Here is a 72089-nt window from a genome sequence, read left to right as displayed (position 1 = left end):
AATGATGAACTCCAGAGAGTATATGGAGATGAAAACATGGTACGCTACATTAAAGCAAACCGAATAAGATGGGCGGGCCACTACTAAGATCGAGTGACGAAAGACTCCTGAACGCCACATTCTGGGAAAGGCTCGATGGCAGAAGGTCAGTTGGTCGCCCAAGAAAGAGATGGAAGGATGCAGTAGCCAGTGATCTACGCAAAATGGGAATATAGCAATGGGAAATAGCTGCTCAGGACCGACAACAATGGAGGCAAACAGTAAACGCGTCCAAGACTCACACAGAGTTGTACAGCCACATGATGATGATGATGATGTAATAGTCATTTTTTAGATGAAAGGGTCCCTCTAGTTGTAAACCAACATATGGTTCTAGATTGAAAGTATATCTGGTTTTTGCATCAACTGAGGCAAAAAATTTAATCCTCATTTGTTAGGTTTGAAAAGAATATACTGTTTAAAACCGCATCTTTCCCGAAATGCCTCAAGTTTATCATCTATAGTGCCATACTCGCTAATTCTCTTTATTTGATCTATGTTTGTTCGTACTTTCAACGATAATGTTTAAAATATTTTCGAAAAAAAAAAAAACAAATTCCAATAAACAATTATGATTTTGGCATTCTTGCCATATGCTTTTACACTCGGTAAGTGAAAAACTTTATTAAATTGGCGGATCCTTGCTGTTTCCACTGGGCAGTGTTTTTTCCAGACTGCTCCATCTTTGCATATAAAACTAGGAATCCGTGGAACTTTTGCTGGTATTACATCCACTTCGCAATCTTCGTCATCCCCCTTTTGTTCAGTGTCTGAATCTGAAAGATGTTCCAAGATGTTATCTATTTGAATACTCTCATTCAATGTCATCAAAAAGTTGTTCTGTGTCAGTGTTTACTTCCTGAAGCAATTGAAGTAGACGACGTTGCTCCTTTTCAAAACTAAACACATAATATCAGCAAAATTACTTACCATTTGTAAACTAAATTCCAAGAAACAAAAATAAAACGGCAGTCACTAGAGTTAAGTACTTACTTGGTGACACCAAGTCTAATGGACCCAAATGGGCTGTAACAATAAAGATAAAAATTTTTCAAAAGTTCTCGACTCGACGATCGATGTAATAATAAATATTAGGAAGGTACCAAGAGCATGAAGTTTATAGTTTAAACCAGTGATTCCCAACCTGGGGGCGATTTGAGATATTCAGGGGGGCGATAGAGCGAAGGGGGCGATATGGGGGGCGACAGAGAAAAGGGGGCGATAAGGGGGGCGTTTAGCATCCGGAAAACGAGAAATGGGTAAATGAGAAAAATAATAAAAGAGAAAAAAAATACAATACTTTCGATCGGATATCCATAGGATAATAAAAAGTAAATATATGTATACCAATACAAACATCTCGTCTAGTCCCAGAGAGCTATGAATCATAATACAATTTAATTCTATACATTATCGTTAGAATTATACATTATAACGAATTCTGCATTTTCCTTTGATCGAGCTTTCGTATTGTGCGATCATCCGCACAAAAGAGAAAGAGAGAGAAGTGGGATAAGAATGATAAGAAGTAGGTACCGCTCCTGCCGATCTGACTCGAACAAAAAGCGAACGGCCGAGGTTGTCGTCGCTTCAAATGCGGAGTCTTTCGTTCCCGAGTTTTGTATTGTGGTATATAAACTTGTTTTGTTTCAACTGACAATCATTGTGTTCAGTGAGTCAAAAAGTGCCAAGCCGCACACAATTGGAGAAGAACTCATCCTCCCAGCTGTCAAAGAGATAGTTGATACTATGTTGGGACCCAGTCAGGCCGGCCAAGTAACAGATGCAGTTCCTCTCAGCAATAATACTATCTCCAGAAGGATTGATGAAATGGGAGCGAATGTCGAAGATGTTTTCTGCAACAAATTGAAAAGCAGAGAGTTTACTGTGCAACTTGACGAGAGTACCCTGAGTGACAGCACAGCTTTGCTGCTGTCATATGTCCGATTTATTGACGACAATGGAGAAATGGCCAAGGAAATGCTGTTTGTTAGAAGTCTGATTACTGATACAAAAGGATCTTCCATATTTGAGGTTGTTAAGAGATTTTTTGAGGAAAAAGAGATTCCCTTATTAAATATGATCGCCTGTGCTACTGACGGTGCAGCAGCAATGACAGGACGCCATCGGGGATTTATTGCACATCTGAAACAAGCAGTACCTGGAATTTTGTGTGTTCACTGCGTCATTCACAGAGAGCATTTGGCTGCCAATAATTTGAGTGGGAGGTTGCACGATTCTCTTCCACTTGTCGTAGATGCGGTAAATAAAATTAATAACCAAAGAATGATCGAATATTTCGTACACTTTGTGAAGAAAATGATGAGATATTTAATACATTGCTACTACATATGGAAGTCCGCTGGCTTTCTAAAGGCAATTGCTTAAGGCGGTTCTTCAGCCTCATGGATACTGTTATTGAATTTCTTAATACTACTGACCCCACACTGAGTACAGAACTACAAGAGAAGCAAAATGACATCGCTTACTTATCAGATATTTTTCAAAAATTAAATGAAATGAACCTGCAACTACAGGGAAAGAACATAAATATGGCCAAAGCGAAGGGAGTAGTCGGAGCATTCATTGACAAACTATCTATTTTTGTAGAAAATATGCAGAGAAGAGATCTGACCAAATTCCCCAACTTGAAATCTTCTTGTGTTGATTCTGAGGATCTTCAAACATACTGCCTTCACCTTCAAACACTGAAAGAAGATCTATCTAGTCAAATCTTGGAATCAGTCCCGATTCCAAGATTTGACTAGTCTGAAAGTGCCAACTTGGTTTATCAATCCTTTCAGCGTGGAAGTTTCAACGGTATGTCCTTCTCTTCAAGAAAACTTGATTGATTTGAGACACGATGTTGAAATTGAAAGTTTGTTTCGGTAGTGTGGTACGAAAGATTTTGGCCGCGGATAAAAGAAGTGTATCCAATCTTGTGGAATGCAATCAAATTATTATTATTGGCATTCCCCACAACATATCTAGTGGAGAAAGGTTTTAGTTCTATGTGTATATTGAAAAACAGACAAAGAAATAGGCTCGACATAATAGAAAGAGGGGATTTGAGGTTGTTATTAACCAACATTGAGCCAAATATAAAGAAATTATGTGAGGGACACCAGGCCCAAGGAAGCCATTAACAATTCTTTTACACGCATATAACCATTTATCATTTTACGAAATGTAAAAATAAATAAATATGGATACTTACCTTGTGTATAGATTCATTATTTGTTTCAATTTAATTGGGTGGGGGGGTGGGGGCGATTATTGTAGTATTCATCAACCAAAGGTTGGCAACCACTGGTTTAAACTACACACTTTTTATACCGTAAAGTACGACGTTTAATTCTCAGAGACTTTGCGCCACAGCTGCAGGGTTAATATCGCTACAAAATTTGTGATACATGATGTATTCTTATTTATATTATCATAACAATACCAAGAATATGAGGTTCTCCATCATTTCCCGAATGAAAGAAAACTAATTTAAAGGGACTTCCCAGTTTTTCAGATTTATTTTATTTGCGTATGCCTATTAATAGAACGAGTCGTCGGCATCAGCTTAAATAAAACATACAAATAATCTCTTTCAACTTTCTACATCTCACCTTAATCTTATTTGAAGTCTTAATATTGTTATTCATTAGAAGTCGAAAACAAACAAGCAACTTATTAATCAGCCTTGCGCAAAACGATAAAATTCTATTTCTACCGACAACCTTTATGACCCATAATGGGAGTCAAAAATTAATTAAAACTCCTATTGGTGAAAAATTACTTTGTCTACCCACAACTCTCAACAATTAATTTTAAAAGCAATTTATTTTTAAAATCGGTATAATAAAATAGGAGAGCCGTTTAATTATTTTCGAAAAAACCTGTTAATCAGCGAGAAATCTTAAAGTGGTGGTATTATTCCACCAAAAGAAAATTTTTCAGCTGTCAAATTGGTACAAACTATTTTTCTGGATTTTCCTCTTCTCATAGACTTTGTGTTTGAAATCGTTATAACAGAATAAAAAGCCATTTAAGTATATTCCACATAGCTCTTAATGGCAGATCGAACAATACACAGCTTCAAAACTCGAAGTTAACCTAGGTTCACTTGTTTCAGCTTGTATGTTATTTACTGGAGTTGCTCTGTTTGCTCAGAGTACAATACTTAAGGAGGTGTTATGTCTATCTATCTATATAAGGATTTTTACAACTGTCCCCGCCTTCCTTCTTTCAGCCAACGTCTCCAGTTCTTTCTGTTCTGCCATTCTCAATCTCCAAGGTCTCGTCTTTCCATGGCCTCGTCCACTTCATCCCTCCATGATCTTCGGGGTCTACCTCTTTTCCTTCTTCCTATTGGGCTCCAATCCGAAATCTTTGCTATCCACCTTGTATGATCTATTCTTCTCACATGTCCATACCAAACTAAACGTTTTTCTTCGATGTAGCTGAGTATGTCTTGTTCTACTGCCATTCTTCGTTTTATCTCCTCATTTCTGTGTTATGTAACGTATCAAAAGGTTTTAACGTTGATTTGCTGACAGATGCATATGCTACGCTGGCGCTGTTAATCAAATATCATTCCTACAAATTTTATTCCATTTGTATATAGAAGATTTTGATTGTCAAGCGTTAGATTTGATCCTCGATCTGTTTTTTTTTTTGAAAATATTATACATTTTGCTTTATTAGAACAAAAACCAAAACCGGTCCTTAGAGACCACTTTCCTAGTTTCTTTAAGTGTTCTGGTCATATTGACGCCATATGATTAGTGTTCTTGCCTTTGATATAAAGAATCAGGTGATCAGCATATTATGGTCTTGCCTTATTGCTATTAAAAATATAGTAGGACTGATAATCGATTCTTGTTTTGATTGATTGTTGTTATGTTGTTCTCTAAGATAGGATATAGCACCATTTGCTCGAACTTGAAATGTTCTTTGAGTAAAAAATTGTTTATGTAGACTAAAATATTTCATTGACATCCTAACTTTTTTACGTTTCCACATTGGTGTTGCAGTTATTTTAAAACTGTCGCTCCAGCGCATTTGCGATCTTCCTCGTGGTCTCTTGGCTTCATATGGCCGCCAATTCCCGATTTCTTTATTCCATTGGCCATCCTTAAGACGTTCGTTATATCCAGCCTATTTCCATTTCAGTTTAGCTGTCCGTTCGACAGCTTCTTTTACTTTTGTTCTATTACGGATGTCCTCATTGGTTTTATGGTCTTTGCTCCCAGCATCTGTCGTTCCATAGCTCTCTGAGTTTTTCTGATCTTCTCCATGTTTATTTTAGTGAATGTCCAGGTTTGAGCTCCATGTGTAAGTACAGGTACGATACAGGAATTAAACACTTTGGTTCGCAAATCTTTGAGGTAGGTATATTTTTATTTTTAAGTACGTATGAGAGTCTTCCGAATGCTGATACAGATACAGCTTCCGATACAGATCGGCGTAGAACTTTTCAATTGAGTTTACTATAACAGATTTACTTTTTTCTAGCTGTCCTTGTTCATTTTTAATGTTTATATGTTTTTCTTTCCTAGTTTCGGTTTGGTGCATTTGAGACTTCGGTTTTTCTTTATGACTTGTTCTATAAGGTCTTCTTGATGTTTTTTAATATGCTCTTTTATCTGTTTTCTTATTACTCGATTAAGTTCCTTAAATTCTGTAGTGTCTCTTTTGTTTTGTCTCAGAAGATCTTTTCTTTGTTTCTGCATGTTTTGTGATTCTGTACTTATTTTGGATGTTCGTTTTCTGTTAGCGGTTGCCACTTCTGAGCTTGAATTTAATAGTTCTTTTGTTATGACTTCATTGATTTCATTTAAGCAAAGTTTATCTATATTTAACACTTTCGCGGGTTTTAACTTGCTTTTATATTGTTCTGTATTAGATTTTAGTTTATCTGTGTCTATATTCCAAGTTTTTCTAAATTTATTTCTATCAAATGCTTTAGTAATTTTAAAGTAAATTGCCCATCTTTAATTATTTTTAAAAGCTTCGTGAATAGCGTTTTCCAAATCGAGAATGTTGTCGTTTGTAGATTTACCTATTCTAAATCCAGCTTGTTCGATGGTTAGTTAATCATTGTAATTTGATTACATTGAGAAAATTAAGTAATTCAGGTTTAGTTAAAGTTTCGTCCGATGAAACATAAATGTTACAAATATTGAACTTTAGTGGAGCCAGTACTGTTACGGGGACTGCTTCCATATGAGTTAACAAGAGAGAGATGCAGGAAGACCTCAAAAAAGATAATAATAACCTTGTGAAAGCGGAACAAATCAGTGTAGTGAAGAGAGAAGAAAAAGAATTGTGTCATTAAATTACATTATTTAAAATGTAGTCCATACTCTCATTCACTCTGCCAACGCGGCCAGTTATAATAAATATGACATAATGTACACTAAAAACTGCTTTTTTGCATATAGATTTTACTAAGTACAAAATATCTCCCACGAAGCTTCATAAACTATTAACTATGCCAATATTTCCTTAATTAAATACAATTTTACGACGTTCCGACCAATAGCCATACCATATCGAGTCGTTCCTAATAATTTCATTCATAATAGACAGAAACCTTTGCTATTTTGTAAAAAATGCAAATAAATATCCGTCATATGTCCGCGTTTTGGAACATTTTATTGGTCAATAAATTTCGTGAAATCAAATCAGATAAAAAGAAACAGTAAACAGCTAAACACGTAATTCCAAAAACGTGAATGGAACTTATGGGGAACCGTTAAAAAAATTAATTGGTCATCAACTAGAAAGATGACACCGGTGCCGATGAGGTCAACAGGTTAAAAACAGAATCGGATTTTTTTCAAGAAGAAACTACTAATAAGAGAATTAACAATGTTGCTACATAGTAATATTAAATCTAACCGTAAAATAATTTTCGCACATTATGTAGAATATGTTCCACACGGTTCTCAAACCACTTTCTTGTGGCATGTCTATTTTGTTTCTGGGTTTCATGATTGTAATGAAAATTACATTTTTAACTAATTTTTGAACAAGTTGTTTGTTATTAGGGTATGTCCTTTCAAAATTGACATATTTGGCGTCGATCTTGTAGGCAACAGCATGTATATTAGCGTGTCCCGTATTTGCATAAATTTTTTTTGAGCTACACTATCGCAAGAGGTATCCAAATTTGCTTAATTTTCCAGAGATTATAAAAAATGTAAAATAAATACGATATCATGTCACCTTCAGGGCTCTACTAGACTTTAAAGTTTTGTAAATTTTACGTTTGTACAGACCTAAATCATATACTTCAAATAATACACAAATTAAATATAAAAGATATTTTATTATTAAAATTAATGAAAAAGGTTCAAAACAACTTAACAAACAAAATAGATCCTATATTTAAAGACAGAAACTTAAAAATTTGAACTTATTTTTGTGTCCAAAATTTGTCATTTCTTCCCGAGACTCCAACCTGATTCTGATAAAGCTATCTCTAGAAGCAGCACCAGTTACATTCTGCGAGGTCTCTGTAATCAGTTTAACACATCTTTCCACAGATTGTGTGTGGCAGGGAAAGTCAAAAATATATAAGCTTTTATCTTTTACCATGATGTGAAGGTCCTCAGTAGAAATATGCCGAAGAACCGGCGGTGTTGTAACCTGACAATCCTGACATTCGTGCCACATAATAATATCGGTGTAATCTTTAGCAGAGAAGTTAATTTTTGGTGTTTTAAATATTCTGCGTTTATCGCTACTTTCAGTGCCTCTAGCTTTTTTATTCTCCGCCATGCCAGCTCCCTAATTATCTCGATCTCTATCATCAAACAACATACTCACAAGTAAGTTTTCTGGGTGGGCAAAAAAGGCATTTCTTTCGATAACGGTATCCACAACAGATCTTAGATTTTCGGGTAGAAATCGAGAGTACATAATTAGTTGAAAAATATGCTTCGCTCCATCCTTAAAAGACGCTTTTTGCTTAATTCTGAACCAAATCGGAGCATATACTTTAACAACATAGTTTACAAGCAATTGTAAATTTTCTGATGGATTAAGCGTACTTACATAAAGTCTGAGTAGACGATTAGCAGTAGTAAGCCATCTGTAGTGCGCCATTTTTCCAGGTTGACGGTTTGCCAATTCAGGAGTACAGAAACCGGTTAATACTGCTTGACATATTTCATATAGATATTTTTGATCTGTACTTAATTGATTGACCACATTTTTTGGCAAGTCCGACAAATTACCATTCACAGCACAAAAAGTTACGGTGAGTTTATTTTCATAAGCAATTAACTGTTTTCCAATAGGTCCGGATAATTCTCTAGGACCCGAAGTAGAACCATCTATGGTCAGGAACAAATGACAAAACGGTAACTCATTGGCATGAAGCAAACAAACTCACCATTGTAACGGTCTCTCCAAATACTCCTCTAAATATTGAATCACACCACCCTTCCAGCCAATATTAGTTGCAGTTCAATCACATCCAACGCAAATTGCAAATTTTGACCCTCAAAAAAAGTTGTGATCGAAGTAAAAATTCCATTTGCAGTGCCACGACTAGGCGTTGTATGTCCCAAATTAATTGATCCGGGTTCTAATAACAATGAGATGTGTTCTTCCAAAATCTCTTTGCGATGGTAACGATTCCCCATTTTCTCATTTATCAGGGTCTTGTCCTTTCTTCTATCAAAGTAAATGCTATTTACAACAATACCTGCAACATCTTTTGAAGCATCTCTTCTGGCTTTACATACAGCTGTGTGGATTTTGTTTTTATCAATAACCAGTGTCAGATCTTCAGTAGAAACCAAACCCACGTCAACCAAAACGGCAGAAGCAGCAGCAGCAGCAGATCGCATCGATAAACTGTATCTATCACTTTAGCAACTGTTGGCAACCACAACGTATTTCTATTAAACGTGGAAGTCGACAGTGTCTCTGTTGAGAAAAAGGCAGGCACTGCTTCTTCTTCTTCATCGCAATTTGCTGATATAGAATCGGTCGTTTGAGTAGCACACAACTTTTTTGTTGCCCTCATTGATTCTTCTAATGTAACCATAGTTCACACAATTCTCTAAACTTTAACGGAACGTATAATACGAAGCAATATTATATAGTCGTACAGTACAATCTCAATTTATTTTAGTTCAGGAGCCGGAAAAATATTATCACAAAAATGACAATTTTTCCAAACTTTGAAGATCGGTAGAACCCTTAAGATATATTTTTATTTTATTTTTAAAAATACTGTGATAATATATTGGTAATTACATAAATTTTAAGAGGTCTTGCATTAAATAATGTTTTATATTTAGTTCAGGATGCGAAATTAAGTAAAGTGAAATATTACCATAAAAATGACAATTTTTCAAAACTTTAAAGTTCGGTAGAACCCTAAAGATATATTGTTATAATTTTTTTTAAATTATTGTGATAATTTACGAGCAATTACCCCAATTTCAAGAGGTCTTGTATTAAACAAAAACAAAAAAGCGATTTTTCGGGACACCCTAATGTATATGGCTGAAAAAATCTGAGGGTGGTGTTTTCACCGTAAGAATATCAAATTTTGATTGTTTTGTGTGCGTTTTTTCGTGTTATATGTTTATGTAATCCGTATCGTAATTGTGATTGTGTAACTTAAGTTGTGCTACGTACATTTGTGTTTGTGTATTGTGTGTTGCATATCTCTAAACCATATCCCGCTGAAAATAACTTCGACATTGAAGATAAAGTAAAAGTACTTCTGCAAACTCCATATCAACTGGAACTTCTTCTTCTTCTTCTTCTAATGGCGCTACAACCCTTTGTGAGTCTTGGCCTGCTTAACAATGTTCTTCCATTCTGCCCTGTCGGATACTTTCCTTCGCCACTGCTTGATGTTCACGGTTTCAAGATCCTTCTCTACGTCGTCTATCCATATTTTACGGAGCCTTCCTCTTGTTCTGTTTCCTTAGGGCTTCCATCTCTGGACTACTTTTACAGCTCGATTATCTGGCATTCTTTCTAGGTGACCAAGCCAGTTTAGTCTTTGTGACTTTACAAATCTAACAATATCTGCGCTCTGCATTAGTTTATCCAGCTCGTGGTTCATTTTAATTCTCCACAAACCATCGCTGCATTGGGTTGGTCCAAATATCTTCCTTAGTATTTTGCGCTCAAATATTCTCAGTTGATTTTCATCAGTGGTTGAGAGGGTCCACGTTTCACATCCATATGTGACCACTGGTCTAATTACTGTTTTGTAGATTCTCAGCTTAGACTCACGATTCAGTAACTTAATTTTCATTAAGTCTTTGTATGCACAAAAGCACTTATTACCGCTAAGAATCCGTGCTTGTATTTCTTGACTGATGTTGTTGTTGTCATTTATTATTGAGCCTAGGTAGGGAAAAGTGGAGGCATATTTGTAGTATAGTTGTCTACCTTCAGATTCTCATGTTCATTTGATTTTGTGCACTCCATATATTTTGTTTTGCTTTTATTTATATATAGACCAAACCTAGCAGCTTCTCGTTTCAGTTCTATAACTTTTTCGCTTAATACCCTTTTGTTGCGGCTTATTATGGCAACATCATCCGTATATGCGCATATTTGCATTGATCTTGTATTAATATAGCCGTTTATATCCAGTTTTCTAACAACAGCATCTAAAGTTAGATTAAAAAGTGTTGTTGATAAGGCATCACCTTGTCTAACTCCATTTTCAATATTAAAGGCCTGCGTCACATCTCTATCTATTCTAATATAACATCTTTTGTCGATCTACTCCATCAAACACCTGTTTGAAATCGATATATAAGTTGTAAATAGGTATGTTATCTTCACCACATTTTTCATGTATACCTCTTAACATATGTATTTGGTCTATAGTTGACCTCTTTGGTCTGAAGCCACATTGGTATTCGCCAATCATTTCCTCCGAAAACGATTCCAGGCGGCTGTATATGATTCCTGATAATATCTTATAGACGACATAAAAATATGTTTATGAGGAGGTGTGGCTTCTCGAATCTTTCGGTGGATATTTATATGATCGTGTTTCACTTGGAGCTCTTCGATTAGTTTACATTTTTCTTGCATCCATGTCTCCTTGGCTCTTCGTATTTCTTTTTTAATTGTTTGGTTAATTTCTTGGTATTTATTCGCGTCCCTGTTTTTTATTAATCTTCTTTGGTCCATCATCTGCAGAATGTCATTAGTCGTCCATTCTTTATTCTTTACTCTTGTTTTCTTTTCCTGATGTTCTTTTCCCGCATTTAGCATGACGTCTTTGATATAACTCCATTTTTGTTCTACACTCTGTTCTTGTTTAGCGGTTTCTAGTTTTTCTCTCATTACATCTCTTACGTTCTGACGAACTACAGGGTTTTTTCTTCTTCTTCTTCTTCAAGTGCCATCTTCGTTCCGAAGGTTGGCGATCATCAGGGCTATACGTATTTTCGAAACTGCTGACCGAAACAATTCGTTGTTGCTACAGCTATACCATTCCCGTAGATTCTTTAGCCAGGAGTTTCGTCTTCTTCCTATGGACCTTTTTCCTGCTATTTTCCCTTGCATAATTATTCGAAGCAGTTCATATCTTTCGCCTCTTGTAATGTGTTCCAAGTATTTTTTAGTAGTATAGGGTTTTTTAGAGTGTCATAATCTAGGTTCTGTTTAGGTTCACTTTTGATGAGTTTCTTTAGTTGTTTGAGTTCTATCTGGCCCACTAATGAGTTGTGGTCCGATGAGACTTCTGCTCCTGGGAAGGTCTTCACCGAAGTCAAGCTGTTCTTGAATCTTTTGTTAATGAGAATAAAGTCTATCTGGTTTCTGATCATATTGTTAGCTGTATCTTCAGTTGACTTCCACGTATAAAGTCGTCTCGGTGGAAGTCTAAACCAGGTGTTAGCATTGGTGAAATCTTCTTCCCGACAAAATTGAATAAGTCGGTCTCCCCTTTTGTTTTTCTCGCCTAAGTCGTGTTGTCTGACGATGTATTCTATTCTGATTTTGCCAAATTTGGCATTGAAATCACCTATGATGATGGTAAGCTCGTTCTTCTTGGTATATTTTAGTGCTTTTTGTACAAGTGCGTAGAACTCCTCGATATCCTCTTCTGACTTTTCTGATGTTGGTGCGTAAATTTGAATGATGTCCGTATTAACGGGTCATCTTTTCAGCTTCATCAGGATGACTCTATCAGAGAGAGGTAGCACGCTGATCACAGCCCCAGCGACCTTTTTGCTCAGAATCACCGCTACGCCATTCCAGTGATGCGGTTTATCGTTTCCCGCATAATATACTATATACTCACCCACACCCCACTGTCCCGAGCCTCGCCATCTCATCTCGCTGATTTCCATCACGTCGATATTTAGTCTTTTCATTTATTGAATGGTGTTCAACATGCAAACATAATTCGAACATTCCAAGTACATTACAATTATAGACATTTTAACTATAAATAGTCGTAGTCTACAAATCTTTATCGAAGTGCAGAGTAACTACTGAAAAATTTCGGTACTTTACGAGCGTATATGTGGAGAAATTGTTACAGATAGAGAAACTTTAAACCAGCTTTAAATCTAAAAATCCGTTCCTGATAGGATTATGAAATACGCACTGAAAACTCGGCTCGTTTTCGGACATCATTTAATTTCCTTCTTAATTAATTGCTTCTGTATCTACGATCACGACGAAACGGCTTTTATTTGGGTATATATATCTTGTTTTGATATTAAGATACGATATATGAATAATTAAAAATGATTGGTTTTCAGATAATTGGATATATCTACACAAGTTCCAACCGTGTTAGGAAGAAGTTCACATTTACATTAAAAATAAAATCATTAGTTCTTATCTAATATATGAGGATATATAGATAATTGGTCTATCGCCAAGAATATACTTGGATATAGTATTTAATGGTTGTTTTTATGAAGAAACGTTTTACGGTATTTTCTTTTTCAATAAATCTATCTAGAAGTTTTAATATCGCATTTTTAAAAATATACTGTGTGATATTGAAAAGAGTCTTAAGTCACAGAGTTTTATTAAAGGTCCAATGCGAAAAAGCTGTTATTGATTAAGATAAATGATGGATGCGACCGTTACTTGATGGAAATCTAACAATAAAAAGCTGAAAACTTATTATTATTATTATTTTCAATACTTCTACACAATTTACTTTAAATTATTATCACTACCGCTGTTTCGGGAGAGAGCTTTTCTCAAGTGATCTATTTTTGGTGTGCGCTTACACTTTATAGTCTTTAACTGAATAAGTTGAGGGAAGGAGAACAGTTGGTCTCAATTTGGTCATTCAGAATTATGTCTGTATTTTTTAATTTGTTAATTTCCATAGATTCTAATAAAGATAGCTTAAGGCCTTTATTTTGAATATGAAGAATTTGAAATTAGTCATGAAAAGAATGATTATGGTCTAAAAAGGGAAATGCTTACGTAGAATCTGGTTTTCTACTATTGAAAGCCCTTTTATGTTCTGCTATACGTTTGATAAAAGTTCTACCAGTTTGACCGATGTAAGTTTTTGGTACAATTTGGGTTATTGTTAAGAGTTGAAAACAAAAAAAAAATATTTGGGCGTATTAAAAACTACAATCGGTGGGATTTGCTCCAACCAGAAATTCAATATGCTCCAAGGCTTATTAATTAGCAAAAAGCCTACAATTAAAACATAATTTTAACCATGAAACCAAAGAAACTGGCTACGAATGGCTTTCGTCTTTTCTTGGGTGCAATCCTGATCTTTCCATCCGGCAATCTGAAGGGTTATTAAGACTGGTCAAGTGTTATGTCTTCCCGGTCTTGTTCTATGGAGCAGAGGCATGTACCACAACGGAAGCCACCCTGAAGAAACTAGAATCCTTTGAGCTGTGAATATATCGCCGTATTCTTCGGATATCCTGGACAGACCACATCACTAACGTGGAAGTAATGCAGAGAATAGGCAAAAGCAAAGAAATAATCTTCACCGTAAAGAAACGGAAGCTTGAGTACTTCGGACATGTCATGAGGCATACTAAGTACCGGCTGCTACAGTTAATAGTCCAAGGAAGAATCGACAGTAGGAGCGGACCGGGAAGAAGACGACACTCATGGATGCATAACCTGCGACAATGGTTCGGACTAACATCGACCGAACTGTTCAGAGGTGCCGTAAACAAAGTCAAAATAGCCTTGTTAATAGCCAACGTCCGAAACGGATAGGGCAAAGGAAGAAGAAGAAGAAGAATCTGAAGGGGTATCTATTGCAGGAGCGAAGGGCTTACATTAAATAGCTGTCAAAGGGTACTTTGACCCCTTAAAAATGTTTTGGAAGAAAACGGTCTCATAGATAAACCTGGAAACATTCAACAACAATGACGAAACAGGTTTATACAATTGATCAACAAACCTATAAAAGTAGTTGCCTTAAAAGGTTTTAAGAATGTAGATTCCGTTACTTCGGGGAAAAAGATGAAACAATTTCAATATTAACATGTGTAAATGTTAAATCTCCTTCTTCTTCTTAACATGCCATACACCAAAGTGCGTAGGCGACTATCTCATTACTAGAATTCTGTTCTTGGCGGCGTGACACAGCTCGCCTGTATTGTGTATTCCTGTCCATTCTTTAATATTCCTTAACCAGGATAATTGTTTGCGGCCGGCTCCTCTCCTACCTTCGATCTTCCCTTGTAGGATTAACTGTGGTATTTCATATTTTGCTCCTCTCAATATGTGCCCAAGGTAACCAATCTTGCGTTTTTTAATTAATTCAAAGAGTTCTCTTTCCACGCCGGCTCTCTTAAGGACGTCATCATTTCGAACTCTATCCACCCAAGGTATGCGCATCATTCTTCTCAATGACCACATTTCAAATGCTTCAAGTTTGTTGATAGATGTTTTTTTCAAAGTCCACGTTTCCATGCCATAAAGCAAGATGGACCATATATAGCACTTGACCATTCTGTAGCGTATTTTTAAATCTCCACGTAAATATATAACTACCATAAATAGACTACGCTTTGGACATGCTTGTTATCCAAGTCATTTATATAAAATAAATGTGATTGAAGATGATAATTGCAAACATTGCGGAAACTAGGTGATCTTGATCACATCTTTTTTGAATGTCCTAAGTTTCAACAGCATTCAAACTCTCTCTACAAAAAATTAATTGAATTTAATATGTATGCACCATTCAATATCCAGTCGCTACTGGCTACAGGCTCACAACAAGTATATAATATCATTATAGATTTCTTGTCAGACACATGCACAGTTCTATAGAATTTGTACGCGAGAATGGAATTTTTCATGATCGTGTGGAAATTTAGATTTGTATCCTTTGTTTACCCTAAATGTTATAACACCTTATCCGTGGTCCAGTTTTGTTTGTCTACTAAGAATGTCTTGATGGGCCCCTAGACGAGAAGCAAGTGACCCTGTAAGTTTCCTTGTGGTATATTCTTCTATTAATTATCCGTTAGTTTTCTATTAGGGATAGAGTTGTGTATTTGTCTGATTGGAGAATATATTGCAACTGGCTGAATGACTAATGTCTATGCCATTAAAAAAAAACATGTGTAAATAAAGAAAGTGCATTCTTACCACATTTTTGCATAATGAAAGGGAAGACTTTAAAGCAGGACTTTTGTGACAATTTGCCTCCTTATGCTGGAGTAAAAAGGTCTTTAAAACCTGCCTATGTAAACAGCGGTTTATTTTTTAATTGGGCAAAAATCCATTTTACTCCAAGAAAACTAGCAGGAAAAATACTCATTATTTTAGATGGACACACATCGCATACTAGTTTCAGTCAAATGCTGGAGTTTGCAGAAAATAATGTGCTTTCTTTAAGTCTCTCAAATTAAAACTACTATTCTGTTTGTTCCAACTACATGACCAATAATCTCTCAAGGAAGATCACCCGGCTATAGTTTGGAAACTTTCTTAACTTAGCTTCTTCTTCTTCTCGTGCCACTCCTAGCGGAGATTGGAAATCATCATGGCCACTGCGACTTTGTTAGCAGCGCGCCTAAAAAGTTCAATCGAACTACACCCGAACCATTCACGTAGATTACGAAGCCACGATATTTTTCTTCTTCCCACACTTCTTTTGCCCTTAATGTTGCCCTGCATGATATTTCTTAAAAGTTCGTACTTTTCACCTCTCACAATGTGCCCCAAGTATTCCATCTTTCTAATTTTTATCTCATTTAGAATTTCGCATCTTTTGTCTAAAGTTTGGAGTACTTGCGTGTTAGTGACGCGGTCCATCCATGATATTCTGAGAATGCGCCTATAGCACCACATCTCGAAAGCTTCGATGTTTTTTGTGGTCATCAACTGTTTTAGTGTCCAAGCCTCTACTCCATACAACAGAGTAGAAAAGACATAACACCGCAGCATTCGTATTCGTAACTTAGCTTGGGCGTAGCTTATAAGCTTAGCAGCAAATGTAGAAAAAGAAATTCGTGGTTTTAGAACCTGTGGAATCATTCCTTTCCAACCTGAAGCAATACTAGGATAGCAATACTAGATTTTCTGTCTTAATCTACAGACTCCAAGCCTCAAGACACATCTGTCCTTTCTTAAAATAATATGACTAGTATCGTTGTTGATGGTTCTAGCAGCTCAATAACCGATATCAAATCTGATAACTTAAGAAGCTATGAAGATATTTATGTATCTGGATCGTCTAAACAATACGATAATGAGCCTATAGGCATATCTGAAAATGTAACCTCCTCGAAGTTATTGGACAAAATACATCCAATACTTTGTGTCAATGAAGTTCAGACTTTGAAAAGAAAATCTCAAACTATAGCAACAGTTTTAAACTTTCCATAAAACATAATTGTCCTTACAAAGAAAAAAGGTGAAAAAAAAAAGAAAGCAAAGCAAAGAAAAAAAAAGACAATAAAACATAAAAGACAAGAAAGGAAACGAAAAAAGGCAGTTAGAGATAGAAAATAAATAAGAAAGGTTTAAAATAAAGAAAAGGTCAGCCTGCTTAAAGACCTACTAGAAACACCCTCAAGTGAGATAATATGTATGTAAAGTATAGAAGATGATTTACTTTGTTTGAATGAAAATTAATGTGTAGGTTGTTGTGAAGATTACAACCAAATGTAATGCATCAAATATTTACGTTGAATGCATGAAAAGTGTACTAAATTTGATGAAATATGCGATGGTTGTCGTAAAATGGAATTGGGGGATAAAAAAAGATGAAAATCAACATTAAGAAAGAAAAAAATTATTTATTTCATTTTGTATCATATTCTTAACAAAGGCTTATAATTTCAAATATTGTTTACTATAGTATTACATTTTTTTTAAATAATTACAATACATTGTTTTATTAAAAAGTATTTGTCTTTTTTATTACAATATCCTTGAAATTACTGGTCCAACTATCCTCTATATTGCGGTCCATCTAACACAAATGGAGAGCATGGGATTGTCAGTTTAATTTGTAATAATTGTAATAATAATTGTAATATTTAAAAAAAAATTCAAATTGAACAAGTAGTATATAAAAATTCAGTATTTCAATGAATAATGAAAGTTTATAATAACAGAATATCAAGTTTTCCACAACAAGATTTCACATCGAAAATCAAAAATTTTTTAGCTTGGCCGTTACATTCGTTCTTTAACTACAAGTTTTGAAAAATTCAATACGACAGACCTCACAACAATACAAAACGTTTATATTCTTGAAACGCTTATATTATTTAAGAAGTTTCAACCATTCCCATGTATCATCTCCCATCTAACGCTTCTACTCTACTATTTATAGAAAAACAACGTTCGATGCATAATATATTCGTTTAGATACATCAACTTAAGCACCGATTCTGATTTCTGACATACAGTAAGCTCTATCCGGAACAACAATACGCAATCAACTGTCATATTCCATTCCCATACGGACCGTCGAAAAAGAAAAATCGAAGTATGTCAATCAAAACAGATGTGACGGGCATTCAGTATCTCGGAACGAACTAAGAACGAAGTTCACAGACATCTCGAGACAGGTCCTATTAATTTCTTGACACCATCGATTGTGAGCGCTGATATTTCTCGATTTGTAATAATAGTGACGTTTATGACAGGTCAGACGCGTTTTGATGTGATTCTAGATACTATAGCGAACGCATCAGGTTCGAGTTGGTTTTTTATTAGAATAGACAAGTTCATTTTCAAGGTATTTGATCTTACTCTTCCTGATTGGTAAATATAAGGTACAGTTTGGTCCATTATGCAATTCAATAAAATACGTGGCATCGGCAAACTTCTAGTCAAAATGACCCATCTTTTACAGTAAACGATAACATTCACAAAAAAGTTCTTCAACCTGCATTAACAAAGTAATAAAATATCAATTATACAAAAATATATATTTTATTAAAATTTTACTAAAGTTATTAACGTGAAGCAATGCTGATTTACTAAAAATTTTATTGTAGGTAATGCGTGAAGAGTCAGTGAATATTTAAATTTGATTATGTTTTATAAAAGTAAATGAATTCACTGCTCAATTTATTAGACTCACCATAAAAATTTCAGTTTTTTTGATTTCAATCGCACTAAAAGTATGTTCACTTGGATACTAAGGTGTTGAATGGTTTGCATAAGCATTGGGTACATAGTTACGTGGAAAATGATATAATTTTTTCTAAGAATTGTCAAAATTTTACAGATGACAGTAGAATGTGCTAAAAGTGTGGATTAACTAATTGTTTTACATTTTGAGTTTTTTTTTTTACTTAAAACATAAATTTGTGGTTAATTTATTTAAAATTTGCACTAGTAAGTATTGACATGATTACATAATAGTGTTACGTTTGATTTTGGTTAAACCTTAATCATAAAACAAGACGATTAATTCTGGATTGGAATTTTTAGATGGGTAAATTTGATCTTTGTGTTGAGAAAATCTCATCCTCCATTACTGCTCTATTAGAGAATACAGCACTTATTCAGAGAAAGATAGCACGTACATGTGGTGTATTCCAGTCGGCAGTAAGAAGATTTAGTCAAAAACTAAAAAAAAAAAGCAATCTGTGACGTCAGTTCGGAAGGGTCGGTGTGGCAAAAAAACTTCAGTCCCCTCAGGACGCAACGAATTTTAAAAAAGTTAGCTGTAACACACAGAAGGGCCACCCATGGAGATTTAAGAAATAAGATTAAAGAAGCAGGATGCTCAGTATCGGTGGCCACGTACGCCGAAATTTGTATGGCATGGGCTTCAAATGTCGCAGGCCTGTTAAGAAGACAAAACTAACACCACAAATGCTCAAAAAACACTTAGCTTGGGCCAAGATCCATAAAGTCTGGTCTATTGATAATTGGCGTATAGTGGAGTTTAGTGGAAAACAGTTAACAAAAAAGGAATATAACCTGAAGCTGTATTACGATATTGAACATAAATTTGCCTGTATTGAATCCTGACTAAAAAATCAATAAAACGTCTTCAAGATTGTGGTAAACAAAAATGAATCAAGTGTTCGCGCCATCTTCAGGGTAACTGAAATACAAGCAAAACGTAAGCGTCTATTTACCGATAGTGAACTTGTCAAAGTTTGTGTCTTAACACTCAACAAAGAAGTATGTCCTCAAACGAAAAAAAAATTGAAAGTCTCGGTCTCTCTGTTAGAACTTACACCCAACACACCTAAGAGTTGGGCGTTAACTTCTAACAATAGCTCAAAGATTTGATAGTTTGTCTCTAGCGATGGACAAAAGTACGAACGTGTCAGATACAGAGCAATTCCTCTTAGTTGTAGGTGAAAAATTGCGCAATATTATCGCTGATTCTTGGTTCTTTCTTCCATTCATCATATGTTGTAGTTCATCATAAAACTGTCTCTAACTATACTTCGCTATATATAGTGACAGTCATGTATTATATCTGTATACTTTTGTCTAGCCAATAACGCCACTTGTTTTTTGATGTCTTGGTATACAGCTGTATACTAATATATAATGTACAGTTATTACTTGTCGTTTTCTCTTCTTCATTTCATTTAAGGTACATATATCGATATTATGCTCTTCTAACTCTTTTTCCTAATTCTAATGTCCTGATCCCTCAGTTTTGCTCATTGTGGTAAAAACCTTGCCTATAAAAGGTTGAACTTTAAACTTCTTTGGTGGCGGAGAGTTTACGTGTTTCCATTGAATCGATGACAGTTTACTGGATGGTTCAAAATAATGACATCAGGATTCGTCGATGCAAATTTTATATATTTCTGAAAAGCTTTTAAAAATGTGTAGTTGAAGGGAAGTGTTATAGGGAAGGGAACTATTACAATTAAGCTAGGGAAGATTGTTATACTCCGTCCTCTTGAGAATGATAGCACGATTCATCTAACCCTAACGTATATCATGATCCTCCATAAACCGTAGGCGCAGTATATCTCGCGAATGTGGAATTGGAAAATTGTGGTAAACGTTAGTATTTTTTTCATAATATTTAAAATAATATAAAAATTATTAATTTTGATAATATTGTTATATAATACTGTTCGGAAAATCGTTCGTTGTTCAGTTATGACAGGAATTGAGGAAGCAACAATTTATCAATTTTTAAAAGCAAGGAAAGCTGGAGAAAGTGTAGAGCCAAAAAAACCCATCGGAAAGAAACTAATGGAGACTGATTTTTTTTACATAAAGAAATATCTATCATCGACAATATTTGGAATAGTATTACAGAAGACGACGAACTATGGATTGTTAGGCGAACAAAATTGTGGAAGTGTTTTAAGGAAATAGGTTTTTCGTCGGAAAAATGTAACGAAAGAGCTTTACTTCTTGACAAAGATTATATTATTTGTTGGAGAAGGGAACATCTAAGAACAATTAAAAGGTTCCGAATAGAAAGAAAAACAATTTATTATTTAGATGAACCTGGTTAAACGAAGGGCCCAGTGTTTCAAAATGTTAATTAATAAAAATATTACCAATTTGCGACAGGCTTTTATGGAAGATTATTCTTCTATGGAAGGTTTGAACCCACTTATTGAAAAATGTAGACTAATAATTACTCATACTGGATCTGAAACTGGCTTTGTAAATTGTGGTTTATTAGAATTTTCTTCAAGAACCACCAAAGACTATCATGAGGAAATGACTGCAGACGTATTTGAAGAATATTTCTTTCAGATGGTAAGTAACATACCACAAAATTTTGTCATAGTACTGGATAATGCCTGTTACCATTCTCGTTTAATTAAAAAACTACCAAAATTGGCGTGGAAAAAGTACGAGATAATTAATTGGTTAAAAGAGAAAGAGATTACATTTGATAATACGATGGTTAAAAAAGAACTTATGAATATCCTTCAACAACACAAACAAAAATATAAAAAATATGTAATCGATGAAAAAGCTAAAGATCGCAGAATAACTGTACTTCGTTTACGTACATATCATTGTCAACTTAACCCTATAGAGCTAATATGCGTACAAATAAAGGTTGGCGATAGCTTTAACATGCATAAAAAGAGCAAGGAAATAACAGGTATAAAAGTGAAACAAGCATCCATAGTAAAGGACAAAAAAGGTAAAATAATTACAGATTTAAATGAAAAACTGGCAAGATGGACAAAATACATTGAAGAACTTTTTGCTGACGAAAGACCAGAAATAGCAGTGGCAGAACCTACAGATGACACAACAGGGCCTGAAATCCTAAAAAGCGAGGTAGAATATGCTATAAGGAACACAAAAGGGGTAAAGGTGCAGAACCAGATGAAATTCCTGTAGAATTGTTGAAACTAATAGACGACGACGCACTTGAAATAATGGTGAACCTCTTTAACACAATTTATAGAACAGGCATCATACCAAAGAAATGGCTCTCCTCTACTTTTGTCACAAACCCGAAGACGAATAACGCCAGAGAGTGTTCAGACCACAGAACTATAGCATTGATGAGCCACACACTAAAAGTATTTTTAAAAATAATTCACAAAAGAATATTTAATAAATTAGAAGAGGACATAAGCGCCACACAGTTTGGATTCAGAGGTGGATTGGGAACACGGGAAGCTCTGTTTAGTCTGAGTGTGTTAATGCAAAGATGTTTGGATGTAAACCAAGACCTCTACGTAGGTTTCATAGATTTTGAGAAGGCCTTCGATAAAGTCAGACACCAAAAGCTGTATGAAATCCTAAGAAGCAAAAACATCGACAGTCGCGACATTAACATCATATCCAGGTTGTACTGGGGACAAACAGCAAAAATCAAAGTTGATAATGAGTTAACCGAAGAAATTGAGATTCGTCTAGGTGTGCGTCAGGGTTGTGTGCTTTCTCCACTATTATTCAATATATATAGCGAAACAATATGTCAGGAAGCGCTCCTAGAGCAAAACATTGGTATGAACATTAACGGAGAGTTAATTAACAATATACGATACGCTGATGACACGGTAATAGTAACAGATAACCTAGCAAATTTACAATTTTTGATGGAAAACATAAACACCCATACCAATAAGTATGGTCTAAAACTGAACATCAAAAAGACTAAATTCATGATTGTAACAAAGAAGCTATACACCAATGTGAATTTAACCATAAATAATCAGCCAGTTGAAAGAGTTACGTCCTACAAATATTTAGGGGTTTGCTTCACTGATACTAATGACCAGACAAGAGAAATCAAGAGGCGAATAGAGATAGCGAGACAATCGTTTGTCAAAATGAAAAAGTTCCTATGCAGCCGGGACATAAATATAAACTTAAGAACGAGAATGTTAAGGTGCTATGTTTTCTCGGTTCTGCTGTACGTCATGGAAGCCTGGACACTGAAAAAGATAAACATCAAAAACATTGAGGCATTCGAGATGTGGTGTTACAAGAGAATGTGGAAAATACCATGGACAGAAAGAGTAACAAATCAAGATGTTCTGCTGAAGATAGGGAAGGAATGCGAAGTCATAAAAACCATACAAACGAAAAAACTGGAATATCTGGGCCACATAATGAGAGGAGAAAAGTACTCTCTGCTTAGACTCATAATCCAAGAAAAAATCTCGGGAAAGAGAAATGTGGGACGTAGGAGGATTTCCTGGTTGCGAAAATTAAGGGAGTGGTATGGGTGCAGTTCAATACAGTTGTTCAGAGCTGCAGCCAACAAAGTAAAGATTGCTGTGATGGTAGCCAACCTCCGATAGGAGACGGTACTGCAAGAAGAAGAAAGGATGACGCAACGAGAAACAAGAGTACATTCTAATTAGTTGATTTTAAAAGACTTCCCTGGTCGGGAAGATCATGCACCGACGCTATATTTATAATGAGGCAAGTGCAAGAGAAATCATTAGAATACAACAAACCGGCATATCTATGTTTCGTGGACCTTACAAAGGCATTTAACCGGGTCAAATTAAAAGACGTTATCCACTTACTGTATGCAAGAGAGATACCTCTAGGAATAATCAAAAGTAAAAGTAGAAGAAGAACTAACCGACCCTATTGAAGCTGGCGATGAGATAAGACAGGGAGATTCCCTGAGTCCTCTATTGTTCAACCTGATTATGGACGAAATAATAAAAAAAGTAAGAACTAAAAAAGGATACCAAATGGGAGAAAAATAACTTTAAATAATCTGCTATGCGAACGACGCAATACTACTGTCTAAAAGTGAAGATGATTTACAACGTATGCTCCACAAATTTAATATAACCGCCAGAAAATTTGTGAATTTAAATATCTAGGCATCACATTATCTAGCTACGGAAAGCTCGAAACCGAAGTGGAAGATCAAGTGAATAGAGCAAACAGAGCCGCAGGCTACCTAAATGCAGAGCAGAGCAGAGATGAAAACACTTAGAAAAATTGATGGTAAGACACTATGGGACAAAGCTAGCAGTACAGATATACGACGTAGATATAAGGTGGAGAACATCAAGAACTGGGTAAGAAATTGTTTATTGGAACCAATTATCATTGAACCAAACAAGACAACTTTAGATTCAGATGATGATGATGATAAACACGATATGATATAATAACTGAACTACGATATTGACTTATTCGTATTTAATTAAGTTGACAGTGATTTAAAGTGTTGATGCTGAGGGAGGTAAGACCATGAGCTGAGCTGCCAAAATAAAGGTGTTGTAGGAAGAATTATTACCAAAGAGAAAGACTCAGGATCATGCATTACAAAACTATCAAGTCAGATACAACCTCAAATATCGCTTAGCGTTATGTCTTACTTAATTTTGTACCTATTATATTAAAATGAGAGGAACAGTAAATATGCTGAAAATGCAAAAAATAGTTTTATCTAAAAAATTGTATTTATTAGATAAAATCATAACATTTGTGGCCCTTAAATAAGAAAAGAATATTTTTCCAATAAAAGATTTAAATAAGGATTCTTTAGGAAAATTAAACAACTTCATATTTAAACCGTTTTGCTTGTATTCTGATTACATACGTAATCAAGAAAATAGCATAGAAAAAACACATTAAATGTTTCCTTCCGTGTTGAACATTCTTAGCGATTTCATTTTTTTTTTCTGAAACACGGTCCACGCCTATGTGCCACATAAAATATTCTAACCGTCGTATTTCATCCATTCTGTCAACATTACGTAAAATCCAAATAATTTATAATTTAACCCGGAAAATAATTTTTTACTTGTCGAGTTATTAATGGACGAGGAATTTGTCATGTTTTTTCGGTTGTTAATTCATTTGTAGGACTGTACACAGCACGAGAGTACGTAGATCTGCCACCGTGCATAAATTATCCATTTTTCATGTTCTAATGATTTGTGTATGTCGATTAATCTTACTGGATGGTCAACGACAACCGAACACCGGGATATTACTTGCAATTTATTCTGTACGGTAAAATTGTAGGAGGCTTTTGACATTACTTAGAATTCTCTTAAGCTTTTTCTACACTTGGATACAATCTCGAGCGATTGTCTCTAGAAATGTGTAGAATTTTATAGAACCATATTAAGAATGTATAAAAGCTCTAATGTCCAGAGGAAAACTATTCTGGGTGTATGTGGCGAATATTTGATCCAAGAGAAAGAAGCTTCTGAACAATACGTTAGGAAATACTACTACTACTACTATCGGTTTACAGCGTTCTCCGACGCCTTCCGACTCCTAACCGCCATTCTTCTCTATTCAGCCATAGGCCTGGAAAGATTTCTCTTTCCTCTAGTTCTTTTTCAATTCCCTCTCTCCAGCTTTTTCTCGGCCTTCCTCTTTTCCTTCTCCCTTGTGGTGTCCACGTCAAAATCTGTTTTGGAATCCTGTCATCTGGCATTCTCTGTACATGGCCGTACCATATTAACTGTTTTGTTTTTATGTCATCAACTATTGTATGCTTGACTCCCATCATTTCACTCATTTGGTATCCGATCTCTTCTTGATTTTCCTGCTGCTCTTCTCCAGAAGTCCATTTCTGTTGCTAGTAACAGTTTCTCTGTTCTTTGTTTCATTTGCCAAACTTCGCTGCCATATGTGATTATACTTTTAAGTATGGTGTTGTATATGAGTTGTTTGTTCGCTTTAGATATTGTTTTGGTCCCACAGAATTCCGTTCATCATGGATATGGCTTTTCTACCCTGTATGTTTCTGTCTTTTATAGCAGCATCGAGTGTTCCATCTTGAGTTATCTTAATACCCAGGTACTTGTATTCATCACAGTTTCTAATTTCTACCCCATCGTCTAATATAATGGACTGTTTTGTCCCTCCAATACACATGGCTTCAGTTTTCTTAATGTTGACTTCGAGAAACCATTTCTTATATTCTTCTATTAGCTTCCGAGTCATGTAACTCAAGTCGTCATGATCCTGAGCAATCAGTATTTGGTCATCAGCGAAACATAAGGTGTACAGTGTAGTCTCGTCATTGAGAGGAATTCCCATGCCATTACATTTTCTTTTCCACAGCTTGAGTGCTTGTTCCAGATAAATTTTGAAAAGGGTAGGCGAAATACAGCACCCCTGCTTTAGTCCTTTCGTGACCTTAAATCCTTCAGATATCCTTGATCCAGTTTTAATTTTTGCAGTTGTTCCATTATACAGACTTTGGACTGCTTTGATAAGACCATGCTTAATGTTGGTTTGCTGTAGGGTTGGCCATAGTTTACTTAGGGGTACACTGTCATATGCTTTTTGTAAGTCTACCATGTACCTGTAAGACCATAAGCCTAACCAAAGCCTCGGAACAAAAGATTGGAAACACAGTAGACGAAAACAGCAAAGAAAACGGTTAATGAATTTTTGTACACGGAATGTACAAGGTATCTCCCGAAAAACATCAGAAATCATGTCAGAACTCAAAAATGCAGAGATAGATATCGCGGTACTTACAGAAACTAAAAAGAAAGGTATGGGTTCTGAAAAGTGGGGTTACTATGACCTGTTCTATAGTGGAGTAACTAAAGACCAAAGAGCACAACAAGGTGTTGCTATTGTTATTCGCAAAACTTTAAGAAGACATATTACCTCTTGGGAAGCAATAAATCAGAGATTGATAAAAATGAACATCACGATAAAAGGAAGCAGAATAGCCATACTAGGTGTATATGGAATTAATGAGGACGCATTGGTCAACAGTAAAGATACATTTTTCGAACAACTGAACGATGAAATTATAAAAGTAGGAACATCTAGGGAGATCATACTTCTAGGAGACTTCAACAGCAGAGTTGGATGGAAATTGAACAACAAAGTGGTAGGAACACACGGTGAAAATACCAGAAATGATAATGGAACCAGATTAATAACAACATGCACCCAAAATAACTTAAAAATATTAAATGGATTTTATCCACATCGCGATATACACAAATACACGTGGATACAACAGACCAGAAATCTGAAATCTATAATAGATTATAGCATTGTAAGACAGAGAACTAAAATTAAAATACAAGATGTTCGAGTAGCCAGAGGGCCATCATGTGGCACCGATCATCATTTGCTAAAAGTTAAAGCGATACTTCCAAACAGGTACGAAAAAGAAAAAGAGCACATCGAGACAAATCAGTTAATAAAAAAAGTACGCTACAACCTAGACAGTTTAAACCATGAGAGTGTAAAGCTACTGTATAAAAAACGATTAGACCAGAAATTAGAAATGGGTAATTTCGAAAATACCGAAGAACACTACGAACACATCAAAAGGGCGATTCATTTAGCAGCAGAAGAAGCACTGGGGAAATGTGACGAAAATCATAAAGGAATAAAACCATACTGGTGGGATGAAGAAATAGAGAAGGAAATTAAAGATAAACGTCGGAAATACCAAACACTCTTAACAACAAAAACAGAAAACGATAAAACAATTTACAAAGAAGCACAAGCCAAAGTAAGAAAAAAGATCACTCAAAAAAAGAACGAATCATGGGAACAGAACTGCCAAAAGATCAACACCTACATAGGAGGTAGAAGAAGCACAGAGAGTTAGAGATTGATTAAAAGTATGAGAAATAACAAGAAAAAAGACGTTATATCACCAATAACAACAGAAAAATGGGAAGAATATTTCAAAAAATTACTAACAGAACAAAGACCAGAATTTGCTAACATGGAAGACAACACGATAGGTATACGAATAAATTTATCACCATTACAAATAAGTAAATCAGAGATGAAAGAAATAACCAAATCCCTGAAAAATGGAAAATCCCCTGGTCCTGGTGACATCCCTGCAGAATTAGTGAAAGCCGGTACAGACAAACTCCAGGAACAGTTAAGAAAACTCTTTCAAGACTGCTTGAATGGAGCCGAATTACCAAAAGAGTGGAAATTATCTATCATGTCAACTATCCACAAAAAGGGCAGCAAGGATCAGTGTGAAAATTACAGAGGAATTGCGGTAAACAGCACAATAAGTAGGATGTATGGGAAACTTATTAAGAACAAAATAGAAAATGACTATAGAGATTACGAAGCAGAGGAACAAGCTGGTTTTAGAGCTGGGCGATCCACAGTAGACCACCTGTACTCTATTACGCAAGTTATTTAAAAAAAAACAGCCGTCAATAAAGAAGTTCACCTGATGTACGCAGACTTACAAAAAGACTAAATACGTTTAGAAACTTTTAAATGAAGTGTCCAACACCTGTAAAAAAATTTAACTAAATTGCAAATTGCATAAAACCTTAAGAAATAGTTTACGAATAAGTTTAAGATGCTGCATGTGATATACAAATATAATATATAAAAATACTTTAGTTGCTTGTACCTAAACGTACTGTAATTTCTTTGAAACTCTTCCACCGAATAATATGGTCTTTCAGATAGATAGGCTTTTGTCAATTTACGGAACTTAAGGAAAGAGTTGTAGATTTAAATTGCAAAGGGAGATTGTTGTATAATTTTTTTGCTGGATATAATATAGATTTCTTTATTAACTAAGTGGACGGGATCGGTAAATACACATCAAAGCTTGAATTTCTGGTGGAGTAGTCATGATTAGGTCTTGCTGGTAAAACATGAAAGTGTTTACGAATTAAACAATTTCTAGAATATATAAAGAGGGAAGAGTTCAAATTCCGCGGTTTTTGAAGTAGCTTCTGCAATCAGAGGCCAAAAAGATACCGTATTGCTCTTTTTTTGTAATTTGAAAGTAACATCAGATTGGGCAGCTGTACTAGAACCCCAAAAAGAAAGCCATATCGAAGATGTGACTAGAATACAGAAAAATATGTTATTTTAGAAGATACTAAATTGATTTCCTTCGAAACAGATCTTATTGCATAGCAGGCTGAGGCTAGTTTCTCACTTAACAAATCGATATGAAAGGACCATTTAAGGTTGCTGTCTAGAAAAATACCAAGAAATTTTACAGAATCAACGATACTGATCTGGCTGTTATTAAGAAGCAAGGGCTAAAGAGCTCCTTTATAGGATAATGCTACTGTCTTATCCACGTTAAAAGAGAGTTTTTAGTATAAGTAGATCAGAAGTTATAATTGCATGAAGAGTTGCGATATAAGGGTTCCTCCAGGTAATACTAGTATCATCAGCAAAAAGAAAAAATTTTCCATCGATTTTTAAGTTAGTGATGTCATTTATAAAGATAAGGAAAAGCACCCAGTACACCGTTCAAGACCCAGTACTGAACCTTGTGGTACTCCACATACAATGCTTTTGTGACTAGAGTCACTATCATTTGCTCTAACTAGTTTTTTTCCTATTCCTCAAGTAAGATTGGAACCAATTCAAAGAAATACCTCGAATTCCGTAGAAATTTAGTTTTTTTATCAAAATGTCGTGATTTACACAATCAAAAGCTTTGGCATAGTCACGAAAAACAGTGGCAGTATAAAGATTATTGTTTAGTGCTTGATAGACCTCATGTAGTATAGAAAACAGCATCGCTGGTACATTTATTAGATAAAAAACCGAACTGACTTTGTGATAAAATGTTGTTTTCAACGAGAAAGGACATAAGTCGGACTTTTATAAGTCTCTAAAATAATTTTGGATAGGACCGGTAGTAAGGCAATAGGTCGATAGTTGCAGACAGTCGATTTTTCACCACCCTTATGCAGAGGAATAATAATGGCTGTCCTTAGGAACTCTCGAAATATACCTTTTTCAAAGGAATCGTTAATTAGAGAGACCAGGACTTCCAATTTTTTTTAGAAGATTTAAGAAAATTGTTATGGATAGATCATCAGTACTACAGGAAGATTTGCTTTTGATACTAATGATTGTTTGGATTAGTTCAGACTTATCAACTGGTCTTACAAAGAACTTTCTCGACACTTTCGCCACCTGCAAAACCTAGTATGAGATCAAATGAAGACATTTTATAAAAATTACTTAAATATCTTATAAAAATTTGTCAATATCAATACATAAGGAAACTAAAAGTTACCGACAGTGAAAATATATATTTCACTATTTGTGATAAAAAAGTGTTTTCTATTTCAATAGATTTTGACTTATCAAACTTCTTTACACATATATGTGTCTGTTGCGATTCAAGGGTGAATAAAAGAAGGTCACTATAATCGAGACTGTACTGTTTTCTCAATGAAACTTAAACCATTTAATATAGATTTTCAAAATAAATTGTTTATAATTAAAGTTTGATAATTTAAACTTCACTTTGAGAAATAAAAAAAATGCGGGAGGTCTAAAAAGTTCGATCATTTTAATGTAGTAGGTACTTATTTAAGAAAACATTTATTTCAGTTTCCATACCAAAAGAAATTCAAAGTAGTTCAAGACATAAAGACTTCACTTTACCAAAATAAGGTTATCAAAACATTATAATAAAACTCTCAAGAAAATTACCTACCCCACAAAAGTGTTTTCAGATTCAGATACGTCAGATGGGCAAGAAGCTTTTGCAAAGGATTTGCGCAATTTCTTTTTGAACTGTAATGTAATAATAGCGGGCTGGGCGGCTGGCTTCTCCTTCGCTTCAATGCGAGAGATGTCAGTTCAAATCCCCGGCTCGGTGAACAGAAACCAAAAAGGCTAACGCAGTAGTTTAAAATTCTAAAATGAATCTGCGGCTTAGTCTAGAATATGCTGGTATCTGATCGGCCTATGGTGGAGCAGTACGGCAAGAGATAAGGGCTTGCGGCTAGGTGATACTCCTCCATAGATCCCTACCGGAAGGGCGTGGAACGCCTAAATACCGGGTATATATATATATATATATATATATATATATATATATGTAATAATAGCTCAAGATTATGACGATTTAAACTATATAGCACGAAAATGAATTGAAGAGTATGATATATGGGGTCTAGAAGTAGATAAAAAGAAAACCGAATACCTGTGCATTGGAGTAGAACAAAAAGATCTCATATTAGACGATAACACCACGATAAACACTGCTGTGACTACAAATATCTAGGTATCACTATTTCACAAGATGGAACATTAGACAAAGCCATAAGAGAGAGAAATACGTCAGGGAGAAAAGCCATCATAATGTTAAACAGCATTTTATGGGACCAATCCATCAGCAAAGAAAATAAAAAGAGGATATATGAGACTATAGTAAAAAGTATCACTTTATATAGCTGTGAGGTATGGCCACTGAAAGAAAGAACACTGGCAACGCTGAAAACGACGGAAATGGATTTTTGGAGAAGAGCCACACTAAGATCTAGAAGAGAAAGAATTACCAACGAACGCATTAAAGAAATAATGGAAACCAAACAAACAATCACATATGACCTAACAACAAAACAACTTATCCGGTTCGGACACATACAAAGAATGGATGAACAACGAATACCAAAACAAATATTAAAATGGCAACCAGAAGGAAAGAGAAAACGAGGTAGAGCGAGAAAAAGTTGGAGCGAAGGAATAAATAAAGAACTGAGAGAGAGCGCGATAGAAGAAGACCTATGGAACAAACTGATTAAGTGGTGATTGGAAGTCGGAAAACGGCGGAGAACGTTATATAAACCGACAAGTCAGTAGTACCGTAGTAGTATCCCTCTGCACAAATTAAAAAATAAATCTTGTCGTTACAAATAAACGTTTTAAAAATTTATTGCAAGATTAAATATCTCAATCAACTCTTCGAAAGAAGTATTTTACTACATGTTAAGACTTTTGTCACAATCACAAGTAAGTCTTTGTGTTGTGATCCAATATTATATTTTAATTATTTTTTGTGGGCCGATCCCGGTGGTACTGCAATACCGGGCCAACCCGTGATAGAAGTGGAGCAAGCCCCTTAACCTTCCATCTATTTCCAAAAATCAGTTTAATATACTGGCCCCGCATGCGGGGCGTATCAGATATTAAGCTGATAAGAACAGATACTACACTTTGATCTTAGCCAGAGGCCGAGAAGCGATAACCACAAAATTCCAAATCCAACTACTCGTGGCCAAAATTAAACTACGTATAGACAAGTGGACACTAGCGCCATCTATCCCGAGTAGCGTAAACTTTATAAAATGTATACTGTATTATGGACAAGAGTAATATACACATATCTCTGATACACACACACACAGTAATGATTTTATACATCTAAAAACTTTTTTTTCAAATAAGTTTCAAATAATACATTTCAATTAATTGGCTGTCGCTCGAATATTAATTAATTTATTCAATTACAATAAATTTTAATTTCAGAAAACTGACTAATAAGGCAATAGGTCTATAGTTGCAGACATTAGATATTTCACCACCCTTATAAAGAGGAATAATAAGGGCAGTCTTTAGGCACTCTGGAAATATACCTTTTGCAAAGGAATTGTTAATTAGTGAGACCAAGACTTTCAACACATTTTTTGGCAGATTTAAGAAAATTTTTATGGATAGTCTATCAGTACTACAGGAAGATTTGCTTTTGATACTACTGATTGTTTGGATCAGTTCAGATTTATCAACTGGTCTTATAAAGAATGAATTCGAGACCTTCTTTGAATTGGGAAGATAGGAAGTAGGATCTTGTTGTGGCAAAATAGTTGATGTTATATTTTTAATCACATTAACGAAGTATTCATTTAGATTTTGAGGGTTTGGAAGAAAAAATGTTTGAGGTGTGTTAGTTTTATTTCGAATATCGTTAATTATGGACAAAGTTTCCCTTGCAACATTTTTAGAGCTTCCCATACGATTCTGATAGTACATTTTTTTAGCTGTTTTGATAAGTTTTAGATAGCTTCCACTGTACTTGATGATATATATAGTGACAAAGACGTTGGTAGTAAATTTCTTGATACAGTACAGTAGTGAACGCATATTCTTGGCTGATATGCGGATACCTTTGGTAGTCCAGGGTTCGTGATGCTTTGACTTAATTGTAATTAAAGGAAATGTCTTATTGAAAATACAGACAAGCCTCTCTAAAAGTCACTGAAATTATAGTCCATGTCCACAGAGGGAAAGTGCCACCCAGAAGTCAAGCACAAATTTTGGAATTTACGAAAGTTCTGAGCGGAAAAAATCCTACCTAAACGTTGGGTTTTCGAGGATTGTTTGATAAGAGTGTTAAACTTGGTATATACTGCTTCATGATCAGATAGTCCTGCATTAATAATTGTAGAGCGTACACCAAGGGGTGAGAAATCTGAGACAATATAATCAATTATGGTAGATGTTATTTTAGTAATTCTTGTAGGAGAATTAACGTGCATTGTGAAACCATACGATTGGAATATATTGGCCAAGGATAATTGAGTAGCAGAAGCAACAGCGTAATTAATATTTAAGTCACCGCATAGAATCTTTCTGCTTTTATTGGGCAGGTTGCAGGCAAATCATTATTTGTAAAAAGAATTAGGGTGCCACCATGAGCTGATCTTGGGCGATCATACCTAGCAATTGTGGTATATTTTTCTACAAAAAAGGCTTGTTGACTTCAAGCCAGTGCTCGATAACCGCAACTATCAGGGGAAATCCTAAATATTGGAATAGCTGATATTAAATTAGTAATAACTGTTGCCCCTCAAAATGATATTTGTCCTCAGGGTAAGACGTAACGTAGGAATGCTGTTGCTATTGTTAGGAAAAAAATTGTAACCCCAATTATTCATGTTTCAATTATATTATATGATCTATAATATATTCCTCGTCCGATATGAATATATAAACAAATAAAAAAAAGATGCTCCATTTGCATGAGTTACTCTATTAAAAAATAATTCATCTGTTTTATATCTTATAGAACGAATATTATAATCAGAACCATGCTTAAGTTGTCATCACTAAAATAATTTGAGGTTTCTGGTCCCACAGAACACGTCGCATTATTTAAAAATTTCGTTTTGGAGATACAATGGAATAGTAGTTTCCATGACTTTTCCTTGATTTTTGTAGGTGAATAATTCTTTCCGCGCGCACTTGGCGATTACTCCAGGTATTGCGATTCACAACACTGTGCTGGTTTCAAAAATTTAGAAATTAGTCCTCAAAATCGTTCATTTTTGTGTCTACAGTTTAGACTAAAGGTCGTGGCATATTATCGTGGACGTTGCGTTTCCAGCACAAAGCGTTTAGTTTCCAAAAAATATCATTTAAATGGTTTTAAATATGAACAACGCACACTGTCCGGAACATAGCGTTTAAGGCACTTAACGCTTCCGTTCAGTATATTCGAAAACAATATTTTACTGATGCCGACGGCTACGTAACGAGCCGTAACCGGTTGGTAAGGATAATGTGCATTAGATGTTCATCGATTTCTCCTTGTTTATTTAGGTATTTGTTTGATTTTGATACAGAGTATGTATTTAAAAAAATAAGTTTCGAGGCTATTTTGTCATTTATGCATGTGTTTTTATTGCTTTGTGACAATTAATCACGGAAGTAATTAACAATTAGGACTTTTGTACGTGATACGTGTAAGTGATACCTCTTCTTTTTAAAAATAGTTTTTGGTTTGATATGTACTTTTCGTTAAATGTAGTATTTTGTTTTTTAACTGAAGGTGAAATTAAATTTAAAACATATTTAAACTGAATCCTATTCATTCTAAAATATCCATAATATTTTTCATCGTCATCAATTAATTCTCTGTATAAAGTCCAGTATTCACATTCCTTCTTCCTTTGGATGTACTTCAAACCTTCTTTTTAACACAGTTTTTCATTCTTCATCGTTAAGTAGAAGAGCAATTGCACGTAATTTTTGTCGAGAGAAGCGAGATCATATCTTCACCGAACCAAACTGAAACGTTCTATGTATGAAAATGTGAACGCGCAGCCCAATTGCTGGAGTGGAAACGATACGTGCCCGAACCACTACGTGCACGATAATATGCCGCGACCTTAATAGTAATCGATAATATTGTCTTAAAATAATACAAATAAATTGAAAAATGTAAATGCACAGTAGTTTAGATTTCATATATTCATTTTTTATATCACATACCGGTTTATCATTTTTTACAAGGTATAACAAGCATCACACATATGTCGTTTATATAAATCAGAATTGCAGGTGTTGATAAAAATTTGTATTTGTGAATTTTATGGCTACATTGTGTGCCTAGAGGCGCCAGCACGTACGTTACGTTGACTAAGATTAATTTCAAGAATTTAAAAATTCATTATACGATGAATGTGGGTAAATATTAGTCCTCGTGTAGGCATTTATAATTTTTTTAGCTAAAATATTCTGTATATTTAAGACGGTAATCTTCAAATAAGTTAATTAATAAAAATTTATGGATTATATTTTGTCGCTTCCTGACATCGCTATAATTGTTAGAAGACTATAAATAAAATGAACTTTTAATATGCTGAACTATAACAAGCCTATTTTGTTTTATTATACAAATCAAATGCCAAGTAGAAGCCTCAACAGTACGTAGTAAAGGTGGAAAACATAGAAAGCAGATAATCAATGGTAATAATCGGCAAAATAGCAAAAGAGTCTTTCTTCTTTTCTGTTCCATTGGAAGTACCTCTCAATTTCTCTTCAGACAATCCAGCACGTATTCTTGTCTATCCCAGAATAGAATACACCCAGTTAAAAATGTTTATTTTACAGTTTTTTTTCCTGTATTTAACAATGATTACCGGTTTGAAAGACGAAACGTTGATTTTTATTTACGAGTAACGTTATATAAAAAATGTAACTTTCGTAAATGATATATTGGACAGACCAATCATTAAATTTTGAACGTTCAAATACACAGTGACACCTCCTGTAACTACCGTACCGGTATTGTTCTGCCTGACAGTATACCTGTACACTATTGATGGATGAGTTTTTACTTTTTTTTTCTGCCTAACCACCTTGGGCTATTTAACCGTTCTTTTTCTAATTACAACTTATGAAAAATTTGTTTGTCTTGACCTTTTAATAGATTTTTAATTAAAAATGTGAATTAATGGAGGAAGAATAGGTATAATTTAGTTTTTTTTTGCTATTCGTTAGAAATGAGTGTTCTTAATTACCTTTAACTTTATATAAGACAGAACCGGTAAAGAATACTTTCTTTTATATATATATACATATATATATATATATATATATATATATATATATATATATATTGTCTTGGGAAGGGCTTTAGTGAGTAGGTGAGTATTAATGCATATGGATATTTTGGGTTTTGTAGTCAAATATTGGCCTTTAAGTAAAACTCTTTAAGGATTTGTTAAGCTTTTGAATTTATTTGACTCTTTCTCAAAACATACTAAAAATGAAAACAAAAAACTACATTAGACAATGAAGTTGTATTTTCCACAGGCTTACCCTTGTGAGGATGTTACTATAAAATTAACAGAATTACTTAACAATTGACATTTTATTAATTTGTTTTTCTTTTTTCTTTCATTCAAAACTTATCACTATGGTTTCCATGTCCCTTTTATTTTTATATGCATTTTAGGTTAGTTTGACAGAGGAAGTGCCTATGCTTATTCAAATCGTCATCGCATATTTTGACATAATATGTAAAAATGTTTCATTTACACTTATTAAACGAGCAACAGAGCTTATTTTACTAAGTAATTAGAAAGGGAAAAACCAAACACAATTAAAAAATATATATTTCATTTGAATTTGGAATAATCCCTCTAATTTATGTAATTTTCATAAGAACTTTTATACATATAGTTGCCGTTTTTTTCATTAAAAGAAGATTACTGTATATAGCACTAAGATTTTCAATGTCTTCTCTTTTGTTTAAGGTTTTTGTGTAGTTTTAATTAAACACATTTCTAGAAACAGTCTTTTGTTGTAATTTCTTTCTCTTCTCAATATTTCTGTTTGATCATAGTTAGGCGTGTAGCCCATCGTAATGAATGTTCTCTTAATGTACAGGCTTGTACTTTATTCAGTTTATTGTTACTCTTATGTTAATCTTCCGGACAAATTTCTGGACGATTCTCCAATATATACTTTATTGCAATCGGTACAGGGTAGAGACTAGACCACATTGGAGCTTTCTTTAATATTAAAGGGTGTTTTTAGTTTGGTGTGTAATTTTGATATTGTTTTTATATTTCTCTAATAATAAATAAATAAATTCTTCTCTAGGGTTGCTAATTTACGAGATACCGCGTGAAAGCCCTTTGCCCCCTTTTTCCAAGATGGCGGGCGGGGACAAGGTTAGTAACCCCACAAACTTGAACTTAAGCTTATACTCACCACCCCCACACACCAAAAAAATTAAATTGATTTTATAAACGAGAAAAATATTGACTATTGAGAAGACACTGTCAATTTACAATAAAATATTCTTGTATACTATAAATAAACCATGTATGGGTATATGACATTGAGCTATGACATTGTGACAAAAGAAGTTTAGATGTAATACAGCGATGTTAAAACAAAATTCAAGAAGTATTGTTAATGCCCTTTGGTACTTTAGGAACAGGGGGCTCCATAGTAATTTGAGAATGGATACAGAACGAGAGATCAACATCTAGAAATGCCTTATATGTTATACATTTGTTTAATACGTTTTTAAAACGTTTCTTAACAGTTTGTTCGTATGAAGGTTTTAAATTTTTTACTGCGAGACAACAGATAACACTGTCGATATAAAAACGAAAGCCATTAGTCTAACAGTATTATCGATGTCCTTACAAAGACTTAGGTTGGGCAAATAATCCAATAAATTCAACAAAGCATTTGCTTCATGTCTATAGAAAATATATCTCTTACACATATCTATTGTATAACAGAAATTTTTCTGCAATGATTGATGGACTACATAGTTGGTAGTGAAATGCGAGATATGTATACGTCGATAACAAAAGATCGTCAATTGGCAGGGCGTAGCACGCTTCAAGGACTCAAAAAGTTTTTTAATTAAGTAGAAAATATTGCAAAGAATGCGTACGATATTTGTCTGATCGGTTTCTAAGTCAACATACCAAGGGTCAACATAGTAAGGGGGTTGTTATTTAAATTAAGATCAGACAAATCGATACAAAATATAATTTATCATATGATTTTTTTGTATAGTTCTAATAAAAGAAAAGAAACATTGTTAATTAATCTTGACATTTTAGGAACAGTGATCTCCATAAACCAACAGGCTAGGAAGTAAGTTGGATTTCTATCAGCCAAGAGAGCAAGCAGGTTTTAGAGCAGGATATGGCACGAATGATCATTTACAAGTAATTAAGAACTTAATAGAAAAGAGTGTTGAATATAACAAGCCATTAGTCATGATATTTGTTGAATATGAAAAAGCTTTCGACACAATAAGTCATCAAAAGATGTTAAAAGCCTTAACAGAGTGCCTTATAGATCATCGCTATATAAACATGATAAAATACATCTATCAAAATGGGACAGCAAGTGTGAAACTGGCAGATAAAAAGACCAACGTATTTAAAATAAAACGGGGAGTGCGATAATGAGACACAATTTCGCCAAAATTGTTTACAACATTATTAGAGCATATGTTTAAGAACGCAAATCTGAGTGAAAAAGGAATTAATGTCAATGGAGAAATGCTTAGTCATTTCAGGTTTGCTGACGATATTGTCCTTTTTGCTCACAGAATCGATGATGCAGTATCGCAACTGGGGAAACTATACCTAGCCTCCCTACAAGTAGGATTAAAAATCAACCACACAAAAACACAAATCATGACAAATCTTGTGTTAAGCGAAAAGATTTCAGTAAATGGCATGATATTGAAGAAACCACCTCATATAAGTACTTAGGACATGAGATACGCATAGGAAGAGATAATCAAACGTGCGAACTAAGCCTCCGCAAAGGACTCACTTGGGTGGCATTCGGCAAGCTAAGCTATGTTCTTAAATCAGAACTGCCTATGTGTCTTAAAAGAAAAGTCTTTAATCAGTGCGTGTTGCCAGTACTTACATATGGTGCAGAGACATTAACACTAACCAAGAAAGTAGGAAATAAAATTTGTGTTACCCAAACAGCCATGGCACGATCGATGTTAGGCATTTCTCGTAGGGATCTGATCACGAACAAGGAAATAAGACGGAGAACAGGAGTGACAGATGCCATAGAAAGAATTATGACCCTTAAGTGGAACTGGGCGGGGCACATAGCTAGAATGTCGGATAACAGATGGACACAGCGAATAATACAGTGGAGACCGAGACAAGAAGCACATCGAAGTAGAGGTCGTCCACCAACAAGATGGTCTAATGACATAAAACGGATCGACAAAAATTGGATGCAAACAGCACAAAACAGAAATACATGGAAAAGACTGAGGGAGACCTAAGTCTAGCAGTGGATAGATCCGGGTTGAATGATGATGATAATGATGATCTCCATAAAGGTTTGGAAATTGATACCGAACAATATTTGAATATTTGTTTAATATGTTTGAAAAATGTAAAAAAATATTAAAATAATAATACGAAAATATTTTTATATATTTATTAAATTCAAAATTAATGTCAAAATAACTGTCAAACTTAATGTGAATATTGGGATTCTCCCCGAAAAATATTAATTTTTGGCGGTTTTCTGAAGATAATTGTAATCGTGCTAATTATTAATCTTCTCGAAATTTGGTATATTTAAATTGATTATTGGTACATAAATAAATTTTTATTTATCCAGTCAATGTGAAATAAAAGTGAGCTCTAAGTGAAGAGGAAATGTTTCCAACAGGGAACGGATCAGGATCAAATGATTTTCAGTACCCTACAGTGCAGTTTCCAACTGTAATGCAGAACGATCCTACAAATCTAATACATCCGTATTACCAAGTAAGTCAAATAAATACTAAAGGTCCACCATTGTGTTCAAATCAATCAACAGTCAACCAAATGATACCTTTTGATAATTATCAACAACAATATCAGGTACAGCCAGTAGTTGCCCAGAAAACCAACTTTTCTCATTCTACATCAAACTCTCTAGCTAACTTAAACTTAAAAAACAATCCAGAAACACAAAATGAATATGATTCGATGTCAGATGAAGAACATTAAGACTCTCAAAATAATAAACACCCATGGCAAACAATAAGATCAAAAAGAAAAAGGCTTAAACGTCAAGATTTAAGAGAAGAAGAAGCTCCAATTACATTCTCAAATAGGTTTCAGCCACTTCCACAGGAAAATCCGTAAATGATACGAACAAAAATCCACCAATATCAAACCCCCCCCCCCAATTTTTCTAAAGCCTTAACAAACAACACAATAAAAATTTTACCAACGACACCTGAATCCTACAGAAAACTAATACATCACGTACGAGAGGAAAATATCGTCCACCATACATACGAACCTAAGGAAGACAGAGCAGTTATTCGAGATCTACATCACTCTTTTCCGATAGATTAAATAAAAGCGGAAATCCAGAAAAATGGTCATAAGGTAAGGAACGTTACAAATGTCAGACACAGATTGAGCCGTGAACCATTTTTTTTTTGTTGACCTCGAGCCTCAAACGAACAACACAGAAATATTTGAACTACAGTATATACAACATTGTAAAATAAGGGAATAACGTGAACTACCGAGAATTAAAAGAAATATACCACAATGCACACGATGTCAAGAATATGGTCACACTAAAACGTACTGTGCAAAACCATATAATTGCGTAAAATGCGCTGGATCACACAACACAAAGAACTGCAAGAAACTAAAAAACACGCCAGCAACTTGCACTAACTGCAATGGAGACTATTGTTGTGCATTTATTAAAAGGTTCAATATTTATAACACTTACGGATTTAATTTATTTCTTTATTTATATTAACTTATCTGACAATAATTTATATATATCCGTACGTAACAAATTCGCGAGCGCGTCTTGAGAATTAACTGCCCCTTCCAAATAAATTGTCCTGTTATATATGCCATTGCCTTTACGCTAGAATCATCGAACAGCCTTCTCGATTAGCGGCGAAATTATAACGGTAAGGCAAACGGGTATTTTTACATCGGCTCGACCGTTTCTGGAAGGTCCCTTCAGGTAAATTTCTGCCGGCTTATCGAATACTCTCGTAAAATCTAAAACAGAACAGCATTAGTCATAATATTTACGGTTATTTTAGGCCAGGATAATTATCGTAACATTGCCCCCCTCTTAAAAGATGGTTCCTCCTGGAACCTTGTCGGGACTGGAACCGGAACTGTATGCTGGTATCGGCAACTGGACCCTCTTTTACAACTTCCAGTTGTATAAAAATGACAAGGGACGGTTTTCTCTCCGCACCAGTAACTATGCGGATTGCAACAGACTAACACCTGGACTTCGGTGTCTTTAAAGATCTCCTCCACCATATTTCGGATAACCCTCCAATCTAATTGGCGGCACTCCAACTTTGGCATGGCTAACTTTTGCACGTCGGACTCTAGTACGTGCTCTCTCAATTGAAGTAAGGCTTCCCATACATCTCGGTAGGTAGGTTGGTCACGGGCAGTGTCTTTTGTTACCAGGTAGAAAAGGTAACGTGATGCATCTTGGAGTTTCAAGGTTTTACCGGGAGCTGGCACCTGGCATTGAAGTTCTGCAACTCGACCAAACTTCCTTCGAAAGACGGATGCCAACCCTGGTGCGTCTTTGATACTGGCCGGGATGGTAAGGGCCAGCGAGTAGTCATCGGGGAGCGCGAGTAGATCTTGCTTTTCTTCAGTGGTAACACCATGTCTTGCTTTACCGGTACCTCCATAGGCACCCATGAATTTCTCAAACGTGAGGTCAGACACATCTTGGACTTGGTTTACTTCCACTTCTTCATCTACGTCGTGGTCACCTTCGAAAGATGCCAACCGGTTATGGTGTACTATCATCGGCTTTCCCCTCGGAATCTTGCTTATTCGGTAGATGACATCGTTGATCTTCTCCATAATGAGGTATGGACCTTCCCAAAACTGCTGCAATTTGGGAGAACAACCTTTTCGCTTCTTGGGATTATACAGCCATACTTTGTCGTTCTTCTTAAAGCAACCCTTTTCGGCTTGTGTATCGTACCGTTTCTTCATTCTGTCGCTAGCGATCTGAAGGTGGGAACGGACCAACTCATGTACATCGTCCATTCTTCTTCGTAATTCGATCACATAATCTTCACCTGCTACATCTTCTCCAGGTTTACATCCAAACTCGAGATCACAAGGTAGTCGCATTTCGCGTCCGAATAGGACTTTGGCTGGTGTCTGGCCTGTTGATTCGTTAACAGCAGATCTGTAGGCCATTGTGAAGAACGGAAGGTATTGGTCCCAGTCTCGCTGATGATCGGACACCATCTTTGTCAAATACTTGCCAACTGTCCTATTCATTCGTTCTACCATACCACCCGATTGCGGATGATACGCGGTAGTTCTTGTTTTCTTCATGCCTAGTCTATCACATATTCCTTGGAATAGATCACTTTCAAAGTTCCTGCCTTGGTCACTATGGATCTCCAAAGGCACTCCAAATCGGCTGATATATTCTTGGATCAACTTATCTGCAACGGTGGCGGCCTTCTGGTCTGGAAGTGCGTAAATCTCGACCCACTTAGTGAAGTAATCCATTACTACCAACATGTACTTGCCCCCATTTTCACTTTCTGGAAATGGCCCTGCAATGTCCAAAGCTATTCTTTCAAACGGGCTTCCAACATTATATTGTCTCATAGGAGCTCTCCTTTTCCGGTGAGGCCCGTTACTCGTAGCACAAATAGTACATTTCTTACACCAGTCTTTTACGTCGTCGGAACTGTTCATCCAATAAAACCGTTCCCGAATTCGCTGAAGGGTTTTCCTTACACCAAAATGCCCTCCCGATGGACTGTCGTGTAACTGACGAAGTACTTCGGCTATTCTGCTCTTTGGGATCACCAACTGTCTTCTTTTCTCTGAACCGTCATCATTTTCCAGGACTCGTTTGAGCAAGCCATCTTCGATGATAAATGAGTCCCACTGGGCCCAATACGTCTTAACTACTGAGCATAGGTTTGATATTTCCTGCCAAGGTGGTCGACGGTTTTCCTCTTTCCATTTTCGGATTTTCTGTATAACTGGATCTCTCTCTTGTTCTTCCCTTATCTTAGTAGGCGTCCAGTCGTCGTTGACAATCGTCGTTCTTAGCACTGCTGCTTCCTTGGATTCCGTTTTGTTGCAGTGGGAACACTCTGCTGGGCATGGCCTTCTGGAAAGAGAATCAGCATTTCTGTGGCTAACTCCGGCTCGGTGCTCAATCTTAAAATCGTATTCTTGGAGTCGTTCGATCCACCTGGCTATCTGACCCTCTGGATTCTTAAACTGCATCAACCACTTAAGGGCGGCATGGTCGGTTCGGATTAAAAACTTCCTTCTATAGAGGTATTGATAGAAGTGCTCTACTGATTTCACTACTGCCAGAAGTTCTCTTCTCGTGACGCAATAATTCCGCTCAGGTTTTGAAAGAACTTTACTAAAATATCCGAGGACTCGTTCCTGTCCTCCTTGAATCTGAGACAGCACTCCTCCAATTCCCACATTACTTGCATCCGTATCTAAGATGAACTCTCCTTCTGGCAGTGGATACCCTAAAATTGGTGCTGTTATTAAATGCTTTTTCAAGGTCTCAAAGGCATTTTGGCAGTCTGTATCCCAGCGGTAATCTCTTGCTTCCTCCGTAAGTCGCGTTAATGGCTTAGCGATATCTGCAAACTTCTTAATAAACCTCCGGTAGTAAGTACATAGTCCAAGAAAACTTCTCACTTGATGTTTGTCAGTTGGTTTTGGCCATTCCTTAATGGAATCGATTTTCCCCTTATCCACGGCCACTCCTTCTTTACTGACTATATGACCCAGATAATTGACTTTACCTTGAAATAGCTGGCACTTCTTGGGGTTTAGCATCAATTGGGCAGCTTTAAGTCGATTAAAAACGTTTTCTAAATTCCTCAAATGATCTTCGAATGTCTCCCCCAAGACGATTATGTCATCTAAATAAACCAGGCATGTTTTCCAAGATAACCCTCTCAACACATTTTCCATAAGCCTCTCAAATGTCGCAGGAGCATTACAGAGTCCAAATGGCATAACGTTGAATTCCCACAATCCAGATCCTGTGGTGAAGGCTGTCTTTTCTTTATCTACTGGGTCCATTTCTACCTGCCAGTATCCAGACTTCAAATCCAAAGTAGAAAACAATTTACTTCCAGCCAATGTGTCCAATGTGTCATCGATCCGAGGCAGAGGATAACTATCTTTCTTGGTAACGTTGTTCAGCAAACGGTAATCCACAGAGAACCTCGTCGTTCCGTCTTTCTTCTTAACCAGGACCACCGGAGAGACCCATGGGCTCGTAGAAGGTTCTATCACTCCGTCTTTCTTCATTTCCTGGACAATCGTTTCAGCTTCCTCTCTTTTCGCCTGTGGTAATCGTCGAGCTGTTTGACGAATTGGCTTAGCATTACCAGTATCAATTTTATGCTTAACAACCGTAGTTCTTCCCGTCTTTCCTCCTTTCGGTACGATACTGCCGATACTGCCGAAGAAATTCCCTTAATTTCCTTTTCTCCATCTGATTTAGAGACTGTCCTGCAACTGCAACCATTTGGTCGAATTTGTCGTTGGAATTATCAGATGTTGTCGCCTGACGGATTATGGATGTCACAGGTACACAAGTTCCTACTTTTGTCTCTTTCTTTATGGTCACTGGGTAGTCGTTGACATTGATAAGTCTCACAGGAATTTCTTTAGCCGAAGTCACCAATTCCTTTCCAATTATGATTCCACGGCCAACCTCATCGTCGTGGTTCCAAGGCTCCATCATAACAGGTCTCCCTTCGTCCACAATTCCCTGTAGCCGCGCTACTATGATCGTTTCGCTTCTCGCAGGCACGACTGTATCTTCTTTAATGGCTGCTTGCACAGTGTTGTCATTATGTGGATGGAGAAATACCTCCTCGTTGCCAACTTTGATTACCTTATTCTTAAAATCCAATTGGAATCCATGCATATTCATTACGTCCATTCCTAATATAACATCCTCTTCGATGTCAGCAACTATAACAGTATGGACAAACTTTTCTGCTCCAATTCCCAATTGTACCTGGATTTCTCCATGAATGTTGGCATTTTCACCTGTAGCGGTCCGAAGTCGCAACCTCGTTGGTGACAGTTTCTTACGGCTGTTTATAACTGTTGGGCGTATAATGGTTCTGGTCGCTCCGGTATCCACCAACAACGTATGCTTTTTACCATTTATGTCTCCATCTACATATACACTATCTTCACGACATTTCAAAGAAGCTATTAGTATAAGAGGGTCTTTGGAAGAGTTCCGGGTCGAAGCTGCCCCCCTAAGGTTGACTCGTTCTGGTTTTCCTGATGGTGAGTTTCTTGATTTTATGGTCTTCTTTTTCTTGCATGTCATGCTTTTCATCAAATTAAAGAGCTGGTCAAGTTTATCTTCATCTCCTTCCTCTTTTACAGTCCTAACTTTACTGTAACCGCCAGAGGCCTGCGTAGCTGACTCGTATTCGAGGGCGGCGGATAAAACATCAACCAGCGTCTTGTGACGAGCTAATCGTAGTGTTCTCTGCATTTCATGATCACGAAGACCATCAATAAACGTTTGAACGGCCAATTTTTCCATCATGTCTTCGGGAGCTGTTGGATAAGCATATCGTACTAATCTGGCAATACCTACCTCATATTCTTGAAGAGCCTCATCTTTCTTCTGTCTACGATTTTTAAGCTGTGACTGATATACATGCTCCAAATGTTCGTGGCCATATCGCATATTTAACCTCTTCTTCAGTTGTTCGAAATCATCGGTCTCCTCTACGGCTATGGTCTGAAGCACATCTAAGGCATCTCCTCGAAGAGCGATAGTCAGGTTTACAGCCTTTTCTTTTTCAGACCATCCATTTGCTCTTGCGGCTGATTCGAACTGTTTCATGTAGTTGTTCCATGATGATTTTCCGTCGAAAGTTGGGACTTTCACATGGACAGAACCTCCACTTCCTTCAAATTTCGGTCGTGTTTCCAACTTACATTTCGTCTCGTCTTCTTTTGTCTCCACTGTAATTGGATTGTTTCCTCTCTCTGCTGTCCCGGTTTCCTCCATCTTCCTTTCTATCTCTTTAATCTTTTCTTCGAAGGCCGACATATCGGCAGCAACTTGGTTTTTTAGCGAAGACATTCTATCGTCGAGGGCAGACATCTCAGAAGTTACTTTAGAGATGTTAGCAGAAACTTTACTTTCCAGAGAAGAAATCTCGTTAGAAACTTTGTTTTCTAATGAGGCGATGTCGCCGGAAACTTTCGAAATATCGCCAGAAACTTTGTTCTCCAATGATGCGATGTCACCGGAAACTTTGTTCTCTAATGATGCGATGTCACCAGAAACTTTCGAAATAGAGGAGAGGACAGCATCTTCAAATATATAAGTCTCTGGATCTAGTCCTTCTTCTAGCAAAGCGTTCTTTAGTCGTTGGACTAACTCAGCCTTTTTTCCGGTAGAAGCTAATTCTCTGTCTTCGAGATGTCTTCTTAAATTAGTCACTGTCAGCTCATAAATCGTAGCCATTTTCACAATTTATTTTATATTCACTTGTATTATTATTATAAGTCTAATTTATGTTCGATCTCACTCTGACACCAATGTTGTGCATTTATTAAAAGGTTCAATATTTATAACACTTACGGATTTAATTTATTTCTTTATTTATATTAACTTATCTGACAATAATTTATATATATCCGTACGTAACAAATTCGCGAGCGCGTCTTGAGAATTAACTGCCCCTTCCAAATAAATTGTCCTGTTATATATGCCATTGCCTTTACGCTAGAATCATCGAACAGCCTTCTCGATTAGCGGCGAAATTATAACGGTAAGGCAAACGGGTATTTTTACATCGGCTCGACCGTTTCTGGAAGGTCCCTTCAGGTAAATTTCTGCCGGCTAATCGAATACTCTCGTAAAATCTAAAACAGAACAGCATTAGTCATAATATTTACGGTTATTTTAGGCCAGGATAATTATCGTAACACTATCCTTCTAATTACAGAGGATGTTCTGTTTATCGTGAACTACTAAATGTCAGATACCATGACAAATCAAAACAAATCACCACTCAAAATCCTGTCAACAGAACTCTCATACACTATGCTTATAATTTCAACAGAATCAGTTATAGAGATGTTACCATTAGAAACATAAATGCAGATAACAAAAATAACAACAGCAGATAAACCATCAAATTTCCTAAACGAATTCAAAAAGCTGTTCTCTCAACTCTTAAACCAAAATAGCATGATTTTAACCATGTTAACTACAGTCATTAACAAAATAACAAAATAGCTTTCAAGTCACTACGAATTGCGTCGTGGAATGCTAATGGCATTTCAAACCATATATTATGGTGTTAATGTGTCTGTTTCGCCATATGGTGTTATTAAGGCATCCTGCCAGTCGATTTGCTTTTTTACTTGATCTCTCACTTCTTTCTCCAGGTCTCCATAGATGGACAGTGTAATTCCCAGGTATTGTGTTTCCATTACTTGCTTAATACTGATGCCATCAATTTCTATTTTACATCTTGTTGGATCTTTGCTGACTAGTATTGTTTTAGTTTTCTGAGATGAGATTGTCATATTAAATTCGTTTGCTCTTATGTTAAATCTGTGGACCAGTCTTTGCAGACTATCTTTATCTTGGGCTATCAGTATTGCGTCATCTGCGTAACAGAGTATTTTTTATTTCTTTGTTTCCCATTCTGTATCCTCTTCCTTTGTTAACGCTTTTGATGATTTCATTAAAGGTCGTTAAGTGACCTTCAAGGGGAAGGTGACTTAACGACCTTTGATGAAAAAGAGAAAACTTGAATAATTGGGGTATATAATGATAGATATCATATACTAAGAAACAATCAACAACGTTAAAGTAAAAGCTTTAGAGAAAGTACCCAAATTAACTACTTATGACGTGAGCTAAATGAACAATGGGACCGCAGCCTTGAAATAAAACGACGCACTGAGATGGCCAGAAGCTCTTTCAATAAGATGAAAGCAGTATTATGCAATGGAAAACTGGGAATAGAAATTAGAACTAGAATATTAAGATGCTACGTATTCTCTGACCTTTCATACGGAGTTGAAGCCTGGACAATTACGGACGCAACTGAAAAAAGACCTGCCAGCTTTGAGATGAGGTGTTATCGAAGAATGTGAAATATATCATGGACACAACACGTAACAAACACTTAATACTATGAAGAAAAGAAAAATCAGCTACTTTGGTCACAAACTAAGAAATGAAAAATATGAGTTAATGCGATTGGTTATACAAGGGAAAGTGGGAGGGACAAGAAGACCGGGGGGACGACGCACGTCTTAGTTGAAAATTTTAAAGCAGTGGAGAGGAAAAACAACAATAGAACTCTTCAGAACTGCTGTAGACAGAGTAAAATGGGCCATGATGATCGCCAATATCCTTGAAGGACGAAGCACACCAAGAAGCATATACCAGAGGCTACAATTAATACTCGACAGAAAGATATAGGAGGTAGGAATTGGTAGGAAGAAATATTCGTCAATCTAAAACCTTAGTCAATGGATTGGCCGTACAATATCCAGAAAAATATGGGCAAATCGTTATGGAGGCTAGCAACGTTTATTTAAATCTTCCAAGAAGAAGAATATGATACTATTATTTAAATTATCATTGACATTTAGCAACTATTACGATTAAATTTATATATAAAACCGTACATGTTTAAATGATCTTATGTTGATAATTTAAATAATCAATTTCTCTAACCCGCATGCGAGTCCCGTTAGCTTAATTGTTATTTTTAGAGAACCTCTCATGGTATGTCACGATTTATATTTGCCGGTATCTATTGTCTAGTCAATTTATTAGCCGTTTTTACGATGTATATACATATATAGATCGTTCTAATGATGGAGTTCAACAAATCTGACCCTTTTGACCGCGGTAAGTTTCTCTCTTTACATCTGATCGTTGTATCTGTCGGCCTAAATGTGTTGCGATTGTGAGATTAGGTTGAAAATATATCGATACTATGCTGGTAACTCGAACAAAATATGACTTTCTAATTGAAACCTAACACAAATTACATCAATATCATGGTTATTATTTTAAGCACAGGATATAAAACAGTTGTAAATGTTTAAGTGAAAACAATATCTTTCAAGTGTTAAAAAAATCGGTTGCCTGTAAAGTCGGTTTTACGGGCGAAGATTTTACGTGACAACGTCTTTTTCTCGGTAGAATATTTATTGATATGAATATTATTAAATTGCACAATAGTTGTTTGCAGTTGAAACGCGCTGTTTCTTCTCAATCGACTGAATTACGATTGATTGCAGAGTGATTTAAACTAATAATTTACTTAACACTATCAACATTTGTCAATAGTATGACATAACCTATAAACTCAGTTTCTCAACTTTTGTGTCAATCTAACAATTAATCAATCAATCATAGTTTACGATAATGAAATATTAGTGTACAATTATTTACCTTTATTGTTGTAGTTGTTGTAAATGACGAATCTAAGCACTCCACATTTTCACTACAGACACAGCTGACGATACTTTAACCACACGTGTGAACTTGTATTATGACGCTTTCTCGGTTTTCCAACGCCAAGAACGTTCGAGAAAGACAGAGACACAAGCACGCACCGATTCAACGCGCCTAATTCTCTAGTGCTGCGCGCGCAGCGGACCGATCATGTTTGAGTGGGAGAGAGACGCAAGGCATTCGCCGGTCCGGCGGGCCTCTCTCTCGTTCGGTGACTCATCGTAACAGACGTGAGCGGGCGTTACACTTTTTCATGAGTGACTCCGAGTCACAACCTAATTTAAGACGTTGTCACGTCAAAAAAAAACAAACTGTGTAATAGATACAGAAGACTTAACAAGCTCTTTTCCCATTAAGAACAAAATGAAGAATAATACACCATTGTGTTTGAATACAGGGATAAAATGAAAATTTGGTGGCATGGATCCTAGATGGGACTGTTACAAATGTTGGTCTTTTATTATTTTGGCACACTAATATCAAAAATACATGTCAAACGTGAATTTAATGAGACGTATAGCTTTTGTTTTATAAAACTGTAAGACATACAAAGTAATTTTTGATAATATTGTTCTGAAGCTATTTTCTTGTGGCATAGCAAGTAATTACTATTTAAATAGGAATAAGCCACAATTAAAGGTTAAAGTACGTTTATTGACGTTTCAATTTCTACTTCGGAAATCGTTCTCAAAATACAAACATTAGTAAATTAAACAAATTTTGTTTTTTTGTTACTTAGTGAAAAATTCTTATCATTTAATTTTATCTGACTCATCTATATTGACAATTCAGACATACATTATACATTTTAAAGTAGACGACTTTAAAATGATATTACCAATATTGTTGAGTTGCGTTCCTGGGACGAGTTTACTTATAAGATAGTTCATTCGATTACATGAAATCAACTTTAACTTGAGAATATTCGTCAGAAAAGATCATAACATGTAATTCGTCTTTAAAAAGACAAATACATGCCATGATGACAGTAAAATTCTCCTGTTGGTGATTCCATAGTAAATTATGAGGGAAAAACCAGGAAAAAAACCTCATAATACTATCCCGACATGGTAAGTATTTGATCGTGCATTTAGTTTAACTTCAATAAACACCAAATTCCTGATGATGTATCCTCTATATGTTACTGACTTACCAATACTGGTATTTTCCTTTTAATAACTTCCTCTTTCAATATGGGTAACCAGATCCTACTACATCCTGCCGAGGAATTCGCGACACAATTGGTCTCATTTAGCATAATTAGAGCCGCTTCTTTGATTTTTCTCTTTTTACCATCCGTTTGTTTTAGGACTATATTTGAATCATTCCATTGAACCATATGTTCATTATCCCATGCGTGTTTACATATTTGAGATCTATCAAATTCTCCATTTTTAATATAGGATTGATGTTCACTTATTCTAACATTTAATGGCCTTGATGTTTCACCTAAATAAAACTGATCACATTCACAAGGTATTTTAAAAACGCAATTCCTTGTCCTTTCTTGTTCATTGTTTGGTTTGGTTTTGGACAAAATAGATCTCAACGTGTTTGTTGTTGAAATGTTGAATTTATTTCCTATCCTTTTAAGCTTTTCCGATAATCCTTTTATATATGGTATTGTTATTTTCCTCGTATTATTCCTTGTATATGCTGTAGGATCTCGTTCTAAGTTGTTTTGTTCTCTTCGATCGATTGTTGAAAATTCCTTATTTATAAACGATAAAAGATAATCATTTTTTAATAAAACAGTTGTTAACAAATGTTTTTCCTCCAAGAACGAATTTTCGTTAGAACAAGTAATTTTGGCTCTATCGTATAAGGATTTAATGATTCCCTTTTAATATTAATATTGTGATTTGATTTGAAATTTAAATATCTGTTAGTGTGTGTTGGTTTTATATACACCTGAGTTTCGTATCCATTATCGTTTTTAGAGATTAAAACATCCAGGAAAGGTAATGTGTTATTATATTCCTTTTCCATGGTAAATGTTATTGTCTCTTCTTTATCGTTTATATCATTTAGGAATGTGTCCAACAACTCTGATCCATGAGGCCATATTGAGAATACATCATCTACATATCTCCACCATACTAAGGGTTTTAAATTTTGTCTAGATTTAAATTTAAAAATTAAAATTTTTAAATTTTTGATAAAATCAATTACCTCGATTACTACTCCAATTTTGGATCGTTTCGCCAACAAAAAATCATGGTAATGTTGGTAGACTTTTTTGTCCTACCTATTGGTATATCTTAGAGCGACTAATTATTCTACCGGTAATGTGTAACACAACATGCTTATAATACAGTGTTTTTGCCAATTATGGCCACTTATTTATTTAATGTGGGGCACAAATTAAGGAAAATGCTATAAATTACAAACTTTTCATGAAAATGGAAGTAATGTAAACAGCATTAAAATTTATTTATTATACAGGGTGAGTCATAACTATTGGGACATAGACTAAGGGCAGGTTATTTGGACCAAAATATGGCTGTTGGGCCAAATATGCATTAATAAAATGTTGCTGAGAGAAAAGATACAGGGTGTTAAAGTTAATTTTTGTTTTTCGTTTTTTGCTAATAGTTTCCCTGTACGTTTATAAATTGCTATCAAAATTGGCAGAGGCATAATCTTAGACAAGAAATAGTATTTTATTTACAATTTTACAATGGGTGCCACGTGGATCATTCCTAATGATCAAATTGAGTCTAAACTTTTTCTGATGAAACTTTTTAGTAATTTTTATTACAAAATATGACGTAAACATCATTTTTACGTAAAATTGGTACTCTTGTTTAAACATGATAATTTCAACCGTTTTCGATAAAAACGCAGTCGAACTGCTTAGAGTCTTAAAAAAGGATTTCAAATATTATTTCATTTATGAAAAGTATGCTTTGGACTCTCAGATAATTGTTGTTGGTAAATGTCATTTGTTCAGAGTAAATTATTTTTGATATGACAGTGTAGTGTAATGTTGCATTTTTTAAAAGTAATCATTACTTTTTTTGATTGAAATGCCTCGTCACAATCATTTTACCAATGAAGAAATGCGAGATATGATTTGCGTATACGCACAAGAAAATTTTTGCGGTCGCTCGGCTGCCAGAAGGTATGGAATGTTATACGCAAACAGAAGGCAACCAAATCACAAAACTTTTGCAAGATTATGTCGTAGTTTAGGTGAAACTGGGTCATTTCGCACTAAAAATCGGGGTGGTCGACCGAAACACATCACACCTAATCAAGAAGATGAACTTTTGGTTCGAGTAGATGAAAATCCTGAAATAAGTTCACGACATCTATCAGCAGCAACAGGAGTAAATCAGTCGTCTATTGTTAGAATTCTAAAAAAAGAGAACCTCCATCCTTATCACTTCACTCCTGTTCAAAATTTACTTCCAACAGATCTTCCACGATGGTTACAGTTTTGCCAACGTATTCTGAATAAACATAGCAATGACAGACACTTTATTAAGAATATTATGTTCACCGACGAAGCAACTTTTACCAGACGAGAGGTTTTTAATTGGCGAAATAGTCATTATTGGGAAGAAGAAAACCCGCATGCTATTAAAGCTAGACATTTTCAGCATGAGTTTAAATTGAATATTTGGTGTGGCATTATAGGCGACCAACTACTAGGGCCTTATTTTCTTCCTCCGAATTTAAATGGAGATTCTTATTTATTCTTTTTGAAAAAGACTCTTAGTGATATTATAGATGATCTGTCACTGGATGTAAAAAGAAAAATGTGGTTTATGCAGGATGGAGCGCCACCTCATTTTTCATTAGCTGTTAGAAATCATCTTAATGACGTAGTTCTTCAACGATGGATTGGCAGAGGCAGTGATTTTGTGATTTTCAATGGCCACCAAGAAGTCCTGAGTACAACCCGCTAGATTTTTATTTTTGGGGACATATGAAGTCCTTAGTTTATGCCAATGAAATTAATACACGAGACGAACATTGGAGATACATTCAAAATGCAGGTAATCTTATAAGGGGACAGAATAATATTTTTTTAACGTCCGAAAATCCTTTATAAAAAGAATTAGAAAAGGCATAGAAATCGGAGGAGACCATGTAGAACATTTAGTTTAAGTTTTTGTGAGTTCTTTTAAGTTAAAGTGTGTTTAGTTTTGATTTATCGTCAAAACGGAAACCTTACGTTAGTTGCAACTTTGTTTATTAGTTTGGTATTTGATAGTGGAATTGTAAATAAAATACTATTTCTTGTCTAAGATTATGCCTCTGTGCCAATTTTGATAGCAATTTATAAATATACAGGGAAACTATTAGCAAAAAAACGAAAAACAAAAATTAACTTTAACACCCTGTATCTTTTTTCTCAGCAACATTTTATTAAGGCACATTTGGCCCAATAGCCATATTTTGGTCCAAATAACCTGTCCTTAGTCTATGTCCCAATAGTTATGACTCACCCTGTATATTTAATAAACATTGAGGCAACTTGAAGTGTTGCTTTAAGGAAGTCACTCCATCGTCCTGGATACGCTCGAAGAGGGCATTCAAAAGTATGTAATGTGTTTGTATCGTAGGAAAGTTATTATTTAGAAGATTGTGAATAAGAGCACAGGAAGTGTGATGAACTGGAGCACCGTAGTGTAAAAACCACATCCTTTGTCAAATATTAAGTGGAACATTTTTGCTGTAGTAATTGTAAATTATTATTCAGACAATCCAGTTATATATCACCATTCACACGACCGTCAAAAAGATGTGTACCAATCACCAACAATATCACTCCAAACATTTATAGGTTTACTATAACTGTTAATAAAGTAAGAATTGCTTGATGCATAGTAATGAAAATTATACTGATTCACTGTTCCATTTTTGTGTAATGTAATTAACAAAAAGCACATAATCTAAAAAAAATCGGTCGCTATGCACGTACTGCTGAGAACATTGACAAAAAGCTAATCTGCGATAATAATCATCATCGCTATCAATTTTTGATGTGGCTGTATGAGGTAGGCACGGATTTTATGTTTACGGATGATGTTTGCCACCGAAGTTTGACTAATGTCATGTTGACATAAAATTTCACGAGTGCTGATGTGGGGATCTTCAATAGCATCATATTCCTTTTCTTCACTTAATAGGTAATAATATAAAAACTGTCATTTTTTCAAAGCCTACCCTTTACCGTTTTTAACTGATCTTCTTCTTCTTCGTGCGACTAGGATTACTCCTGTTTGTCTGCCTCTTATTCTGTTTCAGTCGTTGTTGACTATACATTATCTTTCCACCTTTTTGGCGGCCTTCCAACGGGTCTTCTGCTATATGACTTGTTGTTTTTACAGATGTTCGCTAATCTATCTGGTCCCATTCGGTTTACATGTTCGTTCCAGTTTTTTTTTCTTGTTTTTATCCACCTCTTAATATTTTGAATTTTGCATTGTTCGCGTATACTTCTGTTGGTTTGTCTGTCTCTTAATGATATGCCCGCTATTGATCTTAATACTTTCATTTCGATATTTTTGATTTGTTGTTTCGTCTTTTTTGTATCGGTCCTTGTCTCCGCTGCATATGTTAGGATTGGTCTTACTTTCTTGTATACTTTCATTTTGCTTTCCGTGGTCATATATTTGTTTCTCCATATGGTTTCTCGGAGGCAACCACTTACTCTTGCCGATTTTGATGCTTGCCTTGTGGTCTCTGTTTTTATATCCCTGTCACTAGTGATCTCTACTCCTAGGTAATTGAATTTCATTACTTGTTCTACAATTTTGCCGTCTATTTCTAGTTTGCATCTACGCGGCTCTTTACTGATCACTATTAATTTAGTTTTTTCTACTGATATTCTCATATTAAGTTTGTTTGCTGTGATATTGAAGGTGTGGAGCTGCCTTTGTAGGTCATCTTCGTTATCAGCAATTTATGCGCTCCCATGTGGTATCTGTGTCGTTTTCTTACTTCGTGAATTATTTGGTTCATCACCATATCGAATAACAATGGGCTGAGCGAGTTTCCTTGGCGGATTCCTCTTTTTAGTTCTAAGCATTCTGTTTCCACTGTTGGCATTATAACTCTGGTCTTGTTGTTCTTGTTAATTTCATTAATTGTCCTTATTATCTGACGGTCTATTTGTTCAGCTTGTAATAAATTTAAGATGTCATTTCGCTTCACCCTGTCAAAAGCACTTTTTAAATCTACAAAGCACATGTATGCTGGTTTTCCATATTCAATAGGCTTCTTTATTATTTGTCTGATAAAAATTGCGTCTATTGTGCTGCGGTTCTTCCAGAAGCCTTGTTGTTCATCTGCCATGTTCGCTTTTTCCTCGACTTTATCTTTTTTTAACTGATACAAGTGGCCTTTTACTTATTAATAATTACTTGGCACAATCGAAAGTTATGAATGGTTTACTAAAAACTTCTTGACACGTTACATTTATTGCATATTGTTTTGCTTTATTTTTTGTATTAATTATTTATTGAATAAGAATAATTTTAATATATTTTTACACAAGACTGGTGCAACCAGAGTTAGGGTGAAAATGTAGGGGGTGGACACCCAGTAGCTGGCCAGCAAGTCTATGCAATTAAGAGATAATAAAAAATATTATATTTAGTATATCCGATACACATCCCATTCTACTTACTAACTTACTACATCTCTATAGAAATAAAATTCCATTACTATATTTTTCGAAACGATCGTAGTCGTATATCGAGTTCCTCGAAAATGAACAATTGAAAAGATCGTACAATCCTCTAACTCTTGTGTATTTTCGAGTTTCCAAACAATAAACGCTTTACGAGAAGTCGAATCACAAAAGACTCAATCTTCTTTTACGAAATGAAACGAATATTACAATCATCACTGAAAGATGAAACATTGTATGGCCAGACTATTATATTATTCATTTGGTACGAGCGACTTGGATGGATTTTGATTGTTATATGGTACATAGGCGTACGACTATGTTTTAACTACAATAATAACTATTTTGTAAGGGTGACTGTAAATTTTTTTGCGAAAATTAAATCAGACAAGTAAAATTTCTACAAAGTCGTACAGTGTGTACAAGTTACGAAAATAGTGTGAAGGAATCGATATACGTATTAAAATTGTACACTGAAACTTAGTACAAAATAAGTAAACGGTAATTCGTTAATATTATTGTTGTAATTCACATTATTTGTATTTGAAGCCATAGTAACCAGCTTCTATTCTTTTTGGGAAGGTTTTCTAATACTGATCTTTTAAATTTCATATCAGGGTTTCGTTTACGATTTTCTTTCTTGTTGTACCTCATTGTGTTCCTTTACACTTTTTTTTACTTTTGAGCACAATCATGGAGTATATGTCCAGATCTTTCGAGCTCTGGTCTATAAACGATCTATAGATTGTCTCAATGTGACTAGTCTGTACAGGGTAAATGCACAACATCGATGCCATACATCTTTGCAAACTTGTATTAAAATAAACGTCACTTCTTACTACTTAGCCTAATCAATCTTTTGTGTTGAGGGTAGCTTAAGTACTAATGCCCACTAACGACCCTGCCTGACTTCCTTCTCTCACTGGTTCTCAAACATAAATAATATTTTCTACAACATACTTGGGTTAAATTAAAATAAAATAGAAATTAAGAAATGCCTTTTATTTATGTCACACAAGCAGTTTGTTTTTAATCCTACAGTATGTGCTAGCGATACAAACCGTTTGTTTATAGATGTAAATAAAATCGAATAAAATAAAACTAAAATATAAAGAAACATTGTATTTATGTATTGTTCCGTTCAAAAGTTAAGGGGGGAAGGACTTTTAAAAACCGCACTTTATATTTTGGCAATATCCGAAAATAAAACTAATAAATAAGTTGAAAATAAAAGAAGTCATTGTATTTAATTTCGTGTGTAAGTAATCTTAATTGTACACTATTATATTTAGTTCCTTTTTCTGTCAATCGCTATCACATTTAGTTTCTGCTTCACTATCATCATCATCATTATTATCCTCACTGTCATCTCTATCTCCGTTATTTATATTTATAATAATTGGTTCGATATCATCCAACAAATTGTCAATTTCCCACATTTTTTTTCTGTTGCTATTACGTGGTTTACGTAGTTTTTCCATTTCTCTGGCGTAATGACCTGGTACGCTGCTGTAATTAAATTTCGCATTTCAGCTTCTTTAAAATTCACGTTGCGTCCAGCTATATACCGTTTCGCTTCACTCCTAACCATTTCGATGGGATTGAGTTCACAGTGATAGGGTGACAGAAGCCATTCTTGAATATCTTTTTCTAGTGTTGAACTGTTGGGAATTTGTTCTGACATTCTGCTGTGATAGGAGGCATTATCCATTACCACAACAGTTTTTTTCTGGCAAATTTAGCATTAAGTTATTTTCGAACCAATCTTCGAAGGTCTGTCCATCCATTTCGTCGTGGTAGTCGTGAGTATTTTTCTTTGCCAAAAACGTGAGCTCTGCTCCGTCAACAAATCCACTGGTAGATCCTGCGTGCAATAAAGCGAACCATGCACCACGAGCTGTTGGAGCTTTTAATCCTGTTGTCAGACCACGAACAAAAGCATCGCGATGAGATGTAATTGTTTTATCAACCCATTCTTTGTTCACACTGTGGCCGATATTTACCCATGATTCATCCAAATACACTATGTTGTATCCTTCTGCACGGTATTTACAAATTGCGCGTAAATAACGATGACGTCACGAGATGATTTCTGGTTTTTCAATCAAAATTGAATTTCTGCGACGTTTTATAAACACGAAATCCATATCACTCATCAAACGATGTAGCGTGGCCCGTGAAAAGTAGAGCACACTTTCTTCGACATTTACAACAGCTAATATGGTGTTTATTGTTGGTGGTATGTTGTTACGAAAAAATTGATGAACTATTCTACGAATTTGGCCCCTAACACCTTCATCGTACTTGTTGTCACGAGAATTAATAACCTTTCGTTTTTTGGACCTGCTCTTTGGAGATTGTAATCCAGGTGATGAATATTTCTGACGTATGCGAAACATAGTCTTTTCGCAAACACCACTCATTTCTGACACTTTCCTAATTACACTTGATACAGAATCGTTGTTATCCTGATTAATATGATAATATCCCTTTAGTATCTGCTTCTCTGAAAGTTTCAAAGCTTTTCCACGTTTCCATTGAACAATTTCCCCCATTTTGCGGTAAAAATTCGGCGTCAGATATAACAATAGCCAACAACAGAAAATAACAATAATTGCCAACAGCAAATCACAACAACAGCCACCAACAAATAATCGTAACTCGAATATGTTGACGCGCTCCGAAGAAAAAATAAAGACTATTTAAGGCTTTGTTTCTAAGACTAATTGCTTCTTAATCACTGAATAACTTAGAAGAAAGTATTTGCAGTTGGTATCAACTAAAATTACAAATTTCTTACACGTTATGGCAGTAATTAGCACCGCAGGGACATAAATAACAATTTAAATTTGGCAGTTAGTAGAAATTACCGGAATTATTTTAAACTTTGAAACAAATGTTTATTTAATGCACATTTTATTATACTACTGCTACTAATAAAAGATAAAAGTTGAAGTTGAAAAGTTACTATTAGAAACAAATAATGTCTAGTATTATGTAAAATTATTAGCAAACGATATTTGTAAATTACATAAAATTGTACGTGAGGACTTGTTGAGAACTCCTGGTTTATTCTGTTTATTTTGAAAGATAGACAATAATAGAGAACGCCATCTCTCACTGCATAAAACTGGCAACGTCTTGGCTAAATTCCCATAAGGTTGGCATTGCATATCTTACCCTGTACAGACTAGTCACTTTGAGACGATGTATAGTTATAGTGGTTAGAGGTAAGCATGACAGTATTATTGCTGGTCGTATGCAAATATAACCTGCAAAGTTTGAAAGAAGATTCGACACACTTTGTTTATAAATTACGTCTGGCCAAAAAGTTACAAAATATAAACGGAAAAATATATCACGTGGAGAATTATACCAACAACTTAAAAAATCCATTCATGACGCTGCAAATAAAGATTTAGGGTATAATGAAAAATATGAAAATAGAAATCAAGAATCGTGGTCGGAGAATATGCAAACAATAGTAATCAAGAAGAAAGTTGATACCAGCCACAGGTGTACTGTATAAAGATAAAGAAAAGATTCGGGACTGTAAGAACTATAGAGGAATAAAGTTAATGTGGCACACAATGAAAATATAGGAGAGCATTGTAGAGGAAAGGTTAAGGAGAGAGAGACATCGATAAGAGAAGAACAGTTTGGGTTTATGACAGGAAGGAGGACAACGGATGCCTTGTTTGCTTAGAGACAGTTGATAGGAGAATACGTCGAGAAGAAAAGAGCTACATTTGGGATTTATAGATCTTGAGAAGGCGTACGACACAGTTCCTTGACAAGACCTATGGAGATGTATCAGAAAGAAATATGTTCCTGAGAAGTACGTAAGGCTCGTGAACGATATGAAACAGAAAGCGTGCAACCAAAGTTTTCCAGTAACGTTTGGTTTTCATTAAAGCTCTTCAGTTTACCTGTTTAATCTTGTTATGGATGTACCAACAGAGAAGGTAAGTGAGGGGGCTCCTTGGTCTCCCTTTGCGGATGATGTCGTTTTAGTTGGAGGAGAGCAAAAAAATGTTGGAGGAAAAGTTGAAGGGTTGGAAAACTACTATTAAAGAGAGAGCGGAGTATATCTGGTTGTTAGGAGGAAGAATGGCTAGGGACATCTGATGGCTTGAAGAAAAACTAGGACGATTAAAAGAATTTAAGTACCTTAATGGAAAATGAGACACTAGATCGAGAAATTGCCCACAGGACACAGACTGGTTGGTTTAACTGGAAGCGAATGAGCGGTGTACTCTGTGATCTAAAAATCAAGAAAGAGCTGAAAGGAAAGATACACAAGAGTAAAGAAGTATTGGTGAATATTGATGATATTCTTGTTAAAGAAGTAGCAAATACTACTTTTAGTGGATCATAACCAATCTGTGGTGTACCAAGAACCCGCACAATCAAGGATATCCAAAAAGGAGAAAAGAAATTAGTCTAGCCTACTGGGAAAATATTCCAGGGCACAAACAAGCACAAACATTCTCCTTGCTACGCATACTCTTGGAGCCTCAGAAAACCAAAGTCAAAGAAATTACAGATGTTCACTGAAAATTGCTCCCTCGAATCTATAAGTATCTGGAACAGGTCTTCTTAGAGCTTGATCAGGTAATAAATACCTCGCCTAAACGGAAGGACTGAATATTTATAGAAGTAGGCTGTTCACAAAAGATCTTAAAGGCAGTAGTATGGTAATGTTAAACCATGAGGCTAATCGACTCATTTGAAATCTACAATCTACAATGGGATATATGTATTTTTGTCACACATCTTCGAACACAGTTCCTTTTTACATTATTTTAAATTTTTAAAGTGAAAACTTCTTTAGTGAAGTTGTGCACTATCTGAATGGGGAAAAAGCATCGAATATGCGACAGATTTTTGCGACCGTTGCCACTACGCAAATTGGCCGAAAAGTCGCACAGCTCGAGAACGTGACGTATGAGGTCTTGTTAGAAAGAAGAGAGGGTACTAGTGCAATGACGGAAAAAACATGGCAGCATTACCAAAAGGGCATTACATCATATCTCCGTTGTTATTGGTTCGATTGGAGCGTATGACGCGTTAAATGAAAGGAGAGGAGATAACAATTATATTAAAATGTTGCACAGCTCGAGAACGGCTCGAATGATCGTGACGGATGATGTCTAGTTGGAAAGGGGAGAACGTAACTAGTACAATGATGGAAAAAACATGACAGCATTGCCAAAAGGGCATTACATTATACATCCGTTGTTACTAGTCCGATTGGAGAGTGTAACGCGGTAAATCAAAGAGGAAGAGATAACGATTATATTGAGATATAAAAAACAAACAAGACGACTACCAAAAGGCACTACACAGCATCTTCGTTATTAATGAACGTATAGTTACATATGAGATACCAGATGTCACTATGGATGAAAATAGATTTACTACAAGACAAATTTTGATAAACTAATTTTTTCCAACAGCATACTATGATAAGTACCTGTATCAGCTGAGTTTAATATTCCATCTATTTGCTGTAGGTGAAAATATTTGTTAGTGGATCTATAGTCAATATTATAGATTCCTACTCTTTTATGTTTACGAATGTAAACTAGTATGTAGCTCCCTAGCGGAAGCCATTGTTGAGTATTCTTTCCTTACTTAAGCCTTAGAAGTATATGCCCTACAACGGATCATGAAGTCGAAGACATAAGTAATTTCTATGAAGACATTGAATTGGTTCTAACAGAAACATATTGTTTAATAATTTAATACCAAAGTAGGCACACAGAGCGCCGATACTGAAACAGCAAAAGGGAGATATGGCCTGTATGACAGAAATGAGAGAGGACAGTCATTGATAGACTTCCTATACCTCAGAAGTTTGCATATTATAAATAAATTAGGTCAGCCCAGATGGTAAAATTAAATTTTAAATAGAAAGCGATCATAGAGCAGTAAGAGGAAAAATTAAAATAAATCTGAAAAATGAAAGAACAAAAATGGTACGAGCAACAAAACGGAGAAAATGGGAGAAACCAGAAAACACTTCTTGATATACCCCATGAGCAAAGGAGAAGAGAAAACCCAGATCATCATTTCTTAATAACAGGGAAGAGGACATAAGAAATATATTAATAATCCCAAGATGAAGAAAAGCGATGGATGGAGAAGAGTGGAAGGAAATTCTTAAAGAGGCTAGGATCTTCATAGATTGTATTGCATAATAGTGATGATAGTTTCAGTGGGACATTCCTTGATGTATAGCGTACGACGAGGTCTATCCCAAAGGTAAAAAGCCAAAAACTACCAGCGTCCATTGTGGGCTACTATCATAATCAGTACCTTTTCATAAACTAGCGTTCGTATAATATTTTTACCACTGAAAATGAAGGAGAGCACCTAATTTGCATTAAGCCTGGGAAAGGAATAGACAAACAATATTTTGTAGCGCCGCCTATGCTCATTTCTGCATTATACCAAGAAGAGTTAAAAGTAACAAAAAGAATTACAAAAAGAATAAAAAATCAACCACAAAATCTCGTCTGGAGCCATAACCCGTCACTTTTTATAATTAATGTAACACCTCGGTGTGGCGCTTACCTGCCAGCTCACGATGGGGAGGCCCACCAATAACATACCCGCCTCTCTCTCGCGCGTTGGCCCTAATGGTATAATGGGTGCCCGAAACATCGAACCCGAAACGACGACCTGGGGGCCTTGAGATACCGTATCGATACATGACATAATCGACTTTAGACAAATTTGTATCTCGTTTTTTATGTCGATGATAATCATCCTATTATAATTTTCATTCATATTAATATGTCCCAAAGGGAAGATGATCTACATAAAGCTGAAAGAAATTAAATCGGTGATTGTGTTCATGTGCACCTTGAAATATCATTACATATTAGTTTGCGATAAATAAAAACTTTGTCTGCCTTCCTTTTCTATATAGGATTATATTATTGTCCAGATTATTTATTATTTTCGTAAATTGTGTGACCACCAGTTTCCTAAACTTCCAAATAATTTCCTTTCAGTGGGTTTTTATTATTATTATTATTATTATTATTCTCGCTATTTTACTACTCTGTTGACTGCCTTACAATCTATGTGCTGATTCTACTCATTTTTATTATTCATGGTTCATTCTTCTTCTTCTGCTTCCTACTTTTTTGATAGGATGCCTGTTTTATTTCGGTTTTTAGTCTCAACTGATGTTGTCGGGCATGCTAATTTTTTTCATATTTAATGTGCCTATGTCTTTTATGCTTTTCATTCTTGGATTTAATTTATTCGTATCGATTGTCATAGCCAGAGCTTTGTCAGTTTTACGTTTATCATATTCCTTGTTTTTTGCAACTAATTGTCTCCGTTTTTTCGATTTCTGTTCCTTCTCCGCAACTCCTTTGCCTTTCTTTTCCCATCTCCATTCTTCTTTGTATACTATGCAGTGGGGCAATTAGAATTTCCTATGGTGGGGGGGTTTGGTTGGGCACCGAAATTTGTTCATGCTACCTTCACCATTTTAAGTACTTAGAGTAACAGTGTCGGATAGTGCACGGGGGGTATAAACCCCCCCAAACCCCCCTGAGTGCGCCACTGATACTATGATCTTGTTAAAACCTACTTTTACAGTTTCTTTATACTTTTCCTGAGTTGTAATCTAATTTTTTATGATCTTGTCTGTAGATGGATGTTTTCCAAAGTTATCCCGTTCTCATACGTGTTTAAAATAGCTTAATTCTTCAATTATCTTCCAGTTTAAATCATAATGTTTTTCTATCAATTTTCTAACATCAACTGCTTTTTCCTGTTTTACTTGTAAACTCTACTCAGTGGTGGATCCAGAAATTTTTGTCGGGGAGAGTCATGGGTCTTGAGGGTGATATAGGATTTAGATTTTTGCACCTTTCAGTGGTTTTTTTTTTATTTTAGTTTGATGGCCTTGGCCGAGCCAATTAGCCAGACAAATTTAAAGACAAACAATTTTTACAATCAGAGGAATTAAATAAACATGCAATCATCCGTACAATCTTTAATAAATTACATTTTTTTTTTGTTTTGTCTTTGTTTTTTTTTCTTCTTTTTTTTTCCTGCGCTAAGACATAACCCGATTCAACATCTCAGAGGCTTACATCTTCCTTTTTATTTTTTAATTCTTTAATATTTTTTTTTGTTTTTTTTTTTAATTATTTGTATTTTTATTCATTTATATATATATATATATATATATATATATATATATATATATATATATATATATATATATATATATATATATATTCTGCTATAATACGAGTATAATACAATATTTACTTAAATGTAAGGGTTAGTTTTAAAGCTACAAATTATATTTACAATTTTTAATATCGTTTTTAATACATTGATATCTCTAGAGAAAATCAAATTGTTCAGGTAGACGGGAAGTGGAATTTTTAATATAATAAGATTATCATAAAATTTGTTTATGTTTACTGATTCGTGGGAACATTCAAGGAAAATATGTAATAGGTTACCTTCTCTTCCACGCTTGCAATTTGGTGACTCCGTGAGACCCAACTTGTACATATGAAGGGGGCTAAGAGCAAGATTAGATCTTAATCTGTTTATAACCCTTATGAAGTGGCGATTTGATACGAGTATGAAACCATCTTTTTATGGGTATTTCAGGCTGCATTTGTTTGTAATTATTTCCAGTTCTCGTGTTTCGATAATATGTTTGCCATTTTTCTGTTTGATGCCGTTTACTAATTATATCAATGTCTGAAAATGGGAGTAAGTTCAAGGAAGCTTCTCCGCCTATCTCTAGGGCAGATTTGGCTAGGCTATCTGCTATTGCATTGCCCTTAATGCCTGCGTGTCCCTTTATCCATGATATAATAATGTTTTTTCCTAAATTTGTAATTTTATTGTAAATAGTCATAATTTCTAGTTCTATATGATTTAGTTGTTTAGACCTATGTACGTTTGATAGTCTGTCGATGACACGCTTACTGTCTGTAAATATTATGTAGCATATTATTATGTAATATTATCAGTGGTTGATCCCCAGAAATTTTTATCGGGGGGGGGGGGGGGGTCATGGGTCTTGTGGGTGATTTTGATATGATTTGTACCTCATGTAAGGGAACCATTTTCTCAATAACTATTTTAAGCGATATATTAAACCAATGAGAAGTTAATAAAACCCAAATACCCTATGGGTGCAAAGAAGAGTACAACATTAAGGGGTTTTAAACTTAAACCGAAAAAAAAAAAATTTAAACCCACACACTCTATGACAGTAAAATCGATTGTACAAGACTATTAAACCAAAGGAAAGTTATCGTTGGATATCCAATATCAATTTGTAAAAACATTCATTTATTCCTTATTGCTATACAAAGTGAAAATATGGACTCTCGGAATTATAAGTATGAGGCGTATAGAAGCCTTTAAAATGTGTGTTTTTCGAAGGATGCTGGAGATTTCGTGGACAGTGCACGTGACCAACAACGAGGTGCTGAGAAGAATGAGGACTGAGAGAGAACTCCTAAATATTGTGAACAACAGAAAAACGTCTAGGACATATTTACAGAGGAGAAACATATAACTTTCTACGACTCATAATAGAAAGGAAAGTAGAAGGGAAAAGAGGTCCAGGAAGAAGAAAATGCTCCTGGCTGAAGAATGTAAGAGAATGGACAGACATGGACACACATTCGATACTAAGAACAGCTTAAGATATAAAGCGATTTTCGAGAAAGTTGATCTTTAACATCAGTTAAGATATTGTCTAAAATAGGTAAATAAATAGATCTTAGGACATATTCCTCACAAGAGTTAGGAGATTGGTTTTGACGAGAAACTATACGAAGCATCTTCAATCAACTGTCTAGTTGTTCAGCTATTTCCTTTACTTCATAGTAAAGTTTGCTAAAAATAGATTCGCCATTTGAACTTTTATTTTGAAGATTGCATCTAGTGTCCTCTATGGCTTCAATAGCCTTCTTCAAATCTAATTTTGGTGACTGAAGAAGACGAACTAAGTGATACAGTTGTACTTAAAATGTCACTAAGACAAACTACTGAAATGAATAATTCTGGGCTCCTGATAGTTTACATTAATGAAAATGCAACAGTTGACGTTTTACTGTCCTTCCACGAAGAAATTGTTTCAAGAGCGTTGTATATTTTGATGATTGATTCGCCCTGGAACTGAAGATGATCTTCATGCCTTTCAACCCAACGAGTTTCACAAATACCTTGGACAGCAGCCCCCACTTCCTTCTTAAAAACATAATGTCGTTTGGGAGAGGGATTAGTAAAAGCTACTACTTTTCTCATAGTTCCTGAAGCATACCACGACATGATATAACTTTTGAGGAGCTTGCTAAGGAATTATTCAAAATATGATTGCTACATGGACAACGCATAGCATGTTTGGCCGATTTTTTTAATTCGTTAACGGGCACCTTTCGTTTCGGATGCCATTACTGAGCACCTGTCGACACCAAAACCTAGGCAAAAATATAAATCTAAATTAAAATTCTTTACGGAATCTTCAAGAATATGGCCTAAAGCAACTCCAGTTAAGCGGCATTTTCCTTCTGAACCGACGTGTTCTTTTCGAATCGAATCCTGGGCGTTAACAAATGCGATAAAATCTTCTCTAATCTCATTTAAATGAGGATATCGCAGAGACATTCTTCTTTACAGCAAGAAAAACGGCCCTTTGGCCGTCCAAAACTATCAACATCGCGACCATCAACTTCCGTAGATCCACAGCCAGGCAGCTCGAGCGTTGGTTAAAAGTCGAAACATCCACTTCCTGAAGTGCGTTACGACGCGACGGTCAAGACCATTTCCCAATCTGGCTCGGCAAAGAAGGTGGAGAGAGATGGTGCAAGTTGTGCAAGAAGTCACAAACGCAGTGTGTTTGCTCAAAATAGGATCTCCATTTATGCTGTTCCAACGCCATAAACTGTTTTTTCGATTACCACACTAAAAAATAATTCATTTCATTTATCGTTTGTCATTTATCTTCATTCATTTATTATATTATTCTTTTATTCCTTAATAAACAACATTTTTTATTGATAATTCTACCTTACTTCTTGTCTTGTATACGTGCTCTTATATTCGGCCTAAACTGTCATGCGTGCCCTGAGGCACTGTTTTACCTTTTGTCTACCTGACATATCTGGAAACGAGCAAGCCACCTCTGGATAATTTGTTTTTGGGTTTTTACACGCTAATTATACTAGAAAAAAAATTGCCATTCATTTTTTTTTTCACGTTGAGAGTTTTGACTTATTGAGGGTTAAAATTTAAAATATAATGCGACCCTAGGTCGATGACAATGGTTGTAAATGTTAATACTTAAAGAGCAACATACTTCCTTGCTCGACTTGAACACGGGCCTTTCACTATATTTACCTAAGTCTAGTTATTATGTATTTTCGAAAGTTTCACATATTTTAAATTTGAAAAGAATAGATCTTTCACATATCTACTACCCATAGAGGAGACATTAGGTCGGAGGTGGACCATAAATATTTCATTACTGGTGTTTTCGAATTTTTCTTTCATGACAAATATCTCGTAGGTGGGTGGCTATTTTCTCCTTTATCGACAAAATAAATCCTCGAAATGGCAGTTTTCTCGACAGCCTCACAAATTACGAACATTTTATCAATCTCCACAATATTAATTTGTTGCTTTCTATTTCTGTTTGGTACTTGTGTATGCGTATGAACAGTTACTGGTCATAACTCACGATCAGCAGTAAATTAGATATGGCAATACACCATATTCCATATACCATATCTCGTTTATCTGCTATTTCATTGTACGACCAATAGTTACAAATGTTCGGTGATTGGTATCTTGTAATGTTACAGTAATGTAGGCTGTTTCTTCGGATAGACCAGTCGATAGGTTTTATTTTTTAAGTACGCATTTGAAAAGATATACAAACCTTAACTGTATTTAACTACTACAAGTATGCACAGTTTGTTTGATGAAAACATTAAATGTTAAAATGTACAGGCAATATCTGCATATATGCAACCCAAAAACTTATGAAGATTGTCTACTGGCATTGTTCTTTTTAAAACTTTGTTTTTTTTTTAGAATTGCTATGTTCTTTTTAAAAATTTGCTGTCGCTAACTCAAGGTTTCTTGTTTTAGATTTGTGGCCTTATTTGAAATTTTTCTTGTCCCTCTTTTGGGGTATGACTTCCCGAACAAGTGGAACACCACCAGGGAGTTAGCTGCAGTAACTATGGAGAAATCAATACCTAGCTGAAACTACTTCAGCTTATTCGAGCCCTGACACCTATATGGTGAAACAAGCAGTTATTTTGCGAATATAATGCCAATTTACCAAAATTCTTTTATCTTTTTTTTTTAATTGTAAGTACGAAATGTAAATATGAACTGGAGGAGGAACATAGAACCGGCCAGTCTAGACAGTTTTATAAGGACCTAAAAACAATGAAGGGCAACACGACCAACAGCCCAAGATATATAAAAGACGATGCAGGACAATTGCTCACAGACACAGAGATAAGCCGCCAATGGAGAAAGTATTTTGAGCAACTCTTAAATACAGAAAAACCCACAACGACAGGGCAACAAAGACAGTACCAGTGTGCCGAACCTGAAATACCAGGGCCCACATTAGCTGAAGTAAAGTCCGTAATTTCGTCCCTAAAAAACCATAAAGCCCCAGGCCCAGACGGCATACAGGCGGAACTACTAAAAAAAGAGGGAGAAAAGCTCCACCTTGAGATATATCATTTTATAAGAGAAGTCTGGGAAAGAGAAGAAATACCGAAACCCTAGCATGAAAGCCATATAGTACCTATCCACAAGAAGGGAGGCAAACAAATATGTCGGAACCATAGAGGAATATCGTTAATCAATACAACGTTTAAGATTATATCCATAATACTGTCTAAAAGGTTAACTCCATATGCAGAGGAAATATAGGCGACTACCAAGCGGATTCAGACCGGGAAGATCGACCATAGACCAGATATTCGTCCTACGCCAGGTGTTGGAAAAAAACTGGGAATTCAACCGCAATGTACACCAAATTAAACTTAAAACAAGCTTACGATTCTGTTAGCAGAGAAGCATTGTGGGAGACCATGGTAGAAATGGGAGTACGTGGAAAGCTGGTACGATTAGCACAGGTGAGCACAGAGAACGCTTCCGCACGGATCAGAATTGGCAGCATCACGTCGGAGGAATTCCTCATTGACACCGGGCTTAGACAAGGAGATCCTCTAGCCCCCCTGCTATTTAATTTTGCACTGGAACATGCGGTAAGGAAAGCTCAACCACAACTGACAAACGGATTTGCATAGATGCAAAAGAAGTTTTCACCCTATTCGAAAACGGAGCCAAGGAAGTTGGTCTGAAGGTCAACGAGGACAAGACCAAGTACATGGTGGTTACAAAGAACCCAAGACCAAGGATTAGCCAAAACGTAACAATCAATGAATACAACTTTGAAGTCGTCAAAGAATTCAAGTACCTGGGAGCGATCATAACATCTGAAAATTAATATGAAAAGGACGTGGCAGCCAGGATCATTGCAGGAAACAGGGCATATTACTCATTAATGACGGTACTTAAATCAAAAATACTCCCAATACCAGCAAAAATAAGAGTGTACAAGACAATAATTCGTCCCACAATAACGTATGGAAGCGAGAAATGGACTCTGAACCAGCGGTAAACGACAAAGTTATTGGTACTGGAAAGAAAGATACTGCGGACTATCTATGGGCCTTGCAGAGAAGAGACAACAGGAGAATGGGAGAAGAAGACACAATGATGAACTCCAGACAGTATATGGAGATGAAAACATAGTACGCTACATTAAAGTAAACCGAATAAGATGGGCGGGCCACGTACTAAGATCAAGTGATGAAAGACTCCTGAACGCCACATTCTGGGAAAGGCCCGATGGCAGAACGTCAGTTGGTCGCCCAAGAAAGAGATGGATGGACGCAGTAGCCAGTGATCTACACAAAATAGGAATACAGCAATGGGAAATGGCTGCTCAGGACCGACAACAATGAAGGGAAATAGTAAACGCAGCCAAGAATCACATAGAGTTGTAGAGCCAAATGATGATGATGATGATGATAAATCATCGGCCTATAGCGCTCAGCGTTGACGATGTTTCGATAAAAATTAGGGTCATTGTCCAACTCTTCCAGAACCTATACAGCGAAGACACGTCGTTATCTATGGTTGTTCACCTTCGGCACCTGGGTCAGTTGAATTTTGTACATGTGCAGGCCCAAGTCAGAAAGTGGCGATGTTTTCGGCAGATCTTGCGTTTCGTCATCGTACGGATGTATGTACATTATAAAAACAAATGAAACCTTGTGAATTAAAATCGGTCGAATGGGCTCAGAGAAATATAGCTCTTCAAATTAGGGTAAAAGGGTTCAAGCTCAATTTTTAGGCGGTCAAAAAATAGTTAAAGGATCCGGCCAAGAAATTCGATAAGTAGACATTGTTGTATATATATATATATATATATATATATATATATATATATATATATATATATATATATATATATATATAGATCTACTTTCACTTAAATTTTTATGCAATTTGGGATTGTCAGGAAAAAGTACTAACAGTTTACAAATGATAAAAAATGCAATTTTCGAAAAACTGGCTATTTTTAAAAGGCTGTATCTTCGAATCTACTAAATTGATTCTAATTTACCAACACTCGTTTGAAAGGCATTTAAAAATCCTTTAATTCAACTGTTCCTACAATTTTTTCCATGTTTGGTTAAATTTTCACAATTAATTGAAAATCATAAAATTTTCAAAGTTTTCTTTTCGTTCTTCTTGACCGATTATTATTAAGAGATTACTGAGATTACTGAGATTATAACAAAAAGAATAAAATATTGAGAGTCCACTACTGGGCTCAGAAATAAAGCTCGTCAAAGATAGGGTAAAAAGGGCGTTTTTTACTCTTTCGAGGGGCATATCTCACGCCCAGAATAACCTAACAACTATATGCTACTTTTTAAAGTTACAATGATATAGTAAAATTTGGTAAAAATCCGCCGACTCTCCCCCCTTCCCCCCCCCCCCCCACCAAATGGTCGAAAAGTATAAAACATTGCGGATATATAAACTCATGGACAAAATTAACGCACCACTTTAATTAATCTAAATATTTACAATATGAACACAAAATAAAACTAAGTTACATTGAAATAATAATAAACACCTACACAAATAAGTCCAACATGACTTTATCATGACCTTAATTTGCCTTATTGTTTCTTTAAAAATTTGTTTTTGCCGGAAATGCGTAAATAAGCTAGCATATACTCCAAATTACAAAAAGAAAATATTTAGTAAAGTAACACCATAAAATGCATCTGGATCAACACTAATACCGTGCAGGCCCTCCTCTACTTCTTATGACTGCATTTATGCGTCGAGGCATGCTCGATATCAAATGTTCAACAAAAGCTTGCGGAATATTCTCCCAATATCTTCAATAACGGCCTCAATGAGTTGGTTGTGATTGGCAATAGAGGGTCTACGACTTCGAATCTTTTTTTTGAGATAGTCCCATAGATGCTCTACAGGATTCATGTCCGGACTGTTAGGTGGCCACTCTATTAATGGAATATCAACATCATTTAGGAAGCCAATAACCTGTCGAGCCACATGAGGACGAGCGTTGTCTTGCATGAATAAAAAATTAGGTCCAAGAAACGGAGCAAAAGGCATTCATGTTCGATAATAATGTTGTCTATGTAATAATGGGCATTCATAGACCTCGTACGTATGGGGACCAACTCCGTACGAGCTTCAAAACAAATTTCCCCCAAAAGAGATATTGCAGCTGGCAAACTTTTCTCCTCGCCTTCGCCAGACACGCTCACGACCATCTGGAGCTTTTAGGCTTACTCTAGTCTCATCGGAGAAAAGAACTCGTTTCCAATCGTCG

At 35.5% G+C, this 72089-nt stretch overlaps 1 protein-coding gene and 1 non-coding gene across 2 annotated transcripts; one reads left to right on the top strand and one right to left on the bottom strand.

Moving 5' to 3' along the window:
• The first annotated feature begins 26347 nt into the window (after positions 1 to 26347).
• Positions 26348 to 68926, top strand: LOC140448731 (uncharacterized). The gene is made up of 2 exons (XM_072541843.1): positions 26348 to 27279; positions 68500 to 68926. The coding sequence occupies exons 1-2, from the start codon at positions 26348 to 26350 to the stop codon at positions 68924 to 68926; spliced, it is 1359 nt and encodes a 452-aa protein (XP_072397944.1).
• Positions 31680 to 31871, bottom strand: LOC140449260 (U2 spliceosomal RNA). The gene has a single exon (XR_011951768.1). It is a non-coding gene; the product is annotated as a U2 spliceosomal RNA (small nuclear RNA).
• Positions 68927 to 72089: the final 3163 nt, after the last annotated feature.

Source organism: Diabrotica undecimpunctata, chromosome 8, assembly GCF_040954645.1.
Source record: "Diabrotica undecimpunctata isolate CICGRU chromosome 8, icDiaUnde3, whole genome shotgun sequence".
Classification (NCBI taxonomy): domain Eukaryota; kingdom Metazoa; phylum Arthropoda; class Insecta; order Coleoptera; family Chrysomelidae; genus Diabrotica; species Diabrotica undecimpunctata.
Note: the sequence above shows the minus strand (reverse complement) of the source record. Positions and strands in the feature narration are given on the sequence as shown.

Bases quoted from the DNA above. Each gene is read 5' to 3' on its own strand.
- LOC140448731 (XM_072541843.1), top strand. From the start codon at position 26,348: ATGTCAGAACTCAAAAATGCAGAGATAGATATCGCGGTACTTACAGAA. The intron at 27,280-68,499 runs GTGGGATGAAGA...TTTAATTGTAAG, and splicing joins AAAGGAATAAAACCATACTG to TACGAAATGTAAATATGAAC.